This window comes from Lathyrus oleraceus, chromosome 3 (genome assembly GCF_024323335.1).
Source record: "Lathyrus oleraceus cultivar Zhongwan6 chromosome 3, CAAS_Psat_ZW6_1.0, whole genome shotgun sequence".
Lineage (NCBI taxonomy): Eukaryota > Viridiplantae > Streptophyta > Magnoliopsida > Fabales > Fabaceae > Lathyrus > Lathyrus oleraceus.
The window spans coordinates 196,878,456-196,950,544 of record NC_066581.1 but is presented as its reverse complement, the minus strand read 5'-3'; positions in this window follow the sequence as shown (position 1 = coordinate 196,950,544).

Below are 72,089 nucleotides of genomic sequence, written 5' to 3'. Positions count from 1 at the left end.
TAACTTGCACTCATGTATTCATGCATTGCTTCATCATTTTTTATTTCTTCTCCATTTAAAAAATTCATAACTCTAAAAATACTCATCCAAATCACATGAGATTTTTTGTGCAATGTTCCTTGTGGTGTCCACTATTTTATGATGATTTTTCCACAATTGGTGCTCGGTTGGATTTTCAAATTGCCTAGGGTTTGTTCATGCTTATGTTTTCTTTCACCTTGCTTGCTCATTTGATTGTGAAATGATGATGGTTAATCCAATGAACATGAAAATTTACATGCATAAACTAGACTCATTCCTGGTCATTTTGGTATATGGTTTGCATGTTTTGCATTTCTGGATGTTGAGATATGATGTGATTAATGAAGGTGTGACAATGTGTGTCACACCATTTCTTGTCCAATTTGTTGATTTTATTTACCTTGCCAAATAAATGCCAAATGATCTGAACTTTTGCATGTTGATACTTCTGGATGTTAGGTTTGAGCCTGATTGTTTGTGGAATTTTTGGATCCATTTCCAATTTGTTTGAGATTTTCTTTTCTGGTTGATCATAATTGGACTTTTGTTGAGTGTTGAACTTTCATGATTTGTGAAATTCTTGTGCCTTATCATATGAGCTTGAAATTTTGTACATTGATTCTTGACAAATTGAAGTTTGTCTTGGCTTTGGTTTGAGTCATTTATCTTATGTCATTTCTGTTTTAGGATTGCCTTAAGTTGATACACCATTTGTGGTCTTGTTTGAGTTTGTTTTCCCTACCTTGACTTGTTGATTTTGATTGACATGCTTCTACTTGTCCAAATGCCATGATTTTTGGTGTGTTGATCATTTGATGTGTTCTGTTTAGGCATGATTTTTCTTGGAATTTATTGAGCCATTTTTGATTTGATTTGAATTGGTTCATTCTGTTTACTCCAATGTGATTCCAATGTGCTTACTTTGACATGATTTCTTTGTGAAATGAAATTGGTTGATGCTTTTGACATGAGACCACTTGGGTGATGTTCTTATTTGATTAATCTTGATTCTTGTAAATTTTCATGTTCTGTTTTGGTCCATTTCTCTTTCTTTGACCCTAGGCCTTGGCCTAAGGGTTTGCTTCTCATGTTTGAGTGTGTTTTCAGGTTAAGAAGCATATGGATTTAAGGAGATTAATCCACATTGATTGAGTTGGTTTGTTTGATTGTTATTGACTAACCTTGAGCTATTTTGTAGGTTGTTCTTAGCTCATTTGAGTTGAGCTTGTGCCTTGCACAATGTAGCCTTGATTGTTTGATTGTACATTGTCTGTTGATTGTTGGTTTATCTGTTTGACTTTTGTGACTTGTATACTGATTGAATTGGATTGATTTCAGGTACATTAGTTGCTTAAGTTCATTTTGAACTTGCTTTTGCTTGGTTGCTTAACCAATTAGGTATAATTTCTCTTCTTCATGTAGTCTGGAAGACCTGGCTTGTTACTTGGCCAGGCACCTGTCTGAAGTCCTCCTTAAGAGGCAATGTTTGTGATTGTTTATCTTTGTCCCCAAGCAGGAAAAGTCCTTTTGATAAGGCAATTGGTAGATAAAAGAGGTGTGTAGTCCATCTCCTACTATTCTGTGTGTCATCCCATTGCTCACATTACATGTTGTAGCATTGTGGATCTTAACCCAAGATCTATAGAGTCATTAATTTGTGGAGAGAGTTCCCACTTTCTGAACTCCCACACCTTCTATCATTTGAAGCTCTCCCTGACCAGGGATAAGAGCAATGAGGCACACCCCTCATATCCTTTCATCTGCTTCACCTTAACCCTCAATGTTAAGGTTAAGAGCATCATTTACCCCATTCCAGCTGACTTTAAAGTCTAACCCTTGTTTGAGCCTAATTGCTTGTATATAGTGTGTGCTATTTGACTTGATTGGTTGATTCATCTGTACATGTTTGCTTGTTTGCCTTTGTGCATTTATCATCATTAATTGCTCATTATTGCATGATCATCATTTCATATCTTGGTGACACATTTGTGTTTGTCCATTGAGGAATCAACTATAAGTCCATTAATTGGCCTTGTTCCTATGATTTGGAAGGTATTGAGTGTAAGACCATTTCATTGGCCACTCATGTCCTTTTAGCTTATTGCTTTTGTTTGGTTGTATGTGAGGATGCAATTGTAAGTCCATGTTGTTGGCATTTGTCTTCTTATGATCAACCTGTGGAGATTGGAATAAGTCCAGATAGATTGGCATCTGATATCCATGTTTTGTTTTGTCTTGGGAGATTGGAGTAAGACCATTTATTGGCATCTGATATCCATGTTTTGTTTTGCTTTGTGAGATTGGTATAAGTCCATTTATTGGCATCCGGTATCATTGTTGTGTTTTAGGAGATTGGTGTAAATCCATTTATTGGTATCCGGTATCCACCTTTGTTGGTGAGAGTGGTGTAAGTCCATTGAGTGGCATCCGGTGTCACTTTGCTTTTATCTGCTTACTTGCATTGTTGCTTCATTCCAAAGGACACACTTGAATCATCTTCTATATGATTTCAAGAGGTGAACTTCTAGGAAGTTTTACACTCCTTCATTCACATCCTTCTTGTTTCAAACCCATTCTCACTTGTTGACTTTTAAAACTTTGACTATTGTGCAAACATTTCATGACTTTTTCAAATTAGAAACCTGGACCTTAAGTCCTTGATTTTCAGACTTCACTTTTCATAATACTTCTTTCTGAATTGAATCTTAATCATACTTTGACCACATTTTGTGAATACTCATAATCAATTAACTTCACTCATTCAATTGTTTTGAGGCTTTGTCCATTGTTAATATGTTTTCATACATTAGCCATAGGTTTCAATTCTCATAGTGGTTGATGTAAATCTCGCCACATCCTTAGTGAGTTGATTGTAAGTCTTCCATACTTATTATAGGGTTAACCCCTCACTAGTATGTTGAAGCTATCCTTGCATGGTGGATTGTTGGTATTGGTTGAGTTTTCTCCCGTTGAGAATGAAAAGCCTTAGTGCTCTTGTTTTAAAATGAACCCCATTGATATTTTGGAAATCTTTTAGCCGAACTACGGCGTTTTGATCCTTTACCTTTTCAAACACAAAAATAATTAACTTGTACATTCTTTTCTCATCTTCCCAATCATGTTTGCACAATATGTCATAAACAAATGGATGTTTCATTCAACAAGTGTGAAAAGGGCTCCCTAGGAGTACCTAGTATGTTTTGGGTGCCTAACACCTTCCCATTGCGTAATTTACCCCTTACCCCGATCTCTGATCTTTTCATTAGTTTTCTATGTGTAAAACTTCTTAGGCTTTTGTTCGCTTTTTAGCCATTCCTTTGGATAAATAAAAGTGCGGTGGCGACTCGATTACTTTGTATACTTTGCTTTTGGTTTAATCAATAAATCATAAAGTGACGAATACACCGCTACACAATGCATTTGGACAAGTATAGGCAAGTCAATTAAATTCCCTAAGGCAAGGTAAGCACAAACAAGCTCAAATAAGGCACAATTTCATACATCAACTTCACACAAGCCTAAAACAGAATCTATACATGATAAATGTCTCAAACCAAAGCCATGGCAAACTTCAAAGTGTCTAGAATACATGTGCAAAATTTCAAGTTCATATGATAAACATCAAGCATTTCACAAATCATCTAAGTTCATGACTCTCAAAAAGGCCAAACATGACCAATCAGCAAAGAAAATCTCAAACAAATTGGAAATGCATTCAAAAAATCCACAAAAATTCATGATCAAACTTAACATCCAGAAGAATCATCATGCAAAAAATATCATCAATTGGCATTTAATTGGCATGGCAAATAAAATCAGAAAGTCAAGCAAGCAAAGGTGTGACACACATTGTCACACCTACATTAACCAAAGCATATCTCCACAACCAGAAATGGAAAAAATGCAAACTCTATACCAAAATGACCATTAGGATGTCTATTTTAATCATGAAAAATTTCACAATCATTGGAGCAATATCCATCATTTCACAATCAAAATGGCAAGGCATGTCAAGAAAACACATGTATACACAATCCCTAGCCAAAATTAAAATCCACGCGTGCACAATTTCTGGAAAAATCACCATAAAATACTAGACATCATGAGGAACAATATGCAAAAAAATCCCATCTTAATTGGATTAATATTCAGGGAGATATGAATTTTGGAATGAATGGAAAAAATAAAAAAAACACATGAGACACATGAGATGGCCCTTACAATGGACCATTACGTTTTGGGCACAACGTATGGCTTCCATGCAAACAAAATTGAAAAACAGAAATACTACACTTCAGGATGAGTGACAATGGTGATCTTTGAGGCCTTCCAGTTCCCTGGTACGCACGATTTTATCCACAACTCGAGCTCGCGGTCACTGTCGATCTCTTCACCCACTGAACCGGCGTGGCTAGGATCCAGCATTCCTGCACTGACGAAGCTGTACGGTGGACGACGTCCTCTGTTTTGTCTAGACAACTCTTGATCTGGCTGATAGCCGACCCCGAACATATCCGCTTTCACCATGATATCAATGATCTTCCCCCAGCCTAAGGCTTCTCTATTCTTTACCACTTCCAGGGCTTGTTTATAAGAAGAAATGGACAACTTCTTCTCCTTCTCAGCAACAAAGGCGTTTTCCACCTGGACTGTTTCAACTGCCTGACTTGGTGTTTCAAATTTTCCACCGTCCATTTCTACTTCCACCATTCTCTGGATCGTGTCTCTCATCACTACACACGCATCTGTGGCAGCGGCCTCACAACAATCATCAACACTAGGGAAGGCTCCATCCTTCATCAGAGGTTTTAGGACCGCAGACATTGGAACTTCTAACTGATCCTCCTCAGTCACCTCCATTCCTTTCTTGTCCTTTCTCACCATCTTCACTTTTATATGACCCTTCCTGGGTACGGGGTTGACATCCCCATTCATTATCTGTGCCAAGCTGATAACCTTAGAGTCCACCATGTCCTGGACGACATGTTTGAAAGCTCTACAACCCTCAATGTTATGTCCGGGTGCCCCAGAATGGAAATCGCACTTAGCATTTTCGTCGTAGTTTGGAGGCCTCCGCTCCCGTTCCACGGGAATCAATATCCTTGGCCGGACTAACCCCAGATCCCTCAACCTTTTGAACAGAAGAGTATAAGTCACAGGTGGCTCATCAAACTGACGATCTGGCTTCCCCTTCTTTACTTGGCTCTTAGCTTTCAGTGCTTTCTGTTGAGGTGGTGGTTGTTGCTGTGGTACAGTTGGGTTATCAACAGGAGTGGCTACAGCGGCAGCATAAGGGTGATAACGATCTTTACCGCGTTCTTTCTTTGCCTCCACACCTCCTGATTCAACCTCCTTTTTGAGTGGACCACTGCCAGATGGTTTCTTTGCCACAGTACCAGAGGGGTTGTTTGTTTCGGCTGACAGAGCCTTTCCCTGAACTTTCTCCTTGATCATCCAGCCTTCAATCCTTTCCATCTCTCGGCCATTGCTTTCTGCCCCAAGGAAAGCCCTTGCACAACACTGAACAACTCTCTTATCATCTCCTTCAATTCGAGAATGTCGGCGTTAGGTGGATCCATCAGTCTGAGTTTGTTGAGTCTGACTGGATCTCTGAATGGAAGAACTATGCGCACCGGTTGACACCTACAAAACAGCAAATGGGTTAGTATGACTCACACATGCAATGTCTATCCGTACCAGGAATATTCTGTCCTTTGATTCTAGCGTCACTGAGACAAATAATTTTTCATCAACAACATTCTGACATCTGGCTGTCTCTAAACCAGAATCTTAATAAAAAAATGGACTGTGAGTACGGATAGACATGGGTTGAATGCAGATGAATGCGAAATGAGAATGATGCAAATGCACGAATGCAGGTCACTATGCCATCAAGTAATCTGAAGACCCATCAAGTCTCTGAACCAGTCACAGTCATCTGAGGGACTAAGTCACCATAAATCCAACTTGGGGAGCTCCGAAATAAACGGAACCGGAGATTATATCACTATCATCACAGGAACATCCACTGAACGGACGACAACCAGATCCTCTGAACGAGTACTCTCAAATTTAACCCGGGGATCCGAAATAAACGGAACCCGCTGATAGATACCAAGGTCAAACCTCCGGCGTCCAGAAATAAAGACCCATAACTCTATCTGAACCATAATCATCATCACAGAATCGCTGACGGAACCTGTACTTGCAAGAATCAAACCCTCCCCTCACAGGTGAATTCCACAAGGTCATCCTAAGGCGGACAATGGTCTCGACAATCGGGCAAAGATACTCAACGGGTTTGCCCTTTCGGGTGTGCCATTGTAGCTCTCTTAAGATCGTCTAAACCAAAGATCCGGGAAAGAACGGTCACCGAAGTCAATAGCTCAAATGGGATAACCCAACCTAAGTTGAATAACTCCACCCGAAAGGACTCTCTCAAATGAACCTCGTCCATCTGTGGTAACACGTCTCCTCATCATGTCGTACAACATGTGAAGAAACATGAGACCACTCTATCCTAGGTGTATACTCAGGCCTGGGTATTGGGCCTCGCTCATAACACCCACCCCAACTCAGAGGAACCAACCTGTACAGGATCAACACGATGATAATATGATGCATGCAAATATTTATGCAAATATATGCACAACATAATAATCATAAATGCAATAAATAGAGCAACAAAAGCAACCAAAACCCTATCCTAGAGAGCGCTAGGAGAGACTCGCTTAGGGAAGATGGACCAGCAAGAGGTCAACTTCTCTTTATGTCCCCAGCAGAGTCGCCAGCTGTCGCATTACGCGAAAAACCGGCGGGAAAACGAAACAACAGAGCCGCCACAGTGCGTTATTTATCCCAAAAGAGGGAAAGGAAACGCTCGAAGTAAACCTGGAAAAGACATGGTCTCGCGACCAAAGAGAGATGGGATCGGGAGTCGGTTATGCGAAGGGAAGGTATTAGCACCCCTACGCATCCGTCGTACTCGACGGGATCCACGCACAAAAGGAAGGAAAATGGTTGCTAAACGCTGCTCACAAACATCAAACACTGGCTGAAAGAGACACAGAAAACAAAACAAAAGAAACTAACTCGGCAGGATATCGCATCCTGGGCCTACGTAGTCTATCAGGCATAGACATCAGAGTCGACGTAGTTCGAACAGGGGAAAACATGCTCGCTAGGATGTCGCATCCTGTGCATACGTATCTTCTCGGACTAAGAAGAATCAGAGCACTCGTAGCTCGGCTAACGCACGCCAAACAAAACCACACAGGAAATCGACTGCCAATCGTTGGGCTTACGTCAAACTCCACACAAACAGGCAAACATGGAAACCGAATGCCAATCGCTGGACTTACATCAGACTCCGAACCAAACACATACACACTGGAAACCAAATGCCAATCGCTGAACTTATATCGGACTCCAAGCACACAACAACAGGATACGGAATGCCAATCGCTGGACTTACATCCATCTCCTAACACACACAAAGACAAAGAACAAAAAGGGAGCCCGGAGAGATCAGCTCATCTCCTGCCTACGTACCTCATTTGGTATGAGGATCAGGGCGACGTAGTTCCCCTACGCAGGGACAAAGGACTAGCCTAACCAGATACAAAGGGAGACACCACTAGGGAGACTATGACTCGAGCCTAGAAGTTATCATGCATACGATCCCTAAGTTAAGGTTGCTATCTAACTTGCACGGGGAGCAAGCTATCCTAAACAGCACAGGCAAAGCAATCACACAAATAGCACACACTATATACAAACAAAGTGGGCTCACACAAGGGTTAGGCTGTGAAACACAAGCCAACTGGAATCGGGTGATGTTAGCTCTTAACCCTAACATTGAGAGTTAGGGTGAAGCAGATGAAATGGGAAGAGAGGGTAAGACCCCACAGCTCTTATCCCTGGCCTAGGAGAGCTTCAGACAAATGAAAGTGTGGGTTCAGAAAGTTGGAACCCTTCTACACATATGACTGACTCAACTGAGATCTTGGGTTAATATCCACAATGCATCAACACAAGGTGTGTGAGCAAAGGGATGACTCAACTGAATAGCAGGAGATGGACTACACATCTCTTTTATCTGCCAATTGCCTCTTAGAGGTCTTTTCCTGCTTGGCACAAAGATAAACAAACACAAGCATTGCCTCTTAAGGAGGGCTTCAGACAGGTGCCTGCCCAAGTAACAGGACAGGTCTTCCAGACTACATGAAGTCAGAGAAGTTATACCTCAATGCTTAAGCTATCAAGCAAAGCAAAAGCAAGTTCACAATGAACTATAGCAACTAAGGTACCTGAAAACAATCCAACACAATCAGTACACAACTCAAAAAAAGAAACAGACAATTACAAGTCAACAGACAACTGTACATAAACAGACAAACAAGCATCAATGCACAAAGGTGCAAGCCACAAGGCCTAGGCTTAAGTCTCAAAGCCTACAAAACAAACTCAAGATTAGTCATCAACAAGCAATGGATCAACTCCAAATGAGTGAACATCATCAAGTATGGCAATTGTGCTTCTTATCCTGAAACAAAGCTCAAATGTGAGAGGCAAACCACTAGGACAAGGCCTAGGGTCAAAGAGGGAGAAATAATTCAAAACAGAACATGAAAATTGACAAGAATCAAGCTCAATCAATTAGGAACAATGTCCAAGTGGTCTCATATCAATAGCATCAACCCATTGCATTTCATAAAGCACATAAGGCAAAGCATTCAACCTGAAAGCTCATTGAAGCAAACAGAATGAACCAATCCACATCAACTCAAAAGTGATTCAATAAATCTCAAGAAAAATCATGGCTAAACAGCACACATAACATGATCATCATACCAAAATTCAATGCATTTGGAAAAGTATAGGCAAGTCAATTAAATTCCCTAAGGGAAGGTAAGCACAAACAAGCTCAAATAAGGCACAATTTCATACATCAACTTCACACAAGCCTAAAACAGAATCTATACATGATAAATGTCTCAAACCAAAGCCATGGCAAACTTCAAAGTGTCTAGAATACATGTGCAAAATTTCAAGTTCATATGATAAACATCAAGCATTTCACAAATCATCTAAATTCATGACTCTCAAAAAGTCCAAACATGACCAATCAGCAAAGAAAATCTCAAACAAATTGGAAATGCATTCAAAAACTCCACAAAAATTCATGATCAAACGTAACACCCAGAAGAATCATCATGTAAAAAATCTCATCAATTGGAATTTAATTGGCATGGCAAATAAAATCAGAAAGTCAAGCAAGCAAAGGTGTGACACACATTGTCACACCTACCTTAACCAAAACATATCTCCACAACCCGAAATGGAAAAAATGCAAACTCTATACCAAAATGACCATTAGGATGTCTATTTTAATCATGAAAAAATTCAAAATCATTGGAGCAATATCCATCATTTCACAATCAAAATGGCAAGGCATGTCAAGAAAACACATGTATACACAATCCCTAGCCAAAATTAAAATCCATGCATGCACAATTTCTGGAAAAATCACCATAAAATACTAGATATCATGAGGAACAATATGCAAAAAATCCCATCTCAATTGGATTAATATTCAGGGAGATATGAATTTTGGAATGAATGGAAAAAACAAAAAAAAACACATGGAACTAGCATGAACATGGATGAAATAAATGATGAAAAGGCAAAGGTCAAGTTTGAACATGTCCACGCTCAGAATCGAAGTGTGTAAGTATTTGAACTAGGCGCGCTTTATATGAAACACTGTGTTTCATTAAAGCTGATGTGGCACCGGGCAAGCATTTGGACCAATCAAATGGACACGCTGGATTACATGCAACCTATCCATGGCCATTAACATAAAAATTCATGCAAACAGCGCTCAACAAGATCTACAGCATTTCTGGAAAAAAACCCTAACATGTTCTTCATGTTCATCAATACGTTCATAGGTTCAAGAACGAAGTTGCACAGAAATTCACAACCAATACACCATTGGAATCCTCTTCTAATGTACATCACTAATCTAAGATCAATTCAACCTAATTCTCAATAACATGTCTGGATCGAGCAAAAGAATATTCACATGCCAAACTTTAAATCACAATAACTTTCTTATTTCTTCATGGAAATCAATGAGACAAAGCTCAACATACTCAGGGATCAAAGATCTACAAAATGCGTATCATAATTTCATGAATTGTGAGGATCGATTCCTGACCTGAATTGAAGTGCAGAAGTGAGTTTGCTTGTTTTAAGTCCTGTAATGTCCAAACAGTCACTCTCCAATGCTCATGTGGATGAATGGATGAAGAAATGGATATTAATCTTGCACGATTTTGCTGGAATCTTCACTTGCCATTAATGATGCAAAGCTTCAACAGTCCTCAATTTGCACGACAGTTCATGGATCTTGCTTCCAAAGTCTTCAATTACACTTGTGGATCAATGATGGATCAAGAACAAGGCACGGTTTGTGAAGAAAATTACAGAAAAGTTGAGAGAAGAAAATGTGAAGATTGATGAATTTGATCTAGATCTGGGCAAAAATGAAATGTTAAGCCTGAATTCTGTTATGATTATCCCTTTATATGATGGACTAATGAAGTTACTAATCACAATTAACCAAATGCAATTAGATTAAGTGAAATGCAAGTGTTTTGGCAAATTGGAAATTCACCCTCATGTGCATGAAAAGAATGTAACAGTACACGGTTCTGTGCTTAATTCAATTGCAAAATCCATTTGGAGCCAAATGCATATGATAGAATGTGTGGACAATGCATATTTTTTGAATTGTAGTTTTTCCCTCGAAAATCCAAATGAAATTCAAATGAAAATGCCAAAATTTTGTAATGGAAGTGCATGGTTTTTGATGTATGTTTTGGATAGCTCATGTCAAAACAAGAATGTTGCAAAAAATCCCACTCCATTTGGCCTTGTGGTGTGAAAGTTATCCCCTTTTGAACTTCAAATTTGCTTGACAATGATTGATCCATATTTTCTCAACCACACATGAGAAATTCATGTTCTTGGACTTTTTGAAAAGGTGAGAGAAAGATCTTCAACTTTCATGTTGGACAAAATTTCATTTGAAGCTTTCTTGATGATGTAAACTTGAGGAGAAAACCTTTCCAGTTTTGGCAATTTGAAATTACAGGTCACTTACTATTTTTGGAAACTTTTCATCTGACCTCAAATTCTCCATTGTTGATGTTTGAAATGTCAAATGAGACTTGTATGGACATGAATGAGGCCTCTCTAACCATCTCCCACCTTCAAATCCATGATTTCATGCATAGTTGACTTTGGTTGACTTTCTAGGGTTTCAGATGAATTGTGCAATGACTGATGAGCTTTGAGCATCCAACCTTTGGCCAAATCACTTCAAAATGATCCTTGAATCATATGAACTCAATGAACCAATCCTAGGTCTTTGCCTCAATAGGAAATGCACTTGCTTGCTTGCACAACTGAATCTCCTGACTAGTCTTGACTGATGACTTGCACTTGGGCAATGGACAATGCAATGCTATGCAGTGGACAATGTAATGTTAATAACCTAAAATGAAAATGAATGTACAAAATGGGAGGTGCAAATTTGAGGTGCTACAGCTGCCCCTATTCAATCAACTAGGAACCCGAATGGATGAGAGCAACGGCTGTCATACTTTCAGGGTAAACAGGGATTGAATACCAAAGAACCGTAGAAATTTGCACAATGCGGGGATCCAACAGAAACTTCAACTGGGATCTGATATTTATTACTGGGGATTTTGGTTTTGTTTTTTTTTTCAAGGATACAGTCACATCCAGACATCGAAAGACGATGAATGGGAATAGAAATCACAACTAGACGTCAACGGACGACCAGGAAAAACTCGACGTTTATCGAAACCAACGGAGAGGTAACAGACATCAACGGATGACTGCGGGGAAAATACATCTAGATGTCAACGGACAACTAGGAAAAACTCGACGTTTACCAAAACCAACGGAGAGGTAACTCTACTGGGGACGACCAGGAAAAACTTGACGTTTACCAAAACCAACGGAGAGGTGACCAGACATCAACGGATGAATGGGAAGACTCGACCAGACGTCAACGGACGAACGGGAGAAGCTCGACGTTTATCGACACCAACGGAGAAGGAGAAGACTCGACCAGACGTCAACGGACGAACGGGAGAAGCTCGACGTTTATCGACACCAATGGAGAAGGATTAGCTCGAAGTTTATCGACACCAACGGAGAAGGAGAAGCTCGGCGTTTATCGGCACCAACGGAGAAGGAGACCAGGTAGGACGTTTTATTGACGACTCTACTGGGGATCAACCAAACATTAATGAATGACTGGGGAAGATACATCTAGATGCCAACGGACAACTAGGAAAAACTCGACGTTTATCGAAACCAACGGAGAGGTAACCCTACTGGGAAGATACATCTAGATGCCAACGGACAACTAGGAAAAACTCGACGTTTATCGAAACCAACGGAGAGGTAACCCTACTGGGGAAGATACATCTAGATGCCAACGGACAACTAGGAAAAACTCGACGTTTATCGAAACCAACGGAGAGGTGAATGCTTCACTAGGGAAGGAGGACGATGTTACGAACATCGAAAGATGATGTTTACGAACACCAAAAGAAAGGACCTACGTGGGGACAACCATGACACTCACGGGTATCGCAAAGATGACATCTACATATGTCAAGGAAAGGCTGAACACTTGTTGGGGTCTCACTGGGGAGAAACAAGCTTTCCTTTCACCAACGGATGAGAAATAAACCTCTATGGGGGGAATGAATCCTGAATGCCGTCAGGAGCAACTGTAGCACATGTGCCGTACAGATGTTGAACAAAGATCCGCCTCTGCCGGGGATACGGTTTGATGGTTAACACATGAATGCATATGTTTGAATTTTTCTATGGCGTAATGCTCCATATTGAATGGAAATGCTACGCGATTTTTTGAGGATGTGATGATCACTATATGCAAAATGATGAACTCTGGCTGGGGAGCCAAAAGATCATATACTCCAACTCTGCGGGGAGACTCTGCTTGAGGAACACTCTGCTGGGAGAGCACCGACTTCTCACTCATGCTGGAGAATAACACTGTTGCTGGGGAAAGGATAGACTCCGCTGGGGACATCCTTCATAGGATCAATCCACTCGGGGACTCTGCTTGGGAAACAATCAATACGACTCCGCTGGGGAATCAACAGGACGACTTCACTGGGGAAGACCCAACCAATCCACATGTAGGATAAACTCGGCTGGAGATAAATTTCATTGAACCCGCTCCACTCGAGGACTTGCTGAGGAAAATTATCAACACCAATCTCTGCTCGGGAGATCTGCTAGGGAACAACTTCACAATCCCGACGGGGACAGGCATCCACCACTCTGCTGAGGAAAGCATAACTCTGGTGGGGATAACATCAGACCACGCTGGGGATAGCAGTACTTCAAACCAAACTGCTGGGGATGGTGACACCTCAAACCAGACTGCTAGGGAACAAACCCCTCCACTGGGAAAACAGGCTTACTCCACTGGGGACACCACATCCTTCCAACTCAGTGGGGATAAGCAATTCTCAAGCTCAACTGGGGGAACCGGCAAACGCAAGCCTGCTGGGGATAGGAGATCCTTAGACTTGCTGGGGAATAGAAGGCACTATCCACATACGCCTCTGCAGGGGAACATAGCTCTGATAGCTCCCATGCTTGCTTGGGGAAATGGCCACTTCTAGGCCTACCGGGGAATCATCCTCAACCCTGAGAAACAAACCACCCACCGATACTTCCACTGGGGATGTGGCAACCTTCAGGATCACTGAGGAGACACCGATCTTAAATCTGCCAGGGAGATAACACTCTTAAACCCACCGGGGAGATACAACTTATTTAACACGGAACACCTGTCAATACGTCGATCATTGTCATTCATCATCCAACCACAATGTCGACTTTCCACTTTTGAAAACTCCCAGACTCGTCTGGCCCTTCCTGATTCATCACCTTGTATTCCCGACTACTCCGTACTTTACGGGGATCGAACTTCTGGGATTCATACAAATTTTCCAGTCCTCAGACTTTGAAGAGTCTTCTTGATTATTCTTCCAGGATCGTCGTCGTAATCCTTCACCGTCCTTTCACTATTCGTCTATCCCTTGCCCCTGGTCGGGCTCTGCAGGGATCTTTTTTTCAAAAGGGTTCATATCACAACCTACCAGTGAATGAAGATATCTAACAGTACCTACACAAGAGATTGTTAAATAAAAGCGTGCCCCAGGCGTGCCCCATATTTCAACACCTAGGTCACTCAAACTTCCGAATAAGATTTCCAGATTTCAATCTTATAAGCACGCATCGGAAGGGATCTCCATGTTTCAAAATGCAAATATTCTTATCAAAATAAACGGATGTTTTCGTAATCAAAGCGGTGATGAAAACAAAAACAAAACTATTTGACTGAACATGCACTTATTGACTGAACAAAAGGTAGCTCAGAACCGAGCAACACACAGGAAGCAAACCCTGAAAAGAGGTGATTGCGCACAAAAGGAAAAAATCTATCCTAATAGCAATGTGAAACCGTGATCTCATCGGGTTCCAACTCGGTTACACCTCATATGTCCTCAAGACTTTCCGCACTTTCTGTCTTCTGAACAAAACGATTCTGATCGATCTCCGCCGGAGATTATCCAAGTCATATCTCAAGCACAAACGATCATGCTGGACGCAGTTGTTCGTTTCATTCCCTCTTTGGCCTGGACCGCCCTTTCGGGTTTTCAGTCCACCGGGATACCCTTTTTTGCCCAAGTCGCCCTTGTGGGGTTTTCGACTTGCCGGGTGTACAGTTCTTTTCTTTTCTTATCCCTAACTTTTGCCCGAACCTTTTCTCTTTTTTTTTTGGTTCCCCGGGATGCCCCTTTTTGCCTGGACTCTTTTATTCTTTTTGTCCAGCGGGTCTCTTTTACGAAGTATCTTTTAACTGCGTCCGCATTCACAAGGGATGGAAAATCTTCGTCATACGTGGTCGTTAACAACAAGGCTCTACCAGAGAACCTCTTCTTGACCACGAATGGACATTCATAACTGTTTATCCATTTGCCCCACGATCGTTGAGGAGGAAGGATCCTTTTCAACAATAACTCTTCTACGTGGTACGCACGAGGTCGCACTTTTCGGTCAACCATACGCTTCACTCACTGGGTACAACTACCCCCATGACAAGTAACGGCCAGCCTCTTTGCCTCAATCAGGGTCAGCGCGTCATACCGAGTCCTTATCCGCTCAGCCTTCTCTAATTTCTCATCCATCAGGACTCTCCATAATGAAACCTGGGTCTCAAATGGTAGTACAACTTTTATCCCATACATGAGTGAGAAAGGCGTTACCCCAATAGATGCGCGCCTCGAGGTTCGGTATCCGGGATACAAACTTTGTACTTGGCCACCATCGTTGGTACATTCAAATGTTATCCGGGCAACAACAAGAATACGGGATTTTTTTTTGCGTAACCAAAACGACACTGACTCATCCACATTAACCTCTCCCCATCAGACATCAGAACCCGTTCGGATTCAGGGTCAGGCCCCTCCTCCGGGATCGGTTCCTCACAATCTTTCGATTTGAGCACCTCGAGATGTCCTTATCAGGGAACTCAAACTTCCTTGGTTGATAATCCTCAATGGGTCGCTGGGCGAGATAATCAGTCCATACACTCCCCTTGATCGCTTTCTGAGGGATGTACGGTATATTGTATTCAATCAAAATCATTTGCCCTTTTACAACCCGTCCTATCACTGCTGGCTTCTCAGATATGTACTTGATCAGATCCGTCTTGAAATCCATAAAGCGGTATGAACCAACATATACTGTCTCAGTCGGCGAGCAACCTATGCCAAAGTACAGCAAGTTTTCTCGAGTAGTGAATGTATTGTTTCACAGTCGATAAACTTTTTGCTAAGGTAAATTGCATGCTCTTTTCGACCAGACTCGTCATGCTGACACAATACACACCTCATAGACCCCTCGAGGGCTGTCAAGTACCAGATTAACAGTTGTTCCTTCCACAGGAGGTATCAGAATCAGAGGTTCCCGCAACTTATTCTTTTTCAATGCCCCTTGGCAATCATTATTCACCTGACCGTTTGATCTTTTTTTTTTTCTGTTTTCGGTTCAGGCATTTCTTGTATTTCTTTTTCTTTTCTTTTTCTTTTCTTTTTCTTTTTTTCTCTTTTTTTTTCTTTTTTCTCTTTTTTTTTTCTTTTTTTTTTTGCAGGATCGACCTCGATTCCTCTTTAGTTCCCAATAAGCCTCGGCGATTTACCGGACAACACTCCACAAGTGCACTGATTCGGACTCAATATCCGTCTGAGTTGTCTCAACCCAGTCAAACAACTTGCCCCGGATTTCCTAGATGCCCCACTTCTGATTGGGACTTTTCTATCATGTCATCAACATAGCATTTGATTCCACGATGAATCATATCATGAAACAAAGTCACTCTGATACGTGGCACCGGCGTTCTGTTTCTCTAGAGGACAGTCTTCTTCCCATGGTAGCTTGTGCACAACGACATTGGTACTCGACCTGGCATATCCTGACACGACCAGGCGAAGGTATCCACATGCTCTTTCAACAGGGCTACCATTCTGCTATCGACTCGCCTCTGAAGCGGCCTCAATTTTCACTTCCTGACCTCGGCGGCACCTGAAATAGCAGTCTTGAATCGCTCCTCGTGCGGTTGAATCACCTTCTCCTCTTGTCTTAACAACCTGGCTAATTCCAGCAGATCACAATCTTCTTCGCCTTATTCTTCGGCATGATAGATCGGATTGTCAAAGTCATACAGAGGTGTAACCGAATTGTTATCAATGAGATCAGGAGGATAGTCACTTTTGAGGTCGGAACAAGACAAATCAAAAGGAAAGAAAAATGAAAATAAACATTGCCATTTTTTTTATTTTCAAACTGCAAAAATAAGTGAAAAACAGGGAACACCGCTTTTAATCACAAAAACATCCATTTATTACTGATGCAAAATGTTGCACAATGAAACACATGAGATGGCCCTTACAATGGACCATTACGTTTTGGGCACAACGTATGGCTTCCATGCAAACAAAATTGAAAAACAGAAATACTACACTTCAGGATGAGTGACAGTGGTGATCTTTGAGGCCTTCCAGTTCCCTGGTACGCACGATTTTATCCACAACTCGAGCTCGCGGTCACTGTCGATCTCTTCACCCACTGAACCGGCGTGGCTAGGATCCAGCATTCCTGCACTGACGAAGCTGTACGGTGGACGACGTCCTCTGTTTTGTCTAGACAACTCTTGATCTGGCTGATAGCCGACCCCGAACATATCCGCTTTCACCATGATATCAATGATCTTCCCCCAGCCTAAGGCTTCTCTATTCTTTACCACTTCCAGGGCTTGTTTATAAGAAGAAATGGACAACTTCTTCTCCTTCTCAGCAACAAAGGCGTTTTCCACCTGGACTGTTTCAACTGCCTGACTTGGTGTTTCAAATTTTCCACCGTCCATTTCTACTTCCACCATTCTCTGGATCGTGTCTCTCATCACTACACACCCATCTGTGGCAGCGGCCTCACAACAATTATCAACACTAGGGAAGGCTCCATCCTTCATTATAGGTTTTAGGACCGCAGACATTGGAACTTCTAACTGATCCTCCTCAGTCACCTCCATTCCTTTCTTGTCCTTTCTCACCATCTTCACTTTTATAGGACCCTTCCTGGGTACGGGGTTGACATCCCCATTCATTATCTGTGCCAAGCTGATAACCTTAGAGTCCACCATGTCCTGGACGACATGTTTGAAAGCTCTACAACCCTCAATGTTATGTCCGGGTGCCCCAGAATGGAAATCGCACTTAGCATTTTCGTCGTAGTTTGGAGGCCTCCGCTCCCGTTCCACGGGAATCAATATCCTTGGCCGGACTAACCCCAGATCCCTCAACCTTTTGAATAGAAGAGTATAAGTCACAGGTGGCTCATCAAACTGACGATCTGGCTTCCCCTTCTTTACTTGGCTCTTAGCTTTCAGTGCTTTCTGTTGAGGTGGTGGTTGTTGCTGTGGTACAGTTGGGTTATCAACAGGAGTGGCTACAGCGGCAGCATAAGGGTGATAACGATCTTTACCGCGTTCTTTCTTTGCCTCCACACCTCCTGATTCAACCTCCTTTTTGAGTGGACCACTGCCAGATGGTTTCTTTGCCACAGTACCAGAGGGGTTGTTTGCTTCGGCTGACAGAGCCTTTCCCTGAACTTTCTCCTTGATCATCCAGCCTTCAATCCTTTCCAATCTCTCGACCATTGCTTTCTGCCCCAAGGCAAGCCCTTGCACAACACTGAACAACTCTCTTATCATCTCCTTCAGTTCGAGAATGTCGGCGTTGGGTGGACCCATCAGTCTGAGTTTGTTGAGTCTGACTGGATCTCTGAATGGAAGAACTATGCGCACCGGTTGACACCTACAAAATAGCAAATGGGTTAGTATGACTCACACATGCAATGTCTATCCGTACCAGGAATATTCTGTCCTTTGATTCTAGCGTCACTGAGACAAATAATTTTTCATCAACAACATTCTGACATCTGGCTGTCTCTCAACCAGAATCTTAATAAAAAAATGGACTGTGAGTACGGATAGACATGGGTTGAATGCAGATGAATGCGAAATGAGAATGATACAAATGCATGAATGCAGGTCACTGTGCCATCAAGTCATCTGAAGACCCATCAAGTCTCTGAACCAGTCACAGTCATCTGAGGGACTAAGTCACCATAAATCCAACTTGGGGAGCTCCGAAATAAACGGAACCGGAGATTATATCACTATCATCACAGGAACATCCACTGAACGGACGACAACCAGATCCTCTGAATGAGTACTCTCAAATTTAACCCGGGGATCCGAAATAAACGGAACCCGCTGATAGATACCAAGGTCAAACCTCCGGCGTCCAGAAATAAAGACCCATAACTCTATCTGAACCATAATCATCATCACAGAATCACTGACGGAACCTGTACTTGCAAGAATCAAACCCTCCCCTCACAGGTGAATTCCACAAGGTCATCCTAAGGCGGACAATGGTCTCGACAATCGGGCAAAGATACTCAACGGGTTTGCCCTTTCGGGTGTGCCATTGTAGCTCTCTTAAGATCGTCTAAACCAAAGATCCGAGAAAGAACGGTCACCGAAGTCAATAGCTCAAATGGGATAACCCAACCTAAGTGGAATAACTCCACCCGGAAGGACACTCTCAAATGAACCTCGTCCGTCTGTGGTAACACGTCTCCTCATCATGTCGTACAACATGTGAAGAAACATGAGACCACTCTATCCTAGGTGCATACTCAGGCCTGGGTATTGGGCCTCACTCATAACACCCACCCCAACTCAGAGGAACTAACCTGTACAGGATCAACACGATGATAATATGATGCATGCAAACATTTATGCAAATATATGCACAACATAATAATCATAAATGCAATAAATAGAGCAACAAAAGCAACCAAAACCCTATCCTAGAGAGCGCTAGGAGAGACTCGCTTAGGGAAGATGGACCAGCAAGAGGTCAACTTCTCTTTATGTCCCCAGCAGAGTCGCCAGCTGTCGCATTACGCGAAAAACCGGCGGGAAAACGAAACAACAGAGCCGCCACAATGAGTTATTTATCCCAAAAGAGGGAAAGGAAACGCTCGAAGTAAACCTGGAAAAGACATGGTCTCGCGACCAAAGAGAGATGGGATCGGGAGTTGGTTATGCGAAGGGAAGGTATTAGCACCCCTACGCATCCGTCGTACTCGACGGGATCCACGCACAAAAGGAAGGAAAATGGTTGCTAAACGCTGCTCACAAACATCAAACACTGGCTGAAAGACACACAGAAAACAAAACAAAAGAAACTAACTCGGCAGGATATCGCATCCTGGGCCTACGTAGTCTATCAGGCATAGACATCAGAGTCGACGTAGTTCGAACAGGGGAAAACGTGCTCGCTAGGATGTCGCATCCTGTGCATACGTATCTTCTCGGACTAAGAAGAATCAGAGCACTCGTAGCTCGGCTAACGCACGCCAAACAAAAACACACAGGAAATCGACTGCCAATCGCTGGGCTTACGTCAAACTCCACACAAACAGGCAAACATGGAAATCGAATGCCAATCGCTGGACTTACATCAGACTCCGAACCAAACACACACACTGGAAACCAAATGCCAATCGCTGAACTTATATCGGACTCCAAGCACACAACAACAGGATACGGAATGCCAATCGCTGGACTTACATCCATCTCTTAACACACACAAAGACAAAGAACAAAAAGGGAGCCCGGAGAGATCAGCTCATCTCCTGCCTACGTACCTCATTTGGTATGAGGATCAGGGCGACGTAGTTCCCCTGCGCAGGGACAAAGGACTAGCCTAACGAGATACAAAGGGAGACACCACTAGGGAGACTACGACTCGAGCCTAGAAGTTATCATGCATACGATCCCTAAGTTAAGGTTGCTATCTAACTTGCACTGGGAGCAAGCTATCCTAAACAACACAGGCAAAGCAATCACACAAATAGCACACACTATATACAAACAAAGTGGGCTCACACAAGGGTTAGGCTGTGAAACACAAGCCAACTGGAATCGGGTGATGTTAGCTCTTAACCCTAACATTGAGAGTTAGGGTGAAGCAGATGAAATGGGAAGAGAGGGTAAGACCCCACAGCTCTTATCCCTGGCCTGGGAGAGCTTCAGACAAATGAAAGTGTGGGTTCAGAAAGTTGGAACCCTTCTACACATATGACTGACTCAACTGAGATCTTGGGTTAATATCCACAATGCATCAACACAAGGTGTGTGAGCAAAGGGATGACTCAACTGAATAGCAGGAGATAGACTACACATCTCTTTTATCTGCCAATTGCCTCTTAGAGGTCTTTTCCTGCTTGGCACAAAGATAAACAAACACAAGCATTGCCTCTTAAGGAGGGCTTCAGACAGGTGCCTGCCCAAGTAACAGGACAGGTCTTCCAGACTACATGAAGTCAGAGAAGTTATACCTCAATGCTTAAGCTATCAAGCAAAGCAAAAGCAAGTTCACAATGAACTATAGCAACTAAGGTACCTGAAAACAATCCAACACAATCAGTACACAACTCAAAAAAAGAAACAGACAATTACAAGTCAACAGACAACTGTACATAAACAGACAAACAAGCATCAATGCACAAAAGTGCAAGCCACAAGGCCTAGGCTTAAGTCTCAAAGCCTACAAAACAAACTCAAGATTATTCATCAACAAGCAATGGATCAACTCCAAATGAGTGAACATCATCAAGTATGGCAATTGTGCTTCTTATCCTGAAACAAAGCTCAAATGTGAGAGGCAAACCACTAGGACAAGGACTAGGGTCAAAGAGGGAGAAATAATCCAAAACAGAACATGAAAATTGACAAGAATCAAGCTCAATCAATTAGTAACAATGTCCAAGTTGTCTCATATCAATAGCATCAACCAATTTCATTTCACAAAGCACATAAGGCAAAGCATGCAAGCTGAAAGCTCATTGAAGCAAACAGAATGAACCAATCCACATCAACTCAAAAGTGATTCAATAAATCTCAAGAAAAATCATGGCTAAACAGCACACATAACATGATCATCATACCAAAATTCAATGCATTTGGACAAGTATAGCCAAGTCAATTAAATTCCCTAAGGCAAGGTAAGCACAAACAAGCTCAAATAAGGCACAATTTCATACATCAACTTCACACAAGCCTAAAACAGAATCTATACATGATAAATGTCTCAAACCAAAGCCATGGCAAACTTCAAAGTGTCTAGAATACATGTGCAAAATTTCAAGTTCATATGATAAACATCAAGCATTTCACAAATCATCTAAATTCATGACTCTCAAAAAGTCAAAACATGACCAATCAGCAAATAAAATCTCAAACAAATTGGAAATGCATTCAAAAACTCCACAAAAATTCATGATCAAACTTAACATCCAGAAGAATCATCATGCAAAAACTCTCATCAATTGGCATTTAATTGGCATGGAAAATAAAATCAGAAAGTCAAGCAAGCAAAGGTGTGACACACATTGTCACACCTACCTTAACCAAAACATATCTCCACAACCCGAAATGGAAAAAATGCAAACTCTATACCAAAATGACCATTAGGATGTCTATTTTAAGCATGAAAAATTTCACAATCATTGGAGCAATATCCATCATTTCACAATCAAAATGGCAAGGCATGTCAAGAAAACACATATATACACAATCCCTAGCCAAAATTAAAATCCATGCGTGCAGAATTTCTGGAAAACTCACCATAAAATACTAGACATCATGAGGAACAATATGCAAAAAATCCCATCTCAATTGGATTAATATTCAGGGAGATATGAATTTTGGAATGAATGGAAAAAATAAAAAAAACACATGGAACTAGCATGAACATGGATGAAATAAATGATGAAAAGGCAAAGGTCAAGTTTGAACATGTCCACGCTCAGAATCGAAGCGTGTAAGTATTTGAACTAGGCGCACTTTATATGAAACACTGCGTTTCATTAAAGCTGATGTGGCACCGGACAAGCGTTTGGACCAATCAAATGGACATGCTGGATTACATGCAACCTATCCATGGCCATTAACATAAAAATTCATGCAAACAGCGCTCAATAAGATCTACAGCATTTCTGGAAAAAAACCCTAACATGTTCTTCATGTTCATCAATACGTTCATAGGTTCAAGAACGAAGTTGCACAGAAATTCACAACCAATACACCATTGGAATCCTCTTCTAATGTACATCACTAATCTAAGATCAATTCAACCTAATTCTCAATAACATGTCTGGATCGAGCAAAAGAATATTCACATGCCAAACTTTAAATCACAATAACTTTCTTATTTCTTCATGGAAATCAATGAGACAAAGCTCAGCATACTCAGGGATCAAAGATCTACAAAATGCATATCATAATTTCATGAATTGTGAGGATCGATTCCTGACCTGAATTGAAGTGCAGAAGTGAGTTTGCTTGTTTTAAGTCTTGTAATGTCCAAACAGTCACTCTCCAATGCTCATGTGGATGAATGGATGAAGAATTGGATATTAATCTTGCACGATTTTGCTGGAATCTTCACTTGCCATTAATGATGCAAAGCTTCAACAGTCCTCAATTTGCACGACAGTTCATGGATCTTGCTTCCAAAGTCTTCAATTACACTTGTGGATTAATGATGGATCAAGAACAAGGCACGGTTTGTGAAGAAAATTACAGAAAAGTTGAGAGAAGAAAATGTGAAGATTGATGAATTTGATCTAGATCTGGGCAAAAATGAAATGTTAAGCCTGAATTCTGTTATGATTATCCCTTTATATGATGGACTAATGAAGTTACTAATCACAATTAACCAAATGCAATTAGATTAAGTGAAATGCAAGTGTTTTGGCAAATTGGAAATTCACCCTCATGTGCATGAAAAGGATGTAACAGTACACGGTTCTGTGCTTAATTCACTTGCAAAATCCATTTGGAGCAAAATGCACATGATAGAATGTGTGGACAATGCATATTTTTTAAATTGTAGTTTTTCCCTCCAAAATCCAAATGAAATTCAAATGAAAATGCCAAAATTTTGTCATGGAAATGCATGGTTTTTGATGTATGTTTTGGATAGCTCATGTCAAAACAAGAATGTTGCAAAAAATCCCACTTCATTTGGCCTTGTGGTGTGAAAGTTATCCCCTTTTGAACTTCAAATTTGCTTGATAATGATTGATCCATATTTTCTCAACCACACATGAGAAATTCATGTTCTTGGACTTTTTGAAAAGGTAAGAGCAAGATCTTTAACTTTCATGTTGGACAAAATTTCATTTTAAGCTTTCTTGATGATGTAAACTTGAGGAGAAAACCTTTCCATTTTTGGCAATTTGAAATTACAGGTCACTTACTATTTTTGGAAACTTTTCATCTGACCTCAAATTCTCCATTGTTGATGTTTGAAATGTCAAATGAGACTTGTATGGACATGAATGAGGCCTCTCTAACCATCTCCCACCTTCAAATCCATGATTTCATGCATAGTTGACTTTGGTTGACTTTCTAGGGTTTCAGATGAATTGTGCAATGACTGATGAGCTTTGAGCATCCAACCTTTGGCCAAATCACTTCAAAATGATCCTTGAATCATATGAACTCAATGAACCAATCCTAGGTCTTTGCCTCAATAGGAAATGCACTTGCTTGCTTGCACAACTGAATCTCCTGACCAGTCTTGACTGATGACTTGCACTTGGGCAATGGACAATGCAATGCTATGCAGTGGACAATGTAATGTTAATAACCTAAAATGAAAATGAATGTACAAAATGGGAGGTGCAAATTTGAGGTGCTACACCTTACATCAGGTTTGTTATCCTCTTGATAAGAAGACTGAGTTGCATACTGAAATGTAGCAGAAAACCAATCTGCTTATTGTTCAGTATATGCTGCCAATGATGAATGTCACAACATCCAGTTTGACATTCAGACAGTAGGCCTTATGCCAGGTCTGTTATTTCCTTGGTAAGCAGACTGATAATAAATACTGAGTTATAGTAGAACACCACCTGTTCTATTCCTCAGTATCTGCTGACAGGGATGAATGTCATAACATCCAGTTTGACATTCAATGAATCCTGTATTAGCTAATCCTGCAGTACACTACTCAGAATGTCATGACATCAGCCAAGACATCAGAGTACAGCTAGGTATTCTAACATACAATGCAGTCAAACAGACATCTCCACAGCATGTCATGACATCAGTCAAGACATTAGAATCCAGCTAGTGTTTTACCATACAATGCAGCCAATCAAACATCTACAAACTCCCCCTTTGTCAAATTTTTGGCTAAAACACTTTGGCTTCACAACAGAGTCCATAGCAGCGGAAAACACACATCTAGTAGGAAATTAACCTAGCTAATACACTCAGAGTAGTAGCACACTCACACAGATGGAAGTTAAATAAAAACTTCACATAACAGCACACATACAGAAGTTAAATAAAAACTTCTAATTGCAGCACACATACACATACTCACACTCATAGAAGTGGAACCTCAGCTGCAGCACTACCTCTGGATTAGAGGATCTTCAATATCTGTTTAGCAAAACACTCTGTTGTCCTGGGGAATCACAGGTGTTACTCCCCCTTTTTGTTAAAAATGTTGCCAAAGCAACACTTTAAATTACAGACCAACATAAACAGAATTACACACAAATGACAGATACACAATCTTGATTTTACTTCACAGTTTCAATCAAGAATACCCCCTCTTGATCTTGCTTTACAGCTTTGATCAAGACACTACCCACTTGATCTTGCTTCACAACTTTGATCAGGTAGTCACACAGTGTCTTCACAGCAGGTATATCAGGTGTCATACCTTGTTATTTGAGAACACATAGACCATAAGCTTGATGATTACTTGCAGCACAAGGACAGAACTCCCCCTTTCATGAACAACCAACTCTCCTCTTGAAACTTGGATATCACACATGAACATATCCAACACCCCAAAGTTGGACCTTCACATACTTCCTGATTCAAAGAGAACCCAGACCACTTGATGAATGGAAAACATAAGACTCATCTTCATGTCTTCAAGAGCACACCCTCTGTTCAACCCTCTTGGCTGAACACATCCGCACTCTATGTCAATCTCTCTTCTAACCAGAACAGAAAACCACTTCACAAAATGTTCTAACATTCGTTAGGACATCCTTCACAACATAACCAGGAACACCATCTGATAATCTTCAGATATCACTGAGTCACCAGCTTGATCCAAAAGAACCCAGACATAAATAGGGACATATACATTCTCATCCCATTACGAGAGATAATCTTCCATAGATAGCTCAGAGCTCCTACCACAAGCTCCAAGAGATGAATAGAAAACACCTCCTTTTGTCTTCAACTTACTACTTTTCAGCTCAAAAGTAATTTGTCTCAGACTTTCCTCAAGAATAATCAGCTGCCATATGTGGATTATCTTGATTCTTCGAACTCACTTCTGAGATAGACCAAATGCCACTGGTTGATTACCTCCTTCATGAATCCTCATATGAAAAAGTCAAATGCCATTCTTTGACCTCTCCACGTCTATCAGACCTCTCCCAAAGATATTCTGACCTTCCAAGTGAGACTTGAACTTCAAGCTACATGTTGAACAAAACTTAGATTTTCTAAGACATGAACATGTAACATCCTTTCTATCCAGCAACTCCAAAGAACTGCAACGAGGACGACCTTTTTGAAGTATCCAATCTACAACCATGTAGACCCTTCTATCTCAAGTTGATGTGCCACTTCACCAACTAAGAATCGGATGTTGAACCAAATGTCACAACATTGTGTTTTGACATCTAGCTGTTGAATTCAGCTCCTTCTTCTGCCACTTGAAAGAACTTCCTCCCTTCACAGAACAAGAGTTCAATGTTCTCATAGACTTGATTGTGGAACCAAGTTTGAGTAAACAACCTCCATCCTGCAGGTTTGCAGTTAAGTCATCCAAGCTCATACCTTGATGAATTCCTGCTTCTTCTCCAAAGACATCAGACACTCTGATGCATGAGTCTTCAGAAGGACCAGTTAGAAACTAACCCTTCAACTATACCAAGGATTCCACTTCCTAAAGCAAGGCTGTTTCCATGATGTTAAGAGTGCTGCCACTTGTTCTTAACTTCACAGTGTGCATTAGCCAATGCACTTCCTTACTTATATCAGAGATAAACTGATCCAAGTAACCACCATCAAGACTATGATGTCTTCTTCTTCTTGTACACACCAAGGATGAACATGTTTCTTGCCAGGAAACCATTTCAGAGATCATATGCTTTTGCTGCCACCAAAGAGATAGATCATAAACCAATGTACTATCCTTCCTGTGATTCTGCACAGGGTCTTGAAGAAGAGATGTTCCAACATCTTTAAGAACATCAGTTATCTTGAGCTCCAAGGATAATCAATTAAATACTTGTACTTGGCACAAGTTGACATTGATCTTAAATCCTTTCCCAGTGTCACATCTTCTGCTTGCAAGCACTTCAACATTTTTGAAAATCTTCTCAGATTAAATTCACCCTTAGGAATGAGAGAGATGAATTCTTCCTTGCAAATGTGTCACACAACCACCAGAACCCATGTGACACAGGTCAACACCCAACCAGACCCTAGGCTGACCAAATGTGAGGAGGTTAACCAAAACTCCCCCTCAAATTAACAATCATGGAAACTTCACACCAATATCCATGCATTGTACAGACATGTCTCAACATGACATACACCATCCCTACCAGTGGCACCTAACTCTATGAGTTATACCTATACATACTCCAATCACACCAATCAGACTTCAGCTGACCATAAGTACTAGTGAAACACAACACCAGTCAATAGTAGATATGCATTTCCAGAGCATACTACCTCAACCAACCTCTGAATCTTCATATTCTCACTCCTTGAAGGAACTGCCACTTCTGAGCGAGGTGTTTGAAAAACAAGATTCATGGTCCCAATCCTCTTAAATGAAATAGCAATCAGGTTACCCCATTATTGACTTCTAACATCAAGGGGACTTGTCTTCCAACACAACATAGTACTTCAGGGAACAACTATCCAACCTTGATCAATCTACAGGAATAAGACAATCGGCAGGAAATTGCACAATGTCACATCTCAACCAGCTCCACTTCTAGAGATCAGACTTCTAACAGTGACCTTCTTGAGCACACACACAGTTGACCCTACCCTTGTCAACTTAGCACACACAAATGTCTCCTCTTCCAGGTCAGGAGTAGGTTCCAAACAAAAGTATCCCTTTGTTTGACACCTAAAAACATCTGTTCTTCAACCAGCAGCTGCATACTTGTTGAACAACATGTTCTAACATCACATAGAGCATTGGTTCCACCTCCTTGGAACAAACCCTCCTTGAAAGTCTTCAAGGTCTTCATATACACTACCCAAGAGTGTAAAAGAATCAGTGATCGGGTGATTCTTACCATCCTGAAGAGAGAACGTCATGATGGGTGGACTTGAGGAGACTCAAGTATCTTTGACATCTTCAGTAGGTTATGATGAAATCTTGAATACAGCAGCCTTTCATCCACAAGAGGAGAAACTACATCAGAGTTTGAGTTTTGCCAGGTATTATGCAGCGGAAATCATAATATAACTCAACTTATGTACACACCCTTCACCAGATCAGCCTCCAAGAACATACCAGGCTTGAATATGATTCAATACTAGCACAGTTGTCCCACACATAGGCCAATTGCCAACCACTAGAGACCGGTACCCATAGTTCCTGTCATGAATAGTCCATCCACCTACTTCAAGGGACCATTCATGGAACTCACAGAACCTTCCACAGGTTCCAACATCAGTACTAATATAACTCCTTGCAAGATACCAAAAAGTATCACCCATGGATCTCATCCAGAAACAGAACATGATGCCTGCTCTGATACCATTTGAAATTCTGGTGTAGTTAGAGTTTAGATGTTCTACTCCAAGTAATGACATCTGATCTAACATTGTTACTAATACAGCAAGACAGTTATACAAATTAAAACCTAGTACTGATATGCACACATTCACAGATGTCACGACATCTGCTACTATATCACCATAGAATGGAAGAACACCCAGTTCTGTCCATCTGGTACAAAGACACAGCAGAGATCAAACATAGCACTTACTTCTGTTGAGCCTGCACAGTTATCAGCATGATGTCTCAACATTGATTTGAACATCATCTGTTACAGCATTAACGGTTGACCTTATTTTATAACGGACAGAATTATAAAGTGCAGAAGGTAAAAACACAAGTAATTGTTAACCCAGTTCGGTGTCACACACACCTACGTCTGGGGGCATACCAAGCCAGTAAGAAGATCCACTATCAGTAGTATTAATTCAGAGTTAAACTCCCTCGTTTACAACTCTTCACTTAATCCCTATCCAATGCAATCTATACCTAGGAACTCCTAGATAGAAACCTCCAGTTTCCATTCCTATCACTACAATTACAATGTAATGCTAAACACAACTTGAACTTGCTTCACAGCTTCGTTCAAGCACATAATCACTCTTGCCTACAGGCTTTGAGTTACAAAAACTCTCAGCTTTGAACACTGAGAAACACATGGTAACCTTCCCACAGATTGGGAGGTTTACCTCACACACACCCCTAAATTTTCATTCTAAGAGGCTTACAAAAACTAGGTTACAATATGCTATTTATAACCTAATCACCCAACTGGATTTGGGCCTTCAGAAATTGCAGCAAACTTCTCCTTTGCTGTTACAACATCAGCAGAAACTTTCTGCTACAAACAAGGTCTTCAATCTTTTAGTTCCTAAAATATCTCCATATTTAGTTCCTAAAATATCTCCATATTTAGTTCCTAAACTATCTCAAGACCTCCACAAATAATGCCACATAGGATTCTAACTAATTTCCACATATTAATGTGCTAACAAATAGGCTATTTGTTAGGTTCCTTAATTGTAGCTTGGTTGTTGGTTTCCTGGATTTTAGCCTGAGAAAAATGCTGAAACATAAAAACTAAACAACCTACAATATTGCATATGCTGTCAGGAATGAATGTCACAACATTCAGTTTGACTTCCAAATCATTAACCATATCCTAAGTCTGTTTTTCCTGAAAACAGACTGTACAATTTGCTGTACTGTACAGAACCAATATGTCCATACTTCAGTATCAGCGTACGTTAATAAATGTCAAAACATCCAATTTGACATTCACACATAGAGCCTTACATCAGGTCTGTTATCCTCTTGATAAGCTGACTGAGTTGCATACTGAAATGTAGCAGAAAATCAATCTGCTTATTGTTCAGTATATGCTGTCAATGATGAATGTCATAACATCCAGTTTGACATTCAGACAGTAGGCCTTATGCCAGGTCTGTTATTTCCTTGATAAGCAGACTGATAATAAATACTGAGTTAGTAGAACACCACCTGTTCTATTCCTCAGTATCTGCTGACAGGGATGAATGTCATAACATCCAGTTTGACATTCAATGAATCCTGTATTAGCTAATCCTGCAGTACACTACTCAGAATGTCATGACATCAGCCAAGACATCAGAGTACAGCTAGGTATTCTAACATACAATGCAGTCAAACAAACATCTCCACAACATGTCATGACATCAGCCAAGACATTAGAATCCAGCTAGTGTTTTACCATACAATGCAGCCAATCAAACATCTACAAGTCATGTGATAGTTGAATGTTTGCATTGTTGTGATTGTGATGTGTGTATGAGATATGGTAATTGAATTTGGTGATGTTTGGATACATAACTTGGCAAATTATGTGATTATGTGATAATTGTCGTTATGTGTATTTTTGGGATATACTATTGGATTTGAATATTATACTCCTTGAGTTTTTATGTGTGCTTGAAACATGTGAAATAAATGTTGTTTAATATTATTTACATGGTTATATGAAGTGTGACGAATTCCTTTAATTGTTGATCCTTGTGCCTTATTATACTTTTTCATAATGATTTGAATTCTCACCCTTTCTGTTTGAATGTTACCTTTACATGGGTATCGCGCAGATACTCAGGAGTAGTATCGCTGAAGTAAGTGGACAGTAGCTCTTACTTTAAATGACCAGGTGTATTGTATATTGATGATGAATGATGTTGGTTTTTGAAAGCTCTTAGTTTTTGAAACGTCGATGTGACGCCCTTTTGTTTATATGCGTTCTTATTTACTCTAATTATATGTTAAATATTTTGGGGTAGAAAAAGGGGTGTTATATTAGTGGTATCAGAGCATGGTCGACCAGTTGGTCAATAGTCGTTAGGGTTCTCCGTCCCGTTGTATTTGATTCGTGTATCTGACACGATCGATATAGTTTGTCTGATACATTAGTGTATCAGAATAGGTCAGTCCGTCCGGCCAGGTTGTTTAATTATGTTTGTTCCCTAGTATGCGACATGTGTGTGAGAACACTGTCGATGCTTGTTTTATTTTCCATTGGCAGGTTGGGAATGAAATAAGTGGGGGAGAAGCGTCTGCTTCTCTTGGATGTTCCAATTGTATCGAGCTTGGATATTATGTTGTTGCATGCAAGAGTGCAGTTGGCTAGTTAACCTGTTTTGAGAGTGTTGTGCTTTTCCTGAACCCGAAGAGAGGTCGGATTCGAGGATGGAGTGTGTTAGAATTTAATCGGGTGTGTATCAACTATTTCGAGAAGACGGTTATTTTTCCTGAGGTTGGTGCTAAGGAAGATTGGTTTGTGAAGCGACGTCTTCATGTGTTAAGCTTGGTATGTTGAAGCTTACGTGTATTCTTGACGAGATTAGAGAAGATCGAGAAGTGAAGAAGCTTCGTGGTAAGGAAATTGCTTTGGTGAAAGTGATATGGGGCGGAGTCACCAATGGCAATATTACTTGGGAACTCGAGGATAAGATGAGGGAGTCGTATCCGGAGTTGTTCGTTTGAGGTGAATTTTCGAGGACGAAAATCTTTTAAGTGGGGGAGAGTTGTAACAACCCAATTTTTAGTATTTATTTATTATACTATTGTTACTTATGTGGACTGTTAATTAATTATTTAGTTGATAGGAGATATCATGAATAATTGAATTAATTAACTTGGTGGATATATGGTGTTAGTTTAATTTATTTGAATTAAATAGAGATATTTAAATATTAGGTCTTATTGGGCCTATTAATTAAATTAGAAGTATAATGACTTAAGCCCAAATAGAATACTAATATAAATAGTAAGAGGTGAGGAGAGTGAGAATTAGGATTCATTTGATCATTGAAGGCAATAGAGAAAGAGGAGAGGAAAAGTAAAGAGAAGAGCTAGGGTTTCCAGAAAATTGAAGAGGTAAGGGGGGAATCCTTATTGTTATGGGTTAGTATGATTGGGTCAATGGATAGATGTATGTTTAGGTTAAAATCCCTAATTTGGTATGGTTGTTTGGAATTGTTAGGTTTTGATGAGTATGCTCGATTGTGGTGATTGATTGTGTTAAAACTGCAAATTAACGTTATATATTTAGAGTATTGTGTGAGTTATAATTTTCTGAACATATGGCTTTTTACGGAATCGAAATTGGAGGTCCGGAAGTCCTCCAACGATGAAAACCGCAGAAAATTCGGCATGCTGTCCGTCACAATCGCGACCCTTTTTTTATGTTTTATTGTTGAAATCGTTTTGGTCATAACTTTTGATCCGTAAGTCCAAATTGAGTGACGTTTAAAGCATTGGATAGATGAAACAGAAGGCTATAACTTTGTTTCAGGAATAAAATAATTTTGGAGATTATTTCATGGATGTTTTTGGGGTTGAAGAAGATGAAAATTATGTTCGAAAATTTAGAAAACAACAACTTTTTAGTAACGCCTTCGTGCACGGTTTTATTCATAACTTTCAACTCGTGAATCACTTTGGGTTGGGGTTTAAAGCATTAGAAAGGTGACTTTAATTGCATATTATGTGAATGGTGTATTTGTTATGAATGTGTATATGTACCATTGATGGATTGTGAATGATATATTGTTATGAATGTGTGTATGTACCATTGGTGGATTGTGAATGATATATTGTTATGAATGTGTGTATGTACCATTGGTGGATTGTGAATGATACATTGTTATGAATGTGTATATGTACCATTGGTGGATTGTGAATGATATATTGTTATGAATGTGTATATATACCATTGGTGGAGTGTGAATGATATATTGTTATGAATGTGTGTATGTACCATTGGTGGATTGTGAATGATACATTGTTATGAATGTGTATATGTACCATTGGTGGATTGTGAATGATATATTGTTATGAATGTGTGTATGTACCATTGATGGATTGTGAATGATATATTGTTATGAATGTGTGTATGTACCATTGGTGGATTGTGAATGATACATTGTTATGAATGTGTATATGTACCGTTGGTGGATTGTGAATGATATATTGTTATGAATGTGTATATATACCATTGGTGGAGTGTGAATGATATATTGTTATAAATGTCTATATATACCATTGGTGGATTGTGAATAATATATTGTTATGAATGTGTATATGTACCATTGTTGGATTATGAATGATATATTGTTATGAATGTGTATATGTACCATTGGTGGATTGTGAATGATATATTGTTATGAATGTGTATAAGTACCATTGGTGGATTGTGAATGATATATTGTTATGAATGTGTATATGTACCATTGGTGGATTTGTGAATGATATATTGTTATGAATGTGTATATGTACCATCGATGGATAATTCATAGAGTTGAATTATGGTGATATGTGGAATGTTAAGATGGTAGAGATGATCTTAATTGCATATGTGTTTGTATTTGTACATTCATTCATGGCATGGTCAGCTTCATTGTGGAAGCGGTGAAACTGTGGGTTCACATGGTATTAGACGTTCATCCTTAATTGGAAATAGGTGTAGCAGACGTTGATCCTTAATTGGAAATAGGCGTGGTAAATAGACGTTGATCCTTAATTGGAAATAGGCGTAGCAGACGTTGATCCTTAATTGGAAATAGGTGTGGTAAATAGACGTTGATCGTTAATTGGAAATAGGCGTAGCAGACGTTGATCCTTAATTGGAAATAGACGTGGTGGCTTGGATTCTAGATATTGAATCAGAAAGCGGTGAAATGTTGGGTTCACATTATGGTACCACATGCATAGAGTCACATGTCTTGCATTGAGTCACATTAGAGTCATGTGATAGTTGAATGTTTGCATTGTTGTGATTGTGATGTGTGTATGAGATATGGTAATTGAATTTGGTGATGTTTGGATACATAACTTGGAAAATTATGTGATTATGTGATAATTGTCGTTATGTGTATTTTTGGGAATATACTATTGGATTTGAATATTATACTCCTTGAGTTTTTATGTGTGCTTGAAACATGTGAAATAAATGTTGTTTAATATTATTTACATGGTTATATGAAGTGTGACGAATTCCTTTAATTGTTGATCCTTGTGCCTTATTATACTTTTTCATAATGATTTGAATTCTCACCCTTTCTGTTTGAATGTTACCTTTACATGGGTATCGCGCAGATACTCAGGAGTAGTATCGCTGAAGTAAGTGGACGGTAGCTCACTCGAGATTAGCTGGAGAGCTGCGGTACTTCGTTTAGAGACTAAGTAGTGAGTCAATGCTCTGGTCATGTAACACTGGTTAGATTGGTAGTATGGAACTCATATTTGTTTTGGATACGTTTTATGTTATTAATTGTGAGCATGTTTAATTGAAGAGATTATTGAGAGATGATCATGGTATGGGACATGGATCATTTGATGAAATGCATGGATATTCGTTATTTTCCACTGCGAACGCATATGCTTGAATATTCATGATAATTGAAATGTGTTATTTTAAATGACCAGGTGTATTGTATATTGATGATGAATGATGTTGGTTTTTGAAAGCTCTTAGTTTTTGAAAACGTCGATGTGACGCCCTTTTGTTTATATGCGTGCTTATTTACTCTGATTATATGTTAAATATTTTGGGGTAGAAAAAGGGGTGTTACAAGTTACACCCCATAATTCAAGCCCCTACGTGGCCTCTGTTTCACAGGGCAATCAGTTACCCATACACCGGTAACTGGTTACACCCCCCAAAATTTACCCAGAAACGTGTTTTTAAGCAATGTAACCGGTTACTCCATTTCTGGTAACCGATTATACTGTCGCAAAAGCATTTTTCTCCAACTTTTTCAAAATGCAATTCACATAGAACTCATCCCAAAACCCCATTTTTCTTACAAATCATTTATACCACATTTTAACACGAAAATCACTTTTCAAAAGTTCAAAACCCCAAATTATTTACACCTAAAACATTCATAACCCAGTTTCGACTCTAACTCAACTCAACATCAACCAAACAACATTAACACCATACAACTCAATCAAATTTCATGATTCTAACAACAACAATTCATCATTTCACATCAGTCCTAACATCATCATACACACAATTCAACAATTGACAAATATCACAATGATCATGGACATAGAGAAGAAAAACACAAAACCTACCTGACATAATCTACCCACTATCATCATGTTAACCCTTAGATAATTATAACCCCACCCTTACCTTAGAGTATCTAGCAATAGATTCTTTGACATTCAACAATGGTGAGTTCTCCTCTTGAGCCTTAGCCTCTTCTTCTCCCTTTCTCAATTTCTTCTCTTTTCTCCCAAATATTACGTTCTCTGTGTTTCTATCCCAAATGCCATTTTCTGTTTGTATTATAGCTCTTCTTATTTTATTTACTTATTATATTATCACAAATTTCTTAATAATAATAATAACCCACTCAATTAACTAATTAAATTAATATTCCTCTAATGTTAACTAATTAACTAAATAATAACTAATATAATTAATTAGTTTTACTCACCACATCACCTTTTTTGCACTTTTGCTCATACACTTCCCAATACCTTAATTTCTATAATTCTAAGGCAACTATCCGACACCATGGGTAACACAACACATCAAAACACCAATCAACACAACACAACCACAACTATCACATAATTAAATTATGAAAAATAATTTGAATAAAATCGGGACATTACAACCTCTCTAATATCAAGTCATCCTGAACAATTAATACCAACCAGTGAGTAGGTTTTTACCTCTCATATCCCCGACTCATCATCCTATCCCTCACCCGAGACATGGCATGTCAGAATTCTTAACCCTCACTCGGGTTGCGACCCATCAGAATGAACAAGGAGTCCCACTGAAGTTTCATCAAGAAGTGATAGAGGTATCATTGGAGTTCCACCAGAGTTTCATCGAGAAGTGATCGAGAGACCCACCGGAGTTTTTTCGAGAAGTGATCTAGCTATCACTAGAGTCCTATGGAGATTCATCGAGAAGTGATTGAGGCATCACTGGAGTCCCACAAGAGTTTCATTGAGAAGTGATTGAGGTATTGTTGATTGTGGTAAAGCAGCAAGCAAAAGTAAGTATTTTGATTTTTATAGTCTCCACAAGGATTAGTGCAATATCAATGTCGTCCAACGGTCTCTATGATTTTAAGCTTTTGTTTGTAAGATTTTAAAGCATACAGATGTGGAAAGTAAAACATATGCGCAAATTAAATGCACAAAACACATGTCGAAATTCCAATGCAATACAATTTCAAAAATGAATCACACCTAACACACAACTTCATCTATGGATGAAGAAAAAACATAAGGGACTTGACTCACACCCAATAATCTGCTATCGTCATGATTAAATTATGCATTCATCTAAAAAAAACTCATATTGAAAGTATAAAATATAAATCACAAGGACTTTCAAGGGTTGTAATGTGGCTTGGTTAACAAAGAAAGGTCATATCTAAAGGTAATTGAAACAAAAATATTTATTAATCATATGAAGGAGATCACTTCCCAAATTCCCAAGCATTCACAACTTCATTTACCTTTTTCTCATTGCTCAATTGTCACACCTTTTCACACAACTTACTAGCACAATTTATTTGCTATTTTTTTTCTTTTTAAAGACTTTCTATTTTTATTTTCTTTATCACTTTTCTCTTTCTTTTTCCAAATTTTTCTTTTTCTTTCTCAACCTCTTAGTAACCAACCTTTTTTCCCTAACTTGGATGTAACCAATCATTGTAATATGAATGCTCCCAAATTTTCTAAGGCAAGAGTAAAAATTTAAACCACAATTTATGGTTGAGGGTTCGAGAAAAAAGTTCAAAAACCAATCTAAAATCAACAATGAATTAATTATTTATGTACAAGTTCCAAAATTTAACATCAAAATTGATCCAGACACAAGGCTCAAAGGGGTTAACGAATACTCACTCATTCATAAGGTAGGCTATTGGTCAAGTGGTTGTGCTCAAAATCAAACAAAATTCCTTGATCATTTTCATGCTTTCATACAATTCAACACAAATTAAAGATTAAACATAATTCAAACGAGTTAAAACCAGAATTTTTGGTCTCCTATGCAATTTAGTAAACAATGGAAGTTTCCTCACCTTTGGTTATTATCTAAAGTGTTTCAAATATGAAAATGTATAGCAAAAAAATGAATCACATGACATTTGTACAAATTACAAGTTTCATATTCATGCTATGGTCTAGAAAGTATTAAACATGTACCTTGACAATGTATCAAATTTTCAACTCATATCATTACCAGAAAAATGCAAGTTGAAACATTCAAACTTGAAATAATCACTCAATGCTTTTTCAAGCCATTCAAAAATAAACATTGAGATCAAACACAACAATTTATAAAATTATTGAAATTATAATAAACTATTATACTATATACTTGAAACAATATAAACAAAATAAGTATTTATACAATATAGACAAGTTTATATACAAGTATTTATACAAGTATCTATACATTATACACAAATGTACAAGGCTTAAAAAAGATAGAAACTATTATGATGCTTTCAAAATCTAAACACCAATCCCCGGCAAAAATGCCATTTTGTTGATTACGGTAAAAAAGCAAGCAAAAGTAAGTATTTTGATTTTTTTTGTCTCCACAGGGATTAGTGTGATATCAATGTTATTCAACGGTCTCTACGATTTTAAGCTTTTGTTGGTAAGGTTTGAAAGCGTAAACATGCGGAAAGTAAAACATATGCACAAGGAATTAAAGTAACAGAGAGAACTCACCGGGAATGAATTTCATCCACCTATCTAATACTCAAAATTACCAATCATTTGTACACAACCTAAAATGCTTATCAATATCATCATGTATCGCTCACATCAGTGTTCATGTATGAAGCACTGACAATAGTTATACCCTATTGTTTAATCGATGATCTCTTAGCCTATTAAACAATATAAAGCATTAAGAATCGATATCTACGGTGAATGTTAAACCTAAATCTATGTCTAGAGTTTAACGTCTAATATATGATTATCCTAGATCTAAATTCGAAGAGTATTTCTCAATAACAGTTTAAATAATTAGATAAACAAGTAAACAAGGATAACATCGATATAGATTCATAAAATAGATCGTATACAACGCCATGATCAATAAATATACATACTATCAAAGTAAACATACATATAATCCCAACAAGAAAGGTATAAAGAGAAGAAGGAAGATAAAGAAGAATCTCTTGACGTGTCAAGAAGATTGATACAAATCCAACTCCGAATCTTCAAGATGCAACCCTTAATGTTGTTTCTAAGCTACTCTCAACAAAAAATTGTGTTGATGGAAATGGGGTTAAAAGTTTCCAAAACCATACCTAAAAACCTGATTTGAACCTATTTAATCAAAATTGGGAATTTACTGTCTCGCCCGACAAAAGTCCCTTTTTTGCCCATTTGTCCCTCAAAAATGCTTTAAACCGTAATTGGAAAATATCTACATTCACCCGACGACCAAGGTCTCACCCTACGAACTCAAGTTCACCAAGCCTCGCTCGACGACCATGGTAAGTTTTTCCCCTGGATTTCATCTGGTCTATCTTGCCCCAAGCTCGCCAAAGCTTGCCCTGCGAGCTTGCCTTCTCATCGCCAATGCTTGCCCGACGAGAAAGCTTTATTTTCGACAAAGTGCTTTACCCCTAACTTTTTAGTTTTGTGCCTTTATTATTCCGTGTTCTGCACACTTAACACACACATTAGGGATACCAAAGCCAAATTCAAAATATATAACATTCTAAAAAAATCAGGGAAATTAATTATAGAAATCACTAATTAGAGCCAAAGAATGACAAGTTTTTATGTACAAAAATAGTCAAATTTTGCACTTATCAAACTCTCCCCAACTTAAAATTTTGTTTGTCCTAAAAATGGTCAATCAAACCTAAAGAAACAAAAGCAACTATCAAGAAATCATGATCAATAAGTTTTTACAAACGGAAACAAATGCATGGTTCAAATTTCAAAAGTACAAGCAAATCAATGCTTACCACTATACTACAACGACACCATGATCATGAAACAAATTCTAAGCACAAAACACATGTCAAAATTTCAATGCAATGCAATTTCAAAAATGATCAGACCTAACACACAACTTCATCGATGGATGAAGAACATACATGAGGGACTTGACTCACACCCAACAATCTTGCTAACATCATGATCAAATTATGCATTCATCTAAAAAATCATATTGAAAGTATAAAAAACAAATCACACGGACTTTCAAGGGTTATAATATGGCTTGGTTAACAAAGAAAGGTCATATGCAAAGGTAATTGAAACAAAAAAATTGTCTAATCATATGAGAGAGATCACTTCCCGAATTCTCAAGTATTCACAATTTCATTTACCTTTTTCTCATTGCTCAATTGTTATACATTTTCACACAATTTATTAGCACAATTTATTTGGTATTTTTTTTTCTTTTTCAAGAATTTTTTCTTTTTCACTTTTTTCTTTCTTTTTCCAAAATTTTATTTTTCTTTCTCAACCTCTTAGCAACTGTAGCGGTGTATTCGTCACTTTATGATTTATTGACTAAATCAAAAGCAAAGCATACAAAGGTAGAGTCGCCATCACACTTTTATTTATCCAAAGGAATGACTAAAAAGCGAACAAAAGCCTAAGAAGTTTTACACGAGAAAACTAATAAAAAGGTACAGAGATCTGGGTAAGGGGGTAATTATGCAAAGGGAAGGTGTTAGGCACCCAATGCATCCTAGGTACTCCTAGGGAACCCTTTTCACAAATTGTTGCAAAAGATATTGTTTATGAAAATATTTATTGTGCAAACATTGATTTGGGAGGATGATAAAAGAATATACAGTTTTATTTTTTTTGTGTTTGGATGGAAAGATCCATTGCCTACGTACCTTTACAAGATCAAAACCTCGTAGTTCGGCTAAAATATTTCCAAAATATGAGTGGATTGATTTTAAACAAAAGCCCTAAGGTCTTTCATTATCCACGGGAGAAAACTCAACCTATACAACCACAAGTCCACCATGTGAGAAAAGCTTCAACTTGCTAGTGAGGGACCATGCCCTATAATAAGCAAGGAAGTCTTACAATTCAATCACTAAGGACAAAAGGTGAGATTTACATCAACCACTAAGATAATTGAGATCTATGGCTAGTGTATGAAAACTTATCAAGAATGGACAAAGCCACAAAACAATTGAATGAGTGAAATTAACCAATTAGGATTATTCACAAAAATGGTCAAAGTTGACATTAGATTCAATTCAAAAGAAGTATTGTGAAAATGAAGTTTGAAAATCAAAGGCCTAAGGCCTAGGTTTCTAATTTGAAAAGAAGTGAAAATGTTTGCACGAAGTTTTCTGGTTTGGGTTAACATGCAAATGGAGGTTGTAAAGAAATAAAAGATGGGGATGAGGGGTAAAACTTCTTAGGAGTTCACCTCTTGAGATCATATGTAGATGATCCAAGTGATTCCTTTGGAAAAAGGCAACAAGTACAAAGTAAGCAGGTTCAAAAAGAAAACAAAAGCTGGAAATGGAATGCCAATAAATGGTCTTAGATCCAACTCCGAAAACAAAATAGGAAACAAGTTGCCAATCAATGGTCTTATACCTGACTCCACAAAAAGAAACAAAATAGGAAACAAGTTGCCAATCAATGGTCTTATACCTGACTCCATAACAAGGATCGCAGGAAACAGATAGCCAATCAATGATGTTACATCTGACTCCACAAAAAGAAACAAAATAGGAAACAAGTTGCCAATCAATGGTCTTATACCTGACTCCACAACAAGGATCACAGGAAACAGATAGCCAATCAATGGTCTTACATCTGACTCCTCACAAGATAAAATAATAGGAAATGGAGTGCCAATCAATGGTCTTATGTCCACCTCCACAAAACAAAGATGGAAACCAGATGCCAATCAATGGACTTACACTAGCCTCACAAAGCAAAGAAAACAAATGCAATAAGCAAGAGGAAACAAGTTGCCAATAAATGGTCTTACACTCGACTCCTGGGAAATGGAAAGCCAATCAATGGTCTTAGTTCCAACTCCTACCAGATCATAGGAAACAAATGCCAATCAATGGTCTTACAATTGACTCCTCAATGGACAACCAACATGTCACAAAGTATGAACAATGATCATGAAATGATATAAAATTAATGCTCAAAGATGAGAACAATGCACAGAGGCATACACAAACAATTATGCACATATGGACAAATAAGCAAACAAGCAGTCAATTATCACACACTATACACAATCAATAGGCTCAATCAAGGTTGGGCTTTAGTCAAGGGGTCATATCAACCTCAACAAACAAGCCAAATACTGGAATGGGTAGTCAGGCTCTTAACCTCTAACATTGAGAGTTAGGGTGAGCAGATGAAATGGAGATGAGGGTTATGCCTCATAGCTCTTATCCCTGGCCTGGGAGAGCTTGAATCAAAGAATGTGTGGGAGTCCAGAATGAGGAACTCTATTCCACAATGACTGACTCTATATATAAGATTTTGGGTTTTTATTCAAATTGCATCAACACATGGTGTGAGCAAAGTGAAAGACACAACTGAATAGCAGGGGATGGATTGCACATCCCTTCTATCTGCCAATTGCCTCTTAAGAGGACTTAACCTGCTTGGCACAAAATTAAACAAACAAAGACATGGCCTCTTAAGGAGGGCTTCAGACAGGTGCCTGCCAAAATAACATGACAGGTCTTCTAGACTACATGGAGATCAAGGAAAATACCTAAGTGGTATGCCAACCACAAGCAAAGCAAAGCAACTCAAGTAATGAGTTAAAGCTACTAAAGTACCTGTGCAAACAACCAAACAATCAGTATAGTGTTCAGACAAACAGACAACAGTCAACAACAAACAGACAATCCCAATGTACAACATATAAGCCATAAGGCAAACTCAAATGAGTTATCATCAACCTATAAAACAAACAAATGTTAGCCATCAATAGCAAATATCAACATTCAAATGATGAAGCAACATCAACCATGGAAATTGGATGCTTGGTCCTGAAATTCAAAGCTCAACTGTAAGTCCAAACCACTAGGTCAAAGCCTAGGGTCAAAGGTGAAGAAAAAATTCAAAACAGGAGCTAATATTCAACACAAAGCAACTTCAAACACATATTAACATGTCCTAAAAAGGACCAAGACAAAATCATCAAGCAAGGCCATGTATTAAGCAAGAGAAGTCAAAGACAATTTCAAAGCTCACATTTGGACATTGAGAATGAAAATTCCAAATCAAAACAGAAATGATTCAAATAATTCTGGAAATTTTCATGAGCATTCAACACATTCAAACCAATCATCATACAAAAAATCAGAATCAACAGAGATCATTTGATATGGAAATGAAATTGCACAAGTTGATCATCCAAATGTGTGACACAAATTGTCACACCATGCAAACATGTGTATAAAACAGAAATGGCAAATGAGAAAAATACCAAACCAAGCATAAAACATCCATCAACATGTCAAGAATCATCATGCAAAATTTCATGGCCATTGGATTAAAATCAAGCATTTCACAATAGCATTAATGAGACAACGTCACAAATGAACACATGTTTACATATTCTAACACAATTCAAAATCCAGCCATGCACAACTTCAAAATTTAACATCATAAAATAGAGGACATCCCAATGAACAAGTAGCAAAGAACCAGGGATTATTTGGAGCATTTTTCAAATTGTTATGAATTTTCCAAGTTGGAAGAAAAAATTTGAAATGAAAATAAAGAAATGCATGAAATATGGAGGGAAATTATAAATTGGAAGCGAAATTTGAAAAAGCGGAGCCAGTAGGAATCGAACTCGGTTGAAATTTGAATGAAGCGTGCACCATATGAAACGATGCCGTTTTGGGCAAAAACCCTAGCCAAAACCAGAGTGGACGCAAAATCGTCGCTAAGCCGTCGCTACATCGTCTTCCTCGCGAAGACGATGATGAACAGTATGAGCTTCAAAATATTTTTCCAGAATTTTCCAGAATCATGAAATGAGTGCATCAAATGAATCCTTATGCAACGTAGGTTACAAATCAAGCATTAATTCACGTTAATTCATCACCAATCGTGCAAATCGAAGCAAAAAAGTTTAGCATTCAAAACTTCAAGCAAGCATATCTCACTCAATAATGCACCAAATCGTGTGAATTTTAGCTCAGAACCATCAGCAAAGAGAGATCTACAAGAACATGCTAATGAATTGCATAATTATGAGATTCGAAAATTGAACCTCTTGAAGAGCAGCTTCTTGAAATGCACGATCCAAGGCCTTGCAATGATCCAAATCAACTCCTGAACACTTGTAATGAAGTTTGGTGAAGGAATTGAAGCTTGAAACCGTGTAGATCTAGCTTATCAATCAACTTCCATTCTTGAGTTCTTGCTTGAATTATGCATGAATTCTGACCAAAATCAATGATCCAAGGCTTGATTCTCCATCTACTACACTCAATGATTCAGAATATCAAAAAAAATGCAAGGTTATGTGACGAAATTGCAAGTTTTGGTTGAGAGAAATTTTTTGATGTGAGATGAAAACTAGATCTAAAAATGGTGAATCCCCAAAATTCTGTTATGATTATCAATATATACTCTGTCCTAATCTCATTTTAATTAAAATTAATCATGGTTAATTTGAGATTAAGCAAAATAAGGGTGTTTGGCAAAATTTGAAAATTGCATGGTGCATGTAGTAAACCCACGTGAACAGTGTCATGTGCTTGATCAAAGTCACTCAAAATCATTTTTTAAACACATTGGCAATGGTGATTTGTTCCCATGATGCACCATTTTTGAATTTTCAAGTTTCCCTCCAAAATTGACATGAACGCACAAATGATCATATGATGGAAATTCATACAATGTGATGAATGTTTTGAAAAGTTCATGTCATGACAAGCAATTTAGAAAAAGAGGCACCAAATTTGGAGTTATGACTCAAAAGTTATGGCCATTTGAAGTTCCATGTACACTTGGCAATGATTGGACCATATCTCCTCAACCATTCATCAGATGCTCATGATCTTGGACTTTTTGGAAATGGGAGAGAGAGATCTTCAACTTTCATGTTGGACAAAAATTCATTTAAAGCTTCTTTGACGTTGGAAAGTTGAGTTGAAGTTGAACCAAAAACTTTCCATTTTTGGAAACTTGAAATTATAGGTCACTTTCCATTTTTGGAAACTTTTGACTTGACCTCAAATTCTTCAACCTTGATCTTTGATATGATGAATAAGCATTATTTGGACATGAATGGGATGAAGAAACTCAATTCCCACACTCAAAACCCACAGTTGACTTTTCAGTTGACTGCATTGGTCCTTAGATGACCTGAAAATGTTCTGATGAATTTGGGGCCTCAACCACTTGGGAATTTGTTCCAAAATGAACCTATAGCTCATATAAGCTCCATATGATGATCACATGATCCATATCTCAAGAAAATACCATCTGCTCTTTGTACCATGAATTCACCTGATGCCTTGACCTGTTGACTGCTTAAGCTGCGAGTAACAGAGGTTAATGACATATTTTTGTACATTTTTGGTTAGTGATTGAAAGAAAAACAATGATATACAAATCCAATCTATGCTTGGTGATCAAGAACCACTCTCAAGAAATATCCCACCCACAGGGAAGGAAGCAAGGTGTCCAATGATCCTTGAGGCAATGCAATGATATGATATGATGCCATGAGGGATCTTAGGGACAAAATTGGGGTCTTACAAATGCCCCTATTTAAGGTCATTCTATCCGGAGAAGTGAAGGTTAAAATCTTCGTCTCGACGTGGTAGAATGGGCTTAAATAACAGTAATGAGACAAAATTTGGTCCCTAAGAGACCTCATGATGCAAATGTATGAATGCAAAAGAAACAAACTCTGTGGGGATATGTCCACAAAGAAGAAAAGACGATCCATCAGAGTAATACACTCACCAGGAACAGAGACTCTAACAGGACTCTCATGGGGATAAAAAAAGAAATGCGTGAGCAGGACATGACTCTGAATAAGGGGAAAAAGAACTGACACTGCGTGAGCAGGACACGACTCGACTGGAGACCTCACTGGGGAGTAAAGGACTCAAACTGGGGAAAAGAGTTCCAAAGGAAGACACATCCATTGGAAAGACTCAAGCTGACTCAAAAACGCGTGTATTGGGGAAAACGCCAATACATCACAACTATCCACAAAGGATACTTCGGATAAAAATCCGGACTCGGACTGGGGAAAGATTCACACAGAACCTCCCTGCCGGGGAAACATGCATATATTGGGGAAAAATGCCAATACAACACAAGGGTAAATCACAACAGAAACTCCGCTGGGGAATGTCAAACAAAGACTCTCCAAGGGAAAGCAAAAGGGTGAGGTGTTACCGGTTACTGGGTAACAAGCTCAAAGAGACATGTGATCTAAACACCGGTTACTGGGTGAAAGAACAACAAGCTCAGGAAGAAAGAATATCTAAGACCGGTATAAGGGTGAGAGATATCAATCAACCAAACATCTGAGGAAGACCTGAAAAAGGTATTAACTCAGGAAAATCTGACTCCGCAGGGGACCAAGGTCATAGTAGGGAGCAGAAAGGAAGGAACACCAGGGATACCGGTTACTGGGTATATAATAGGTGACCAACCAAAGCGTGAATTGGTTTTTACTGCCAAAACACTCATCATCCGAAAGGAGGGCTTGAAAAAGCAAATCGACTTACAGGATGGACATTCGACTCCGCAACGGGAAAACGAATCTTACTCAAATGGGGAAGGACAAAAGGCTTCAACCAAAGAGTGCATGAGATATATTATCCATTACCGTCAGAACGTGGATAGTATACTCGCATGAGATACATTATCTATTACCGTCAGAACGTAGATAATATACTCGCATGGAAGGAACACCAGGGATACCGGTTACTGGGTATATAATAGGTGACCGACCGAAAAGAGAAACAATCGTTACCAACAACAACTGGGTAGACGAAAGATAACTCGCTGGGGATAAATTGCAAGCATACGACAATTATCCAAGAGACATATCACCGGTTACTGGGAGATACGCTCAAAAAAGGGATAGAAATGAACATTCGATTCCGCAAAAGGAACACGAATCTTACTCGACTGGGGAAACACCACAGGCTTCGACTGAAGAGTGCATGAGATATATTATCCATTACCTTCAGAACGTGGATAGTATACTCGCATGGAAGATTATCCACAACCGGTTACTGGGTTAATAAAGGATAAATCATCCGAAAAGAAAGGCATCGGGATACCAAAACTAGGTATATAAAGATGATCGATCAAGGGGAGCAACAAACATTACCAACAAAAGGGTAAATGAAAGATGACTCACAGGGGATGCATTGATAAACATCAATGATCCGGGGAACAAATCACTGGCAAACGGTGAAAGGACCCACTGAGGATAAAATTGCTAGCATACGACAATTATCCACACAAAAACTTGCTGGGAAATACGATTGCTTACTCAGAGCAAATACCCAGAAGAAAGGAGGGAATATCAACATCGAATACTGGATGAAGACAACCACAAAGAGGGGATTACATCTACCGAATACTGGGTAGAAAACCACGGACGAGTAACCATCATCGGTTAGGATGAACAACAAGGTTAACTCTGCAAAAGGGGAGAACAAATGATTTACAACTACCGAATACTGGGTAGAAGACCAAAGACTCTGGCTGAGGAAACAAGAGGTTTACCACTACCGACTACTGGGTAGAAAACCAAAGACTCAGCTGAGGATAGGGTGAATGATTGCTGAATATATTGAGCAATTATCCCAACTATTCCACAAGGAAGCACAAACTCCGCTAGGGAGACAACAACAACATAGGATTTACAACTACCGAATACTGGGTAGAAGACCGCAAAATCCACCATCAACCAGGATGAACCACAAAGGTTACCTCTACTAGGGAAATAGAGATAGGACTTACAACTACCGGTTACTGGGTAGAGGGCCACAACTCTGATGAGGATACAAAAGTAGGGTTTACGACTACCGAATACGGGGTAGAAAACCAAAGCCTCTGCATGGGGAGTGAAAGGATCACGACTCCGCACGGGGAAAACAAAATAGGGTTTATAACTACCAATTACTGGGTAGAAAACCACAAACTCTGCTGGAGAGCAAGAAAATAGGATTTACAACTACCGAATACTGGGTAGAAAACCAAAAACACTTGCTGAGGAACAACAAGTACACAAATACCAATCTCTGGGTAAACAACCACAGATTCCGCAAAGAGGGAAAAAAGGTACATAGGATTTACATCTACCAGTTATTGGGTAGAAGACCAAAAATATAGGACTTATAACTACCGGTTATTGGGTAAAGGGCCACAACATTCCACAAAGAGGGAAAAAGGCATACAGGATTTACAACTACCGGTTACTGGGTAGAAGACCAAAAAGATAGGACTTAAAACTACCGGTTACTGGGTAGAAGGCCCAAAAGGATAGGACTTATAACTACCGGTTACTGGGTAGAAGGCCCACAAAGATTCCGTTGGGGATAAGATGAACTATTGTCGGTTACTGGGCAATTTATTCATTTATTCCACAGGGAATCACAAGAGACAGTTGCAAAAAGGGCCAATTCAGGATCAAACCAAAAAGGCAAACTGAATCAAGACTCATCCTAATAAGGATATAACTCAATAGGGAAAACCCATCTCAATATATGTGTTGGGAGGAAACGAAAACAACCGTCATCCACGAGGATATATCTCAGTGGGGAACTGCAGAAGGAATGACAGACACTTTCTGCTTATGGGGTTGACTCTATATTGAGAGATTAAACACCCGACATCTGCTTAGGAAGATCTACTGGAGAGATCTATATCACCAATAGCAGGAAACAACAAACAAAAGATATATGGCAAAGAATGCAACATGAATATCTAAATGTTGAAAGTATGCATGAATATGCGTGATTTATGTTTGATGAATGCTGACAAAACAGACATTTCTAACACAAACAGGTCCAGGAATCAAACGCCCGGTACTACACCACAGGAGAGAAAGCCAGAAACTCTAATGGAGAGTATCTAATTTGCTGGAGATGTGAGATATCACAGGAATCACACAAAATCTCTGAGTGATGGATCATCAGTCTCAGCTGGGAAAAGGAGTTCACTAGAAACTGCTGAAGAGAACAGAACACACAAGTAGAATCCGGCTGCATAAGCAACTCTATCGGGGATACTGTCAGCAACTCCGATGGGGACGAATCCACTGAGCGAAAACAGATCACACAAGTAGATTCTGCCACACGAGCCACTCTACTGGGGATCAAAAGCATCAGGAAATCACCAAATCTCTGCAGGAGAGAAAATCATCACAGATACAATCCACCACCACAAATCTACTAGGGATTTATCTGGGGCAGAGAAGGAGAACTGGGGATCAACCACCCAAAAACTGAACCTTCCAAAAGGAAGCCACAACTGCTGAGGAGGAAAGAATCACTGATCTGCTGAAGGGATGAGAGGTGAAAACCTCAACAAACACCCTGATGGGGAGATATGGCATAGATGAAGTACATCATACCAACAACTCCGCTAGCGACTTTACTGAGGAGAGAACGAAGTACCGGGATGTCAACCCACCAACTACCGAATCTTCCAAAAGGAAAGCACCCATGCTAGGGAAAAATCTCTACAGAAGCTCTGCTTGGGGAGAAACCCCAACAACAATCTGGAGAAAGAGGATACAGCCAAGCCAGGAATATGAACAAATGTCTTACCCTGTTGGAAATCATGCCACCCTAGGGAGAGCACTGAGAATTCTTAAGTATCCTTTTATCATTGTGAATGTTCACTTTGTTTAAAAACGATTTTGAAAAATTTGTTTGTTTAAAACAATGACATTTTATCAATTAAAACATGCAAAACTTTTGTTGAATTGAAACAAATAAGAGTGCAAATAATTGGATAAAAGCTCAAATTTATTTGATGGAATGGTAGCCTGAGTATGGCAAGACTCCATAGATCCGTACAAATTTGAAATCGGTGATATATATTGGAAGAGGGCTACATTGAACATAATGACCATTTCTCTACCAATTTGAATCCGATGTATTTGAAGCTTCAGTTGACGATGACTGAGCGAGAATCTCTGACGAAAAGACGGCTGCGGAACAGAAAGTCTCGTCAGGATGCAGTTACTTGCCAAATCCCTAATTTTTGCCTAGATTGCCCCAGGGTGAGGTACTCAATCTAGCGGGATGCAAATACATTTTTTTTATGTCTCTAACTTTTGCTTGGATCGCCCTTTCGGGTTTTCCACCAAGACGCTCATTTTTGCCTAAGCCGCCCTTTCGGGTTTTCAACTTAGCAAGCTATTCTGTTTTTCTTTTTAGGCAAAGTATTTCTTGACTGCATCTGAATTCACAGGACGAGTGAAATCCTCCCCATCCATTGTTGTAAGCATCAAAGCACCGCCTGAAAAGGCTCTCTTAACAACATATGGACCTTCATAGTTTGGAGTCCACTTGCCCCTGGAATCGGGTGCGAAAGACAAGACTTTCTTGAGCACAAGGTCACCTTCTCGGAACACACGAGGCTTGACCTTCTTATCGAATGCTTTCTTCATTCTCTGCTGATATAACTGACCATGGCACATGGTAGTCAATCGCTTCTCTTCAATTAAATTCAACTGGTCATAACGACTCTGAATCCATTCAGCATCATTCAACTTGGCTTCCATCAAGACTCTCATTGATGGGATCTCCACCTCTACTGGGAGAACAGCCTCCATGCCGTAAATAAGAGAGAAAGGGGTTGCCCCTGTTGAAGTGTGGACAGATGTACGATATCCATGCAAAGCAAATGGCAGCATCTCGTGCCAATCCTTGTACGTGACTGTCATCTTCTGGATAATCTTCTTGATATTATTATTAGCAGCTTCAACAACCCCATTCATCTTGGGTCTGTAGGGAGAGGAATTATGGTGTGCAATCTTGAACTCAGCGCACAACTCTTCCATCATCTTATTATTCAAATTAGATCCATTATCAGTAATGATCTTATCAGGCACACCATAACGGCAAATCAGCTGATTCTTGATAAACTTCATGACCACCTGCCTGGTCACATTAGCATACGACGCCGCTTCAACCCATTTGGTGAAGTAGTCAATTGCTACGAGAATAAACCTGTGTCCGTTGGACGCTTTAGGTTCAATCATGTCGATCATGTCAATTCCCCACATAGAGAAAGGCCATGGTGATGAAATCACATTCAGAAGTGTCGGAGGAATATGAATCTTATCCGCATAAATCTGACACTTATGGCATTTCTTCACATATTTGCAGCAGTCAGACTCCATTGTCAGCCAATAGTAGCCTGCTCTCAGCATCTTTCTAGCCATGTCATGTCCATTGGAATGAGTACCAAATGAACCCTCATGGACCTCAGTTATTAACAGGTTTGCTTCGTGTCTATCCACGCATCTGAGCAAAACCATGTCAAAATTTCTCTTATACAGCACTTCTCCATTGAGGTAGAAACTGCCTGACAACCTTCTCAGAGTTTTCCTATCTTTCGCAGATGCCCCAGGCGGGTAAACCTGGTTCTGGAGGAAATTCTTGATATCAAAATACCAAGGCTTATCATCATTCACTTCTTCAACTACAAACACGTGAGCTGGTCTATCCAAGCGCATTACGGTGATATTGGGAACTTCATTGCAATACTTGACTATAATCATTGAAGCAAGCGTAGCAAGAGCATCTGCCATCCGATTATCCTCTCGAGGAATATGATGAAAATCAACTTCTGTAAAGAACGTTGAAATCCTCCTCGCATAATCTCTGTATGGAATGAGACCAGGTTGATTCGTCTCCCATTCACCCTTGATCTGATTGACAACCAGGGCCGAATCACCATACACATCAAGATGCTTGATCCTTAGATCAATGCACTCTTCTAATCCCATAATGCAGGCTTCATACTCAGCCATGTTATTCGTGCATTTGAAAGTTAGCCTTGCTGTAAATGGAATATGTGTGCCCTGAGGAGTAATGTTTACTGCCCCAATACCATTTCCGTATTGATTTACAGCGCCATCAAACACCATCGTCCATCTGGAACCAGGTTCCGGACCTTCATCAAGTGTAGGCTCATCACAATCTTTCATTTTCAAATACAGAATCTCCTCGTCTGGGAAGTCGTACTGAACAGACTGATGATCTTCAATCGGCTGGTGTGCCAAATGGTCAGCCAAGATACTACCTTTGATAGCTTTCTGAGCTCGATACTCGATATCATACTCAGACAACAACATCTGCCAACGGGCGATCCTCCCGGTTAAATCAGGCTTCTCGAAGATATACTTGATTGGATCCATTCTGGATATCAACCAAGTTGTATGATTTATCATGTACTGGCGTAAACGCTTAGCAGCCCAAGCCAAATCACAACACGTCTTCTCAAGCATAGAGTATCGAGACTCACAATCAGTGAACTTCTTACTCAGGTAGTAGATAGCAGATTCTTTCTTCCCTGATTCGTCTTGCTGACCGAGTACACAACCCATCGAATCTTCAAGAACAGTCAGATACATGATCAGAGGTCTTCCTTCTACAGGCGGAGACAAGATCGGAGGTTCAGACAGATATTCTTTGATACTGTCGAAAGCTTTCTGGAAATCCTCGGTCCAATCATGAGACTGATCTTTCCGGAGGAGCTTGAATATCGGCGCACATGTGGCAGTCATGTGGGATATAAATCTGGAAATATAATTCAAGCGGCCAAGAAAACCTCGGACTTGCTTTTCAGTTTTGGGCGCAGGCATCTCTTGTATTGCTTTGACCTTTGCAGGATCAACCTCAATACCTCTTTCGCTGACAACAAAACCCAATAACTTGCCATAACGGACTCCAAATGTACATTTGTTAGGATTCAGACGAAGCTTGTACTTCCTCAGACGCTAAAAAAGCTTCAAGAAATGCTCAACATGTTCCACTTCCGTTCGTGACTTAGCAATCATATCATCGACATAGACCTCTATCTCCTTGTGCATCATATCATGAAACAAGGTAGTCATATCTCGTTGATACGTGGCTCCGGCGTTCTTCAAACCGAAGGGCATCACTCGATAACAGAATGTTCCCCAAGGTGTGATGAATGTTGTCTTCTCCATATCCTCGGGTGCCATCTTGATTTGATTATAAGCAGAAAATCCGTCCATAAACGAAAAGACTTTGAATTTAGCTGTATTGTCTACCAACATATCAATGTGTGGTAGAGGAAAATCATCTTTCGGACTAGCTTTATTCAAATCTCTGTAATCAACACACATACGGACTTTTCCGTCTTTCTTAGGCACATGCACAATATTGGCCACCCATTGAGGATAAGTAGAAGTCACCAGAAACCCCGCATCAATTTGCTTCTGAACTTCCTCTTTGATCTTCACTGCCATATCTGGATGAGGTCTTCTGAGCTTCTGCTTCACAGGCACGCACTCAGGCTTCAGCTACAGGAAATGTTGCACAATATTTGTATCTAGACCCGGCATGTCTTCATACGACCAAACAAAGATATCGGAGTATTCTCGTAGCAAACTGATCAACCCCTTCTTGACAGACTTTTCAAGGAGTGCCCCAATCTTCACCAATCGAACACAATCTTCAGACCCCAAGTTGACTGTTTCCAGATTCTCAAGATGCATCTGAATGATCTTCTCTTCATACTCAAGAAGACGGGTAATCTCATCAGGAATCCCTTCAACATCATCTTCCTCTGCTTCGAATACATGGAATTCAAAATTGGGAGATGGCGTTGGATCATTATGTTCAATGGGTTTAAGAATCAACCTGCATAATGATTTTGGTTAATAAAAAGCTTTAGAATTTAAACAAACAAATCATTATGCAGATGAAAAGGTTGCTTTTATTCTTGTTTTTAGGGTTTTTTGTGATCACCGATTTCATGCAAAAGCAAAAAATGAAAACAAATGGAAAAACAAATATTTAACATGAATTTATTGAATGAAATATCATTGTATATATGATGCCAACAATGTCATCACTTCTCCTTTTGGCATGGGAGAAGGGTTTTTAAACAAAGTGAACATATTACGCTGACTTATGAATGACTGTAGGAACATCTACAGCGACCCAGTTGTGGCAGATCCCGCCAGGGATGACAAAATTGCCAGTATCCTCTACATTCTCTTCCAGAATAGCAGCAGCTTCGTCAATTTGATCGGCGTGGATGAAACCTCCACTCTTGAACAACCCTTTGTCGTTGAAGACCCCAGAAGAATAGCCAATGCCATCCCGGGATTTATTATCTTCAAGCTCGATCATTTTTCCTAAACCAGCAACTGCACCACATTCAATGGCCAGTTTCGTATCACGATAAGAAGCAAATGAAGGAGACTTCTTCTCAATTGGCCCAGCAATAGATAAAGCTTGGAAAGGAGTTCCAACTTCATCCTCAGCATCAATATATGAGAAAGAAGACAAGTGGCTAACCAGGAGAGCCTTGTTCTGAATTCACAGTTCTCTTGCTCTAAATGATCCATCAATCTGGCAGAGTTGGCTCTAGTGTAGTACCGATGAGTCAGCTTGTCTTCAAAATAAATGAAGAGCAATAAAGGTAGACCCCGAGACCAGAAGCTGAGAACGACGTCTGCTTATGCAAATGATGCATGCAATGCTCGTGCAGATGATTTGTTTTTATTTCAAAGGAACTCGAGGGTTTTATTTGCAAACCTTGAAATATTAAGCGTTTGTTCGCATATGGAAAATATCTCATCAGATATATCAGGGAAAAAAATCGGTTTTTTCCATGTTTGAAATTTTTTGCAAATAAACTCCTTAAGTTTCCTTGAAAATTTTCCTTTTATCTGATGATATAGATGCAGATGAATGCATGAATGCATGAATGCAGCAATCACACTCAAGGATCAAGCAAAGCACACCAGACAAAGGTCATGGGATGGTTCATATTATCCCTAATATCAATCATCCATTTTGGTGGATTATGGTTTTCACCTTATCGACACCCAAGTTCCATTGATATTAACGATATATGAACAGTTCAACCATCCTTAATATCAATCATCCATTTTGGTGGATTATGGTTTTCACATTATCGACACCCAAGTTCCATTGATATTAACGATGGGTGAACGGATCAACCATGAATCACGGGTTTGTTGTGAGTCACGAGCATGGAGTTTCAGTTAAGAACCACCCAAAGGGAGTGTACTATGGTTTAAACCTGCCGAACATGTTCTACTAGAGGTTCCCATAGTCATCATCCCATCTTTCGAATATTATCGGAGGAACGAATACTCGTATTCCAAAAATATTCTCAAGAGAGACTCTTATGAGTGTAGTATCGCGTAACAATCGCATCAGATCTTACATCTAAACGACCTCCGCACTACATCCTAAAAATAGGCCAAGATGGGCTTGGTAAACTAAGGTCCTTGGCTTCTACGACACATATCGGAAGAATAATGCCTAACCACAAATAACTTGTGTGACATCATTAATCCAACATGACCTCCACCAAGTGAATGGACTCGCAAGTCAACTTGCTAAGGAATAACTCCACACAAGTCGACAAGACTATGCCATTCTCCTATCATAGAGTGCACTCGAGTTCGGGTATAGAACTCATCTCACAGAGATCACCAAGCAAGCAAGCAATTGATATATCAAGCAAATCAATCATTACAAGCAATACAGTAATCCCAAATTGTACAAAAATATGTCATAAACAATATATCACAACAAGTGTGAAAAGTAGGCAAACCCACTAGGAAAAAATGTCATTCAATTCCCCAACAGAGTCGCCACTTTTCTGTAGCGGTGTATTCGTCACTTTATGATTTATTGACTAAATCAAAAGCAAAGCATACAAAGGTAGAGTCACCACCGCACTTTTATTTATCCAAAGGAATGGCTAAAAAGCGAACAAAAGCCTAAGAAGTTTTACACGAGAAAACTAATAAAAAGGTACAGAGATCTGGGTAAGGGGGTAATTATGCAAAGGGAAGGTGTTAGGCACCCAATGCATCCTAGGTACTCCTAGGGAACCCTTTTCACAAATTGTTGCAAAAGATATTGTTTATGAAAATATTTATTGTGCAAACATTGATTTGGGAGGATGATAAAAGAATATACAGTTTTATTATTTTTGTGTTTGGATGGAAAGATCCATTGCCTACGTACCTTTACAGGATCAAAACCTCGTAGTTCTGCTAAAAGATTTCCAAAATATGAGTGGATTGATTTTAAAAAAGAGCCCTAAGGTCTTTCATTATCCACGGGAGAAAACTTAACATATACAACCACAAGTCCACCATGTGAGAAAAGCTTCAACTTGCTAGTGAGGGACCATGCCCTATAATAAGCAAGGAAGTCTTACAATTCAATCACTAAGGACAAAAGGTTAGATTTACATCAACCACTAAGATAATTGAGATCTATGGCTAGTGTATGAAAACTTATCAAGAATGGACAAAGCCACAAAACAATTGAATGAGTGAAATTAACCAATTAGGATTATTCACAAAAATGGTCAAAGTTGACATTAGATTCAATTCAAAAGAAGTATTGTGAAAATGAAGTTTGAAAATCAAAGGCCTAAGGCCTAGGTTTCTAATTTGAAAAGAAGTGAAAATGTTTGCACGAAGTTTTCTGGTTTGGGTTAACATGCAAATGGAGGTTGTAAAGAAACAAAAGATGGGGATGAGGGGTAAAACTTCTTAGGAGTTCACCTCTTGAGATCATATGTAGATGATCCAAGTGATTCCTTTGGAAAAAGGCAACAAGTACAAAGTAAGCAGGTTCAAAAAGAAAACAAAAGCTGGAAATGGAATGCCAATAAATGGTCTTAGATCCAACTCCGAAAACAAAATAGGAAACAAGTTGCCAATCAATGGTCTTATACCTGACTCCACAAAAAGAAACGAAATAGGAAACAAGTTGCCAATCAATGATCTTATACCTGACTCCACAACAAGGATCACAGGAAACAGATAGCCAATCAATGGTCTTACATCTGACTCCACAAAAAGAAACAAAATAGGAAACGAGTTGCCAATCAATGGTCTTATACCTGACTCCACAACAAGGATCACAGGAAACAGATAGCCAATCCATGGTCTTACATCTGACTCCTCACAAGACAAAATAATAGGAAATGGAGTGCCAATCAATGGTCTTATGTCCACCTCCACAAAACAAAGATGGAAACCAGATGCCAATCAATGGACTTACACTAGCCTCACAAAGCAAAGAAAACAAATGCAATAAGCAAGAGGAAACAAGTTGCCAATAAATGGTCTTACACTCGACTCCTAGGAAATGGAAAGCCAATGAATGGTCTTAGTTCCAACTCCTACCAGATCATAGGAAACAAATGCCAATCAATGGTCTTATAATTGACTCCTCAATGGACAACCAACATGTCACAAAGTATGAACAATGATCATGAAATGATATACAATTAATGCTCAAAGATGAGAACAATGCACAGAGGCATACACAAACAATTATGCACATATGGACAAATAAGCAAACAAGCAGTCAATTATCACACACTATACACAATCAATAGGCTCAATCAAGGTTGGGCTTTAGTCAAGGGGTCATATCAACCTCAACAAACATGCCAAATACCGGAATGGGTAGTCAGGCTCTTAACCTCTAACATTGAGAGTTAGGGTGAGCAGATGAAATGGAGATGAGGGTTATGCCTCATAGCTCTTATCCCTGGCCTGGGAGAGCTTGAATCAAAGAATGTGTGGGAGTCCAGAATGAGGAACTCTATTCCACAATGACTGACTCTATATACAAGATTTTGGGTTTTTATTCAAATTGCATCAACACATGGTGTGAGCAAAGTGAAAGACACAACTGAATAGCAGGGGATGGATTGCACATCCCTTCTATCTGCCAATTGCCTCTTAAGAGGACTTAACCTGCTTGGCACAAAATTAAACAAACAAAGACATGGCCTCTTAAGGAGGGCTTCAGACAGGTGCCTGCCAAAATAACATGACAGGTCTTCTAGACTACATGGAGATCAAGGAAAATACCTAAGTGGTATGCCAACCACAAGCAAAGCAAAGCAACTCAAGTAATGAGTTAAAGCTACTAAAGTACCTGTGCAAACAACCAAACAATCAATATAGTGTTCAGACAAACAGACAACAGTCAACAACAAACAGACAATCCCAATGTACAACATATAAGCCATAAGGCAAACTCAAATGAGTTATCATCAACCTACAAAACAAACAAATGTTAGCCATCAATAGCAAATATCAACATTCAAATGATGAAGCAACATCAACCATGGAAATTGGATGCTTGGTCCTGAAATTCAAAGCTCAACTGTAAGTCCAAACCACTAGGTCAAAGCCTAGGGTCAAAGGTGAAGAAAAAATTCAAAACAGGAGCTAATATTCAACACAAAGCAACTTCAAACACATATTAACATATCCTAAAAAGGATCAAGACAAAATCATCAAGCAAGGCCATGTATTAAGCAAGAGAAGTCAAAGACAATTTCAAAGCTCACATTTGGACATTGAGAATGAAAATTCCAAATCAAAACAGAAATGATTCAAATAATTCTGGAAATTTTCATGAGCATTCAACACATTCAAACCAATCATCATACAAAAAATCAGAATCAACAGAGATCATTTGATATGGAAATGAAATTGTACAAGTTGATCATCCAAATGTGTGACACAAATTGTCACACCATGCAAACATGTGTATAAAACAGAAATGGCAACTGAGAAAAATACCAAACCAAGCCTAAAACATCCATCAACATGTCAAGAATCATCATGCAAAATTTCATGGCTATTGGATTAAAATCAAGCACTTCACACTAGCATGAATGAGGCAAGGTCACAAATGAACACATGTTTACATATTCTAACACAATTCAAAATCCAGCCATGCACAACTTCAAAATTTAACATCATAAAATAGAGGACATCTCAATGAACAAGTAGCAAAGAACCAGGGATTATTTGGAGCATTTTTCAAATTGTTATGAATTTACAAAGTTGGAAGAAAAAATTTGAAATGAAAATAAAGAAATGCATGAAATATGGAGGGAAATTATAAATTGGAAGCGAAATTTGAAAAAGCGGAGCCAGCAGGAATCGAACTCGGTTGAAATTTGAATGAAGCGCGCGCCATATGAAACGATACTGTTTTGGGCAAAAACCCTAGCCAAAACCAGAGTGGACGCAAAATCGTCGCTACATCGTCTTCCTCGCGAAGACGATGATGAACAGTATGAGCTTCAAAATATTTTTCCAAAATTTTCCAGAATCATGAAATGAATGCATCAAATGAATCCTTATGCAACGTAGGTTACAAATCAAGCATTAATTCACGTTAATTCATCACCAATCGTGCAAATCGAAGCAAAAACGTTTAGCATTCAAAACTTCAAGCAAGCATATCTCACTCAATAACGCACCAAATCATGTGAATTTTAGCTCAGAATCATCAGCAAAGAGAGATCTACAAGAACATGCTAATGAATCGCATAATTATGAGATTCTAAAACTGAACCTCTTGAAGAGCAGCTTCTTGAAATGCACGATCCAAGGCCTTGCAATGATCCAAATCAACTCCTGAACACTTGTAATGAAGTTTGGTGAAGGAATTGAAGCTTGAAACCGTGTAGATCTAGCTTATCAATCAACTTCCATTCTTGAGTTCTTGCTTGAATTATGCATGAATTCTGACCAAAATCAATGATCCAAGGCTTGAGTCTCCATCTACTACACTCAATGATTCAGAATATCAAAAAAACTGCAAGGTTATGTGAAGAAATTGCAAGTTTTGGTTGAGAGAAAATTTTTGATGTGAGATGAAAACTAGATCTAAAAATGGTGAATCCCCAAAATTTTGTTATGATTATCAATATATACTCTGTCCTAATCTCATTTTAATTAAAATTAATCATGGTTAATTTGAGATTAAGCAAAATAAGGGTGTTTGGCAAAATTTGAAAATTGCATGGTGCATGTAGTAAACCCACGTGAACAGTGTCATGTGCTTGATCAAAGTCACTCAAAATCATTTTTTAAACACATTGGCAATGGTGATTTGTTCCCATGATGCACCATTTTTGAATTTTCAAGTTTCCCTCCAAAATTGACATGAATGCACAAATGATCATATGATGGAAATTCATACAATGTGATGAATGTTTTGAAAAGTTCATGTCATGACAAGCAATTTAGAAAAAGAGGCACCAAATTTAGAGTTATGAATCAAAAGTTATGGCCATTTGAAGTTCCATGTACACTTGGCAATGATTGGACCATATCTCCTCAACCATTCATCAGATGCTCATGATCTTGGACTTTTTGGAAATGGGAGAGAGAGATCTTCAACTTTCATGATTGACAAAAATTCATTTAAAGCTTATTTGATGTTGGAAAGTTGAGTTGAATTTGAACCAAAAACTTTCCATTTTTGGAAACTTGAAATTATAGGTCACTTTCCATTTTTGGAAACTTTTGACTTGACCTCAAATTCTTCAACCTTGATCTTTGATATGATGAATAAGCATTATTTGGACATGAATGGGATGAAGAAACTCAATTCCCACACTCAAAACCCACAGTTGACTTTTCAGTTGACTGCATTGGTCCTTAGATGACCTGAAAATGTTCTGATGAATTTGGGGCCTCAACCACTTGGGAATTTGCTCCAAAATGAACCTATAGCTCATATAAGCTCCATATGATGATCACATGATCCATATCTCAAGAAAATACCATCTGCTCTTTGTACCATGAATTCACCTGATGCCTTGACCTGTTGACTGCTTAAGCTGCGAGTAACAAAGGTTAATGACATATTTTTGTACATTTTTGGTTAGTGATTGAAAGAAAAACAATGATATACAAATCCAATCTATGCTTGGTGATCAAGAACCACTCTCAATAAATATCCCACCCACAGGGAAGGAAGCAAGGTGTCCAATGATCCTTGAGGCAAAGCAATTATATGATATGATGCCATGAGGGATCTTAGGGACAAAATTGGGGTCTTACAGCAACCAGCATTTTCTCCCCAACTTGAATGCAACCAATCATTGTAATGTGAATGTTGACTAGCATTCTAAGGTAAGGGTAAAAATTCAAACCACTATTTATCATTGAGGGTTCAAGAAAAAAGTTCAAAATTCAATCTAAAATCAATAATTAACTAATCAGATATGTACAAGTTCCAAAATTTAACATCAAAATGGATCCTAACACAAGGCTCATAGGGGTTAACGAATACTCAGTTACTCACAGGGTAGGCTACTTCTTCGTCAAGTGGTTGTGCTCAAAATCAAACAAAATTCCTTGACCATTTTCATTCTTTCATACAAATAAACAATAATGAAAGATTAAACATAAGTCAAACGAGTTAAAACGAGAATTGTTGGTCTCCTGCGCAATTTAGTAAACAATGGAAGTTTCCTCACCTTTTATTATGATCTAAAGTAATTCAAATATTAACATGTATTTCAAAAAAAAGAATGACATAACATTTGTACAAATTACAAGTTTCATATTCATGCTATGTTCTAGAAAGTATTAAACATGTACCTTGACAATGTATCAAATTTTCAGCTCATATCATTACCATACAGATGCAATATGAAACAATCAAACTTGAAATAATCACTCAATGCTTTTTCAAGCCATTCAAAAACAAACTTTGAGAACAAACACAAAAATTTCTAAAACTATTGAAATTAAACTAAACTACTATACTATCTACTTGAAATAATATAAACAAAACAAGAACAAAGCAAGTATCTATACAATATAGACAAGTTTATATACAATTATTTATATAAGTATCTATTCACAATACACAAAAGCACAAAGCTTAAAAAATATAGAAACAATTATGATGCTTTCAAGATCTAAACACCAATCCCGACAAGGGTGCCATTTTGTTGATTATGGTAAAGCAACAAGCAAAAGTAAGTATTTTGATTTTTATCGTCTCCACAAGGATTTGTGTGATATCAATGTTGTTCAACGTTATCTAAGATTTTAAGATTTTGTTTATAAGAATTTAAAGCGTAAATATGCAGAAAGTAAACCATATGCGCAAGTAATTGAAGTAACGGAGAGAACTCGTCAGGAATGAATTGCATCCACCTATCTAATACACAAGTTTATCAATCATTTGTACACAGCCTAAAAAACTTATCAATATCATCATGTATCACTCACATTAGCGTTCATGTCTGAAGCGCTGACGAGAGTTCTACCATATTGTTTAATCGACGATCTCTTAGCCTATTAAACAATACAGAGCATTAAGAATCAATACCCGCAGTGTGTCATACTCTCAAGATTACCCTACTTCCATATCACCCTCTATAACCCTAATTCATGAGCATACATCCCACACATATCATCTCATATGCATTTATGCTTATGATCCACAATGTTCCACAAACTAAAGGCATGGAGTTTATTTATGAAGCTCAAGATCCCTCTGATCATGTTGAGTTGTGCTCAAGCCACCTTGACCCTAATCTTTATCCTCAAGCATCCAATAAGCTTGGAGGATCATTCAAGTCATCTCACTCACTCTCCAAACCCAATTTGAATGGTGAGTCCCCTTTGAAGACATTTGAAGATCCATCAAGTCACCTAAGGAACTTAGCCCCAACTCTTAACTCTTATTGGCTTGTACAAGCCATGGTTCACCTTGGATCTTGACAATGCCATTGAGGACCCCTAAAATATAAAGTTTTTTCATACCCTAATTCCTTGAATCATCTTAATACATCCCTTGCATCACCAAACCCTATTTTGTCTGACCTTGGTTCTTGATGAAACTTGTGAGTCAAGAAACCCTGATTTGGGCATCCTTGATCACTCACCTTGCTTAATTTGATCACCCTATCAAACCACCACTCATTCAACATCAATTCATGTCAATTTCAACCAAAATTCACCATTCAAACACTCATTCAATGCATGGTAAAAGTCATTATTTTGGTCGTGGTTTTTGAACTTTCAAGGCATTGGATTCACCCATGAACATGACCTAAAATCATACCATAAAGCTCCAAGCCTCATTTTACATTATGATATGATCATATTAGCTTCAAACATCCATCATTGCACCATAAAAATCAATAAATCTCAAAGTCACATTTTTAGGTCATGTTGGTTGGTCACATTTTGCAAGAATGCCATATGATTTGGTCTAGAGTTCATTAATTTTTCATCTTGCATGATTTTTAAGTTCCACTTCGAGTAAAATGTCATAATTGAGTCCCTCTCCAACTTTGTCTCAAGATCCAAGACCTAATTCATTGAGCAAGGACCTAAATTTTTGCATTGTCCAAGTTGGTCCAATGTGCCTAGCATGCCCTGGAAACATGACCAAGACCACCACTTTACCACATTGCCATTTCCTAACCACAACTCCTTTTGACCTGATTCATTTTGCATTTGATCAAGGACACGACAAGGAACACTTGGCATAAATTTAATCCAAAATTCACAAGCTAGTTTGATGTGGCCTTGGTTCAAAAATTGGAAATTATCTTGATGCACATGTCAAACCATGTCAACCAGAATTTGTAAATCCAATCACCAAGGTTTCAATCCACCCTAATCTTATCTCTATTAACTTGTGACATGGTATGTAACATACCAAGGACCAAATGGAGTTCAACTTTGATGTGGAAACCTATCAAATTCTTAAACCCGATGCTATGTGTAATTTTCAGAATTTCCCAAAATGCCTAGGTTCCAAATGCATAGCAGACTCTGTCATTTCCTGTGTCCATCCTCATTTGGTGCTAAGAACCAAAACCAACTGGTTTATGAAGCAAACCAAGTCAGATTGTACCATTTCATGTCTCCATAAATTTCACTTTATGCATATTTTTGAGCTTCACCATTTCTGAAGTAAACCATTCCCCATTTTCCCTCCAAACCACTCAATCACCTTCCCTATAAATAGGGGAAGATATCTCACTCAGAAACCAAGGTTAGAAAGCCAATAACACCATGTACAAAATGAATTTCTTCACCCAAAAATATAATTACCATTTCTAAGTTTCAATGTCTTTCAGTTCAAAATAACCACCCAGAATCCATCCTTAAACATCACCGAAACTTTCCTAAACACTAACTCATCTTCCCAACACCTCACATGAGTTGCACCAACTCATCAGAGTTCATACCTGAAACTGATTCTGATCAGGTAGTTTCATCCACCCCCTTCACTCAAACAAATTACCATTCAACTCAAAATCACCCACTGATCATTAACCCCATGTTTTGAGTTCTGATTAATCATTATCCATCATTTAATTTTTGATTTAGGTCAAGTGTGTTCATCTGAGTTTTTGGGAAATACTCCACACTCATAGCCAATCAATGGCTCATGAGTGTGGAGGTTGATTCATTTATGTGTATAGAAGTTGTTTCCATGATCAAATCCAGTGAAAGACGTGTTTGGAGGTTTTGATTTTGGATGGTTGAAGGTTGATGACTATGTTCTCCGTACGTGGTTTTTCTTATTCGAATTCAAAACTATGGGTTGTCTAATTCCTATTGGTCCTTGCGCGCGCGTATTCCATTTATTGTTTGACTTTGTTATTTTATTGCATTAATGCGCTTCTGATCACAAGTGGGCGCTTGTCCCAGTGGGAGAGGAGGTTCATCCCCCATGACCCCAAGGTCAGGGGTTCAACCCCCAGCGCATGCATTTTGTTCCTTTTTATTTTTATTCCCTTTCATTTTTTTTATTTTTCACCCCATTTATTTTCCATTTCATTTTATTTTTTATTCCACTTATATTTATTTTTTTGAAAATATTCCCAACATAAACTCATGTTACTTTTGCCTCTATTATTTTATTATGCTTTGTTTCATTTCATTTGAGCAATTTTTCATTAACTTGTGAGGTTTTGAATTTGGCTAGCTAATGAAGTCTATTAGGTCATGATGTTGGATTGATTAGGGATGTTTGAACCTTCTATGTTCCAAACCTACTAACGAATGATCAAGGTTTCATTCTTGGTACTTTGAAGCATAGATAGGTTGCCTATATATCAACCAACTTGGATTATTTTACCCATAGATGAAGCTTTGTTTGTGTACATACTAACTTGTGGTTTCACTTGTTCTATTTTGTTATTATTGTTATACTAACCCACTAACTCTTATTGTTAACTTATTCATATTGTACATTGATCTTTATAAGTTGTCTAACCTAATCATTTAATCAAAACATTAACCTTTAACTTTTGAGTTGGTATAGTCTTCCTTTTGTCAAGCTATTGATAGATGGACTTGGGGTTTGCATAACTTTCATTGTTACAAATCTATTGTAAGTTGATCATTGATAATCTTCAATACTTTGCATCAGTGATAAGTTATCCCCTGATGCACCATATTTTGAATATTTTGACCCAAGGATAGATAACCCTTAAGTGTTGGACTTGTACATAATACTAACCATACTTAACTTTACTAACTCTGATTACCACTAACCTTTGTTATTATCATTGTTACTTTGTTATTTACTTTTATGGTGTTGCATTGCAATTTCCATTCAAGTACTTATCATCATCATATTCATCGTATAAACTCATCATATATATTCATTATTGTCGTTTGTCTTTATTGTCATCATACGTTAAAAACAACAAAAACATGATAAAATGATAAGACCAAAAAATATGCATTCCCCTTATAATCAACTTGGACTTAGAGGATCTCATCTAGGACCCTTTCTTGAAGGATCTTTCCATATCTTTTTGATACTCTGTTAACTTTGGGTTTCATATGTAACTTGCATACCGGTTGTAAGAATGACGTCATGGCACCACCCTAGGGGGACATGCTTGTAAGACCATTATCCTTTGCTAAGCTTAGGTCACTTTTGCATACACAAGACTTTCTATTTGGATACCTTACAATTATACCCTTTACTTTCTTATTGGTTACTTTGTATACTCATTACATTACCCAATTTCATAATCAAATAAACAAACCCTTGATTCAACGTCAAATGGCATTTTCATAATAAAATTAAAAAAATACTTAAAATTGCAATTAGTATTGTGCGCCACGAGCCTTAAGTGGTGGATAATGATTAAGAATGGAGCCTTTCTACCCTTACTCTGATTATTTTGGACAAGAGATGCTTGACTTGTTTGTCTAGAATTTTCACCTCCGCCCATAGACTTTAGTGCAATCTAATCACAAATAATCTTTTCATAAACCCTTCTTCAAGGTAAAAATCAATACAACCCATCAAATTCATTTTTGTGCCTTAGGGCATAATCCCGAAAACCCTTTTCTCAAAGGTAAAATCAGTCAACGCACAAACATTTTCTACTCTGAACTATGGAGCTATGATTCCTCATCATCTGATGAGTGATACGTAGGCACAAGGGTCATAATCCTTCGTGAGCACAATAATAAAAAACCCAAAGTCCTATCATTTTTACACTCTTTAGAAAAATAAAAATAAGAATAAACGATATAAATACCCACATGCGCAGACAACCCAAATGGTTCCCATAGATGTGAGGGGTGTTAATACCTTCCCCTTGTGTAACCAACTTCCGAACCCAATCTCGGCTGCGAGACCAATTCTTTATCCTTGCACTTCCTATGTGCACCTTTTCTCTTTGAGGGTTTTATCGACTATTTCCCTCTCATCTCCAATAGAGGAACCCAAATAAAATTCGGTGGAGAATCTCCTATTTTCTCTTTAGACACGATGACGGTCCCAGATTCGTTATCGTAACCCCAACAGTGACACGGTGAATGTTAAATCTAAACCTATGTCTAGAGTTTAGTGTCTTATAGATGATTATCCTAGATCTAGATTCGAAGAGTATTTCTCAATAAAGATTCAAATCATTATATAAATAAGTAAACAAGGATAACATCGATATAGATTCATAAAATAGATCGTATGCAACGCCATTATAAATAAATATACATATTATCAAAGTAAACTTATATACAATCCCAACAATAAAGGTACAAAGAGAATAAGTAAGATGAAGAAGAATCTCTCGACATGTCAAGAAGATCGATGCAAATCCAACTCCAGATCTTCAAGATGCAACCCCTAATGTTGTTTTTAAGCTACTCTCCACAAAGAATTATGTTGATGGAAATGGGGTTAAAAGTTTCCAAAACCATACCTAAAAATCTGATTTAAACCTATTTATACAAAATTGGGAATTTATTGTCTCGCCTAGCGAGCAGGGTCTCGCCCGACAAAAGTCACTTTATTTCCCATTTGTCCCTCAGAAATGCATCACACAGTCATTGGAAAATATCTACATTCTCCCGACGAAAAAGGTCTCACCCGACAAACTCAAGTTTTCCAAACCTCACCCGACGACCATCAAAAGTTTTTTCCCCTGGATTTCATCTGGCCTATCTTGCCCCGATCTTGCCAAAGCTCACACGGCAAGCTTGCTTCCTCTTTGCCAATGCTCGCCCGACGAGCAAGCTTTATATTCGACAAATTGATTTGCCCATAACTTCTTGGTTTTGTGCCTTTATTATTTGGTTTCCTGCACACTTAACATACACATCAAGGATACCAAAGCCAAATACAAAATATATAACATTTTAAAAAAAACAGGGAAATTAATTTATGAAATCATAAATTAGAGCTGAAGAATGTCAAGTTTTTATGAACAAAAATAGTCAAAATTTACATTTATCAAACTCTCTCCAACTTGAACCTTTGTTTATCCTTAAACAATGGTCAATCAAACCTAAAGAAACAAGATCAACTGTCCAAAAATCATGATCAACAAGTTTTTACAAACGGAAACAAATGCATGGTTCAAATTTCAAAAGTATAAGCAAAGCAATGCTTACAACTATACTACAACGACACCATGATCATGAAACAAATTCTAAGCACAAAACACATGTCAAAATTCCAATGCAATGCAATTTCAAAAAAGAATCGCACCTAACACACAACTTCATCGATGGATGAAGAACAAACATGAGGGACTTGACTCACACCTAACAATCTTGATAACATCATGATTAAATTATGCATTCATCTAAAAAAAATTCATATTGAAAGTATAAAACACAAATCACAAGGACTTTCAAGGGTTATTATATGGCTTTGTTTACAAAGAAAGGTCATATCTAAAGGTAATTGAAACAAAAATATTGCCTAATCATAGGAGAGAGATCATTTCCCAAATTCTCAAGCATTCACAACTTCATTTAATTTTTTCTCATTTCTCAACTGTTACATCTTTTCACATAACTTATTAACATAATTTATTTGCTATTTTTATTCTTTTTCAAGACCTTTTATTTTTTCTATTATTTTTCATTTTTCTCTTTCTTTTTTCAAGTTTTTCTTTTTCTTTCTCGACCTCTTAACAACCAACATTTTCTACCCAATTGAATGCATCCAATCATTATAATGTGAATGCTACCAAACTTTCTAAGGCAAGGGTAAAAATTCAAACCATAATTTATGGTTGAGGATTCAAGAAAAAAGTTCAAAGTCCAATCTAAAATCAACAATGAACTAATTAGTTATGTACAAGTTCCAAAAGTTAACATCAAAATGGATCCTGACACAAGGCTCAAAGGGGTTAACAAATACTCACTTACTCACAAGGTATTCTACTTTTTGGTCAAGTGGTTATGATCAAAATCAAACAATATTCCTTGATCATTTTCATGCTTTCATACAATTCAACATAAATGAAAGATTAAACATAAGTCAAACGATTTAAAATAAGAATTGTTGGTCTACTGTGCAATTTAGTAAATAATGGAAGTTGCCTCACCTTTGATTATGATCTAAAGTGATTCAAATAGTAACATGTATTGTAAAAAAATGAATGGCATGACATTTGTACAAATTACAAGTTTCACATTCATGCTATGTTCTAGAAAGTATTAAATATGTACCTTGAAAACATATCAAAGTTTAAGCTAATATGATCACCATACCAATGGAAGTTGAAACATTAAAACTTGAAATAATCAATCAATGCTTTTTCAAGCCATTCAAAAACAAACTTTGAGAACGAACAAAAAAGTTTCTAAAACTATTGAAATTAAACTAAACTAGTATGCTATCTACTTGAAACAATATAAACAAAACAAGTACAAAGCAAGTATCTATACAATATGGAAAAGTTTATATACAAGTATCTATACACTATACATAAATTTACAAAACTTAAAAAAGATAGAAACTATTGTGATGCTTTCAATATCTAAATACCGATCCCCGACAACGACGCCATTTTGTTGATTGCGGTAACGCAGTAAACAAAAGTAAGTATTTTTATTTTTATCGATTCCACAGGGATTGGTGTGATATCAATGTTGTTCAATGGTCTCTACAATTTTAAGCTTTTGTTTGTAAGATTTAAAAGCGTAAAGATGCAAAAAGTAAAACATATGCACAAGTAATTAAAGTAAGGGAGAGAACTTGTCACGAATGAATTTCATCCACCTATATAATATGCAAATTTACCAGTCAGTTATGCACAACCAAAAACATTTATCAATATCATTATGTATCGCTCACATCAGTGTTCATGTCTGAAGCGCTGACGAGAGTTCTACCCTATTGTTTAATCGACGATCTCTCAGCCTATTAAATAATACGGAGAATTAAGAATCGATACCCATGGTGAATGTTAAATCTAAATATATGTCTAGAGTTTAGCGTCTAACATATGATTATCCTAGATCTAAATTTGAAGAGTATTTCTCAATAATCGTTCAGATCATTAGGTAAACAACTAAACAAGGATAACATCGATATAGATTCATAAAATAGATCGTATACAATGCCATGATCAATAAGTATACATACTATCAAAGTAAACTTACATACAAACACAACAAGAAAGGTACAAATATAAGAAGAAAGATAAAGAAGAATCTCTCGACGTGTCAAGAAAATTGATGTAAATCCAACTTCGGATCTTCAAGATGCAACCCCTAATGTTGTTTCTAAGTTACTTAGTTAAAGAAGTGTGTTGATAGAAATGAGGTTAAAAGTTCCAAAAAACCATACCTAAAAATATGATTTGAACCTATTTATACAAAATTGGGAATTTACTGTCTCGCCTGGCAAGCAGGGTGTCGCCCTATGTGAAATTCTGGCGTAGTCAGAATTCAGATGTTCTACTCCAAGTCATGACATATGATCCAACATTGTAACTAACATAGCAAGTCAGTTAACACATTAAACCCTGTACTAAAGCACGCTTTCACAGATGTCACGACATCTCCTTCTATGTCACCCTAGAATGAACGAACCCCTAGTCCTGTGCATCAGGTATACAACCTCAGCAGAGATCAATCATCGTTCTCACTTCTGTTGTTTTCCTACACAGTTATCTGCATGATGTCTTAATATTGATCATCTGTTACATTATTCCAGTGTGCTTGCCTTTTACTTGTATTTCCTGAAATAAAGGTTGAATACATTAATCTAGTTACCACTTATTAGATTGCTAACAAATAGGCTATTTGTTAGGTTCATTAATTGTAGGGTAGTAGTTGGTTTCCTGGATTTTAGCTCAGCTGTTGGATTCCTAAAGAATAGCCTGAGAAAATTACTGAAACAGAAAAACTAATCATCCTACACTTTAGCACATGCTTCAGGAATGAATGTCACAACATTCAGTTTGACAGTCAGAACATATACATCATGTTGATTCTGTTATGTTCTAGAAAAACAGACTGTGCTAAATTTGCTGTACTGTAAAAGACCAGCCAGTCTCTAGTTCAGTATCAGCCTACATGAACAACTGTATAGACATCCAGTTTGACAGTTTCACAATGATCCTTTGGCCAGGTCTGTTTTCCACTTGAAAACCAGACTTAAATATATACTGAACTGAAGCATAAAAACCAACCTGCCTATTATTCAGTATATGGTGTCAATGATGAATGTCACGACATTCTGATTGACATACAACCAGAAGGCTATGTATCAGGTCTGTTATTATCTTGGTAGGCAGATTGAAATACAAGCTTAGTTATGGCATACAGGATTATAACATATGCAGAAGGAAAACAAACACAGGAAATTGTTAACCCAGTTCAGTCCAACATGACCTACGTCTGGGGGCTACCAAGCCAGGAAGAAGATCCACTATCAGCAGTATTAATTCAGAGTTAAACTCCCCCGTTTACAACTCTTCACTTAATCCCTACCCAATGCAATCTATACCTAGGAACTCCTAGATAGAAACCTCCAGTTTCCATTCCTATCACTACAAATACAATGTAATGTTAAACCAACTTGAACTTGCTTCACAGCTTCATTCAAGAACATAATCACTCTTGCCTACAGGCTTTGAGTTACAAATACTCTCAGCTTTTACCACTGAGAAACACATGGTAACCTTCCCACAGATTGGGAGGTTTACCTCACACACACCCCTAAATTTTCATTCTATGAGGCTTACAAAAACTAGGTTACAATATGCTATTTATAACCTAATCACCCAACTGGATTTGGGCCTTCAGAAATCGCAGCAAACTTGTTCTTTGCTGTTACAAAGTCAGCAAAAAATTTCTACTACAATCAAGGTCTTCAATCCTAAAATCTCTCCATATATATCTCCTTATTTTGAGCCTATATATTCTGATTGAGTCTTTAAGACCTCCACATGGGAGTTAGGATATTCACCAAATATCCTTACTAATCCCAGAATATATACTGAATTAATTAATTCAGTTTTCTACACATGTACGATGTCACAGGCATGATGTCGTGACATCGTACATGACATGTTGGTCCAGATGTTGAACTTCTTCAACCCAACATATTAAAACAACAGAGATGATTACATTATTTGTTTTACAAAATCAATGCTAATCCTAAGGTATTAACAATCTCCCCCTTTGGCAAATTTTAGCTAAAACAAATAAACATTACACCGGACAAAACATCCCATTATGGGTATGCTCTTCATCTCTGTCATTGACTCCACCACCACAAACACCAAAGTTGGTGTACATGAGGAAGTAGAGGTACAAGAATCAGTTGTACCAGAACCCTTCCCCTCAACAGGAGAGCTTCCTGAAGAATATGTAATGCTGAGTACATAGACAATGCAACTCAGATCACAAGGCACAGCTGTCTTCTTAACTCAGATCACAAGACACAAGTGGTATACCCAGTTAGTGGATTTTGTGCCTGCGCCAACTTCTGTTTGCTACCACAACCACAGCTTGCTTCTGGTGCATTCTCAAGACTCTATTTCTCTCCCCCTTTTTAGCTAAACATTTACAAACGAACCCTTCACAAAACCAGATCCAGGCGCAATTTGCCCACACCTTGACATATCCCATGGTTTAGTGGGAATGGAATGTTTCTCTTGTGAGAGGATGAGTGCTGATACATCCTTAAATAGTCCAGCCCGTGCTTAGGAATTAACGGTGGGAATAAATGCTTGGTCAAGATTCATTAATATTTGCTGAGAAACAGTCAGAGAATCACCAACAAAATCTCAGACTATCTTTGAATACCTTTTATAGCTCTTGACTGTTTCTTTTTCGAAACAGCAGTTCCAGTGCATGGAGACTATTCCATATATGTAGTCAGACACGTTGCACGCGATGTCTTAACATTCCACGCGGCTTTTCCCTACATTTTGCGAGTATTCAACATTTCCTAAGACCACTTTCATACCTCCAGTAGAGACTTGACATCTGGCACTACTAAAGTCAAAATCACAAACACCAGTAGATGGTTACTCCCCCTGTACCACACAACTGTGACCATCAGGCTAATTCTAATTTATCAGAATTAGACACACAACATCCATAATTCCTAATGA